A 72089-nucleotide genomic window follows, 5' to 3' on the forward strand; every position below is an offset into this window, starting at 1 on the left:
ACTCGTTGCCATGCCCATCCCTAGAACCACCAGTACCACTGCCCATCCCTAGAACTTTTCATCATCTCAAACTGAAACTCAATACCCATTAAACAATAACTCCTCATTTTCCTCTCTCCCCAGCCCCTGGTAACTACTGTTCTTTCTGTCTCTGTGAATTCGACTACTCCAGGTACCTCATATAAGTGGAAATCATACAGTATTTGTCCTTTTGTGTCTGGCTTATTTCACTAAGCATAAGGTCCTCAAGGTTCCTCCACATTGTTGCACGTGTCAGAATTTCACTCCTTTTTATGGCTGAATAATATTCCACTGTATGGATGTACCACATTTTGTTTATCCATTCATCCATTTACGGACATCTGAGCTGCTTCCACCTTTTGGCTATTGTGAATAATGCTTCTATGAACATTGGTGCATAAATATCAGTTGCTCTGCTTTCCAATCTTTTGTGTGTATACCCAGAAGTGGAACTGCCGGATCAAATGGTAATTCTACGTTTAATATATGTTGCTTGGGCTTCCCTGGTGGTGCAGTGGTTAAGAATCCGTCTGCCAATGCAGGGGACACAGGTTCTATCCCTGGTCTGGGAAGATCCCACATGCCGCAGAGCAACTAAGCCCGTGAGCCACAACTACTAAGCCTGCGTGCCACAACTACTGAAGCCCATGCGCCTAGAGCCCATGCTCCGCAACAAGAGAAGCCACTGCAATGAGAAGCCCATGCATCGCAATGAAGAGTAGTCCCCGCTCACTGCAACTAGAGAAAGCCTGCGTGCAGCAACGAAGATCCAATGCAGCCAAAAATAAAATAAATTTATTTAAAAATGTATATATATATATTGCTTTTCTCCATTCTTTAATACTCTCCCTGCGCCCTTCCTTCAACACAGCCTTTAGCGCCATGAAGACAGGAACCATGTCTGTCTTACTCCTGGGACCAGCACAAGCTGGTGTTTCAATCAATGTTTGTTAAATGAATGAATGAATGGCAATTTAGCTGACTTGGGTGAAGGGTGGAAACCTGAAGGAGATAGAAACGGAAGAAAAGTGGCAGCAGTTCCTGACAGGGATTTTTACTCCCAGAAGTCCCAAGGAGGGTGCCCACAAGTTTGTCTTGTTTTCCCCAGTTTTTTTTTTTTTTTTAAGGTTTCATGCCTTTCTACGGGGCTCATCCTGTCTACGGCCTTACACTTGAAACTCTTAGGTAGAAGTATATAAAACTACATCCAAGTATCTATGGTTCACTCTCATGAGGCAACAGGAGCACACTGTGAATTGCTGCTTTGAGTCAGAAGGAAAAGGGTTAGAAATCAAGCTCCACCACATCCTGGTAGTGATTCTGAGCCTCTCTCTCTCCTTATCTGTAAAACGGGATTATTATATAATTCATAGGGCAACTACAAAGATTATCTCAAATACGTAAAGAGCCTGGAACCAAGGGGATGTTGTCAATACATGTTCCCCTCCTTATCTCCTCTAATCCCCTCCCCCACCCCCTCCCACACACAGATTATGTGTGCTCAACTGATTGGCATGATCATCTGTTTTGGAAAGCCTTAATGGTTCTGATACACCACACATTCTCTTCACAGAGGCTCAATCCACAATTAGAGCTGAGAGAATCTTTATTACTCCCAGATCAGAAACGTTAGGCACATTGACAAACACTTGACCACATCTGAAATGATGATGATGGAAATGCCTCACAAGGAGAGACAAACTCTGTTGGACTTTGCATGACACTTTCACATATATTATCTTTTTTGAGCCAGGCAGGAAACAGAGGGAGAGCTGAAAGACTGGTCTAAGGTTACACAGCCTGCACACGGCAGTAGGGCATAATGCAAACCATTCAGGAGATTTGGGTTCAAATTCTGACTCTGCCATTCACTCATGCTGTGATTTTAGGCATGATAAAGTGAATGAGACTCAGGCAATCTGTTTAAATAAATAATAATGATTACTTGAGGCATATGACTTTTAGACACTTGTCCTCCAGAGTATGATATTTTGCCTTCTTAGAGAAAGGAAGGGAAAAATCAAATACACGGGGGAAAGGCCAGCATCACGTTCTACTCAAAGTGTGCTTGGAAGACCGGCAGCATCAGCGTCACCTGCTACACTGTTAGAAATGCGAATTCTCAACTCTACCGCAGATCTACTAAATCTGCATCCCTGGGAGGCCCAGGAAAACGTATTTTATTTAATAAACTCTCTAGGAGATTTGTAAGCCCGCTAAGGTTTGAGAAGCACTTGGCTACACACAAAGCATAAACTGACTCATCCTGATCCTGCTAACTCCCAAGTTTATATCAATTTCCCCCACTTATCCAACTGCTCTGTGACTTCTCCATTTAGATGACTAAAAGGCATTGCAGATGTAATGTGTTTAAAAGCAAACTCTTGATTTTCTCTCTCTGAACCTGCTCCATTTGCAGTCTTTGCCCACTGGGAACTAGCACAGCCACTGACCCAGCTCTTCAAGCCAAGAACCTAGGTGGCAATCTTGATGCCATTCTCTCTCAGGCCCCGTATCCAATGCAATCCATCAACAGATCCTGTCAAACCAATCTTCAAACATCCAGAATCGCACCCTGCTCACCATGTCTTCACCACTACCAACCTAGTCCAAGCCCTCTCACTGCAAGTGCCTCGACATCCACTCCTTGACCCTACAGCCTTCTCTCCTCGCAACTAATCTTTTAAAACATACATCACGATGTCAGTATGTCTTACTATTGGTGATGTTAATCTTGATTGCTTGGTTAAGGTGGTGTTACTGAGGTGTCACTTTTTCTAGACCTTCTCAGCAGAGAGAGCTAGAAAATATGTGTTTATACTAACTCATGTACCTACACACATTTATCTCTTTTGAGTTCCAAGCAATACCAACAACTTCAATCCAGCACCACAGGGTTCCTTCTAGCATTTCCCCTTTGCTTACTGGTAATTCTTCTGGTCACTTCTTTTTCAACACTGAGAAACCTGATTCTCATTATCTACAATATATTTACTTATTGTTCAATCCTAGAATAAGCATCAAGTAATTTCAGAATTGCTAACTCACATTCCTCCTCCTCTCTCTTCCCCTCCCCAGTGTGATGAACAAATTTACCAACTAGAATACAGTGTTTGTGTACAGTTCTTTTTGTCTTTAGCCTTACAGTTTCCAATCAAACACTACTTTCCAAAGTTACTTAGCTCAGATCCTTTCTTCTTCTACCTCTTTAGTGAAATATCAATATCATATACCCGCTAAGAGCAATGCACTGAGGGGGGCACATCATCTCTGTAGTATTCCTCCCCAAAATGCACCAACCTCAGTCTAATCATGAGAAAACAGCAGACAGACCCAAAGTGAGGGACATTCTACAAAGTAACTGACCGGTACTCTTCAAAAGTATCAGTGTCATGAAAGACAAGGAAAGACTGAGAACTGCCACGGACTAGATGAGACTAAGGGTAGATAACTTAATGCAATGTGGCATCTAGATGGGATCCTGGAATAGAAAAACTGGTGAAATCCAAATAAAGTCTGTAGTATTCTCTCAATACTAACCTCTTCATTCTTTGTTTTGGCTGCACCACATGGGATCTTAGTTCCACAACCAGGGATCAAACCCGTGACCCCTGCCTTGGAAGTGCTGAGTCTTAACCACTGGACTGCCAGGGAAGTCCTTTAAGTTCTTAGTTTTGGTATCATTGTGCTATGGTTATATAAGATGTTAATATCATTTTTTTAATTGAAAATTTTATTGAGATAATTGTAGATTCACCTGCAGTTGTAAAAAATAATGGAGATCCCTGTACACTTCAGCCAGTTTCTCCCCATGGTAATATTTTGCAAAATTATAGTATAATATCACAACCAGGATACTAATATTGATACAATCTACCTATCTTCTCCATTTCACTTGTACTCATTTGTGTGTATGTGACATCAACTTTTTAAGTCTTAAATCATTCCAAAACAAAAAGATTTTTTAAAAAGGTTGATGAATTGGCACAGTTGAGATTCCCCATCCCCACCTCCTCTGAGAAAGGGGAAGGGTCCACCACCATGCCAGCTTCAACCATCTCTGTTACCCCCAGCCCCTATAGGTATATAAATATGTGAAGCCTGGAGCATGTAATTTCTAGGGGTCATTCCAGCAATAAAATGCTATGAATCTCTGAAACAAAAAAAGGTTGATGAAATGTCACAGGCATGAGGGGAGGAACCTACATCAGACCACCTCAATTTCCTTTCCAACCCCCCTCAACACCTTCCCATCACATAATAAACCCAAACTCTTTATTACCATGGCCTTTTAGGCCTTAAGTGGTCTGCTCCGCACCTCTCCAGCCTCTTTTCTTTCCATTCTCCCACTCCCTTGCTGTGTTCCAGTCACACTGGCCTCCTTGTAGTTTCTCAAAGTGGCCAGGTCCTTTCTCATGTCAAGGTTCCCTCTGTCTAGAATTAGCGCCTTCCTAGATACTCACAACAAGGCTGCCTCCCTCACTTCAGGTCTGTTCAAATGTAGCCTGCCCAGAGGTCTCCCCTAACCACTCTTTTTATTTACATCCTCCATCATCTTCTACCCAGTTAACTTTCATACCACTTAATCAATGCTTGATGTTATATATATGTTTGTTTACTAAATGTAATCCCCATGAGAGTAAGTATACCCAGAGCTTAAACAGTACCTGAAATACACTAGCTTTTGATATTTATTAGATGAGAAACTAGATAGATGTTACCTATTCTATTCTATTCTTCTAAACAAAGGCTTTTTAGAAGTCTCCTGTAAGAATGTGGAAGCCAGTGCTTGTCATGGACCTACTACATGGTATGATCTCATCTATTTTTTTTTTTATTTTTGAAAAATGTTTAATTTTTATTTTTTTATTATTTATTTTGGTTGTGCCAGGTCTTAGTTGCGGCAGGTGGGCTCCTTAGTTGCAACACGTGTGCTCCTTAGTTGCAGCTCGCCAGCTCCTCAGTTGTGGCCAACGGGCTTCTTAGTTGCGGCATGTGTGCTCCTTAGTTGCGGCTTGAGGGCTCCTTAGTTGTGGTATGCGAACTCTTAGTTGCGGCATGCACGTGGGATCTAGTTGCCTGACCAGGGATTGAACCTGCATCCCCTGCATTGGAAGGCGGATTCTTAACCACTACACCACCAGGGAAGTCCCCAGTATGATCTCACTTAATTCTCAATAATCCTGTGTAATAGCATTATCTCTATTTTGCAAATAAGAAAACGGAAGCTCAGAGAGGTTTACGTACAAGCTCAAGTTCAACAGTACAAGGCCGGTCTGAATTTAAAGCCCTTTTGTCATCTCTAATAGCTGTTACGGCTCAATGGGAGTCAGTCTAGGCTGAACCCACCAGTCTGGACAATTATATGCTTCTAGCTTGGATGAAGGAGATGTATTTGTGCAAGAGATCTCAAACAGTCTAGACATCTTTTATACTTAACTCCTGGAGGCCCTCCTTGGACCTTACTTTGATATGTCAAAACCTCCAAACTGACCACAGCCCTCCAGATATGCTCTGGTCAGTGGCATATATTTTGAAAGACTGGACCAGGATACTGGATTAACATATCTCAAACTAAGCTCCGTGGCCTGTAATCGCTTTTCAGAACTTGCACTCACTGACTTCATTTGTTGTTGCCATCTTTGAAAACATGAGAAAAGTATAGCCTTGAAAATTATAGACCAAAGCCTATCACTTCTACAGAGAACACTTGATGTTCTGGAAGGATAGGAGACTTCCCCAAATTTATACTTCCATATAATTGCCCCCAAAATATGATATAAGTTATAACTGGGGGGAAGAAAAGACCCTTAGATACCCACTGATCACATAAATCCAGGACTATGGTGCTTTACAGAGCTATTAAATAATCTTGTCAACTTTTACCTGACCTTTTCCTTCTCCTTGGATGATTAATTTTTACTGTGGATGAAAATGATGGAAACAAATGGCATTTCCTCTTTGCTGCGGAGTACACAATATTCTGCCTACACAGGGGCCACCTACCTCACATCATGGATTCAAGGCTGCCGAATCTGACTTCCACTCTTTATCCCCCATGGGTTTGTGTCTCTGAAACCATTTTCTTTAGAGCACATCATTTTCTCTTCACCTCCATTACCCTCACTAGCAAATGATTTTTTCATAACAGATACCTCTTAGGATGTCCCAGCAAAATTACAAATTAAAATTTGCTACAGACTTCCAGGTTTGCTTGCAAACAGCTGTAATTCTGACTAAAACTCACAAACACCAGACGCCACTCAGCTATCTCTACTTGCCATCCCCTCTCCAACTGCCTCATTTCAGGTCACATCATCTTACATCAGGACTATGGCAAAATGTTCCTGGTGCTTCTGCCTCTGGCCAGTCTTGATGCCCCTGGTAACCCGCTGCTAGGAGAAGCTTTCTAAACACAAAGGAAACTGATAATCATTTGACCATTTGTGTCGTAATAACTTCACTTACATTATTTTCACTCTTCATAATAACCAAGTCACATAGGAATATCCATCCCTACTTATCAAAGAAACTGAATTCAGAGAAATTAAGAAACTCACCAAGATCGGAAGGTTATTAAGAGCCAGGACTGGGATTCCATCCCTGTCTCTGCGGCTCCAGAGCTCGTGCCCTCCCCATTACAGCCAGCGGCTTCCCAAAGCCTTCCTGTCCTGCCCCCAACACTGCTCTCGGCTCCAGACACAACTTAACATCCTTCTTCCTGCTTCCATACCTTAGTGATCACTATTGCCTTGTCTGAAATGACTTTCCTCAGCCCTTTTCTTTGCCTGGTTCACTCATGACACCGACATTTAAATCAAGTGAGTTTTTTGTCATCAACTGCCGCCGCCCCTGCACCCCCCCCCCCCGCCACACACACACACACCCACACACACCCCCACACACACACACACACACAGTAATCACAGAACAGCCTGAGCAAACCTCTGGCACACCATCCATCAGTTTTCTAACCTGCTGTATCCTAAAGTATGGGGTGGGTACATGGACACAATATTAAATAATATTGAATCACAAAGTGAGAAAGTTATCCCCTTTCCATTTCTCTTTTAATCTCTGACTACAAGGAGGAAGTTTCACTGCGGTGGTGGTGATCAGGTGGTGGGGAAGAGCACGGCCCCTGGAGCCACACGGCCTGGGTTCACTCCCTGCTGTGCTACATAATAGCCCTTGACTTCTCTGTGCCCCAACTTCTTCATCTGTACCTACACAGACAAGAGTATAAATGGGGTCGGTCCAAGGATCAAGAGAGTTAATAACATTAACTCATTACCTGCCCAGGGTCGGTGCTCAGGAGCAGACAATTACTATAGTTCTCTTTAGCTCCTCTCTGACTACTGCTACTTATTCTTTTTTTTTTTTTTTTTGCGGTACGCAGGCCTCTCACTGTTGTGGCCTCTCCCGTTGCGGAGCACAGGCTCCAGACGCGCAGGCTCAGCGGCCATGGCTCACGGGCCCAGCCGCTCCGCGGCATGTGGGATCTTCCTGGACGGGGGCACAAACCCGTGTCCCCTGCATCGGCAGGCGGACTCTCAACCACTGCGCCACCAGGGAAGCCCTGCTACTTATTCTTGAATAGAGCAAGCCTCAGGCCCAGAGCCTTTAGCAGGCAACAGAATCTAACCAGCTACTGATACTGATGTTCCATTTATAGTAGGATCTAAAGAGATATAAATTTAACAATTCAGTCCCTTTAAAATAAACATTAGGCAATAATACAGGTGGTACCTGGATATGGCAAAAAAATAATAATAAAAGCAGTACTGGAACGAATAAAGTTAGAGAAGTATACTCAAGTGTTCTCACACACACACATACACACACACACAGATAACTATGTGAGGTGATAGGTGTGTTCGTTAACTTGATTGTAGTAATAATTTCACATGTATACATATACCAAATCATCACATTGTATACTTTAAATATATATAATCTTATTTGTCAATTATACCTCAATAAAGCTGAGGGAAGAAAAGCTGTGGAAGCATATTGTTGATTTATTCACTTGTCTCCCCCACTAAACTGGGAGTTCCTCGGGGACACAGACTAACTTTCATTGCTGTATCCCCCAGATCCCAATACACTGCAGGCCCACAATATGAATTTGCTGAATGAATGAGTTACAGAGAAGTATACAGCCTAGTTCAGTAGTTCTCAAAGAATGGTTCCTGAATCGACCATCTAGCCTCAGTATCAACTGGGAACCTGTTAGAAATGCAGATTCTCAGACACCACCCCAGATCTACTGAATCAGAAACTCTGAGGGTGGGGTCCCAGCAGGCTGGTTTTTACAAGTCTTACAGGAGATCCTACTGCACTCTTAGGTTTGATCATCACTGATCTGTAAGACAAAGATACAGAGCAGGGCTGGAAGACAGCCCAGACAGAAGCCAGAAAGCAAGAGCAGAGGTGAGAGGAAGCCGCTCGCCTGACAGCAACTCTGTATCGGGACAGACCCGCAGGTTGAGACGCTGCCAGGAAGAGCAAAGATTCTATCATGGAAAAGATCAGTTCCTTGTGGATCTACCAAGTACCAGGCCAGGAAACCAGGCCAGCTGGGCTGGGCTTGGCTCCGCCTTTAACCAGCTGTGTGATCCTGAACATGGCCCATTAGCTCTCAGCCTGTTTCTTCACCCATCGATGCTCCACTGAGAGGGTCCTGCCCTTCAGGAGTGTTCCTCCATATTTGGTGCGGGACTCTCCCAGATGATTCTTTCACTCCTTCTCTAAGGCCTAACACCTCTCCCCCCATCCTTACTCTCCTGCTTCACTGAGAAAATGGAAGCTCAGTCAGAAGAGAATGTCCACGGATCTCCATCCCACATCCACCACCTACCAACATCTAGGCCCACATACTCAGCCTCTTGACTTACCAGCCACAGTTCTACCCAAACTGAACCCCTTCACTTGTGTGATAAAAGTAACCCCTCTCACTTATTCAAAGGTATTGCTACAGCACATCTCCCCTCTCCCACATCAATTTTTTATTTTCCTACTGGACTTTTCCAATCACCAGAAAAAGCTATTTCACCCATCTTTGCTCCCCTTGACAGCAAAACTCCTCCTAAGAGCTGTCTATACCAGCTGTCTCCAGTCACTCTGCTCAGGCTGTCACCTCTACCACCCTGCCAGCACCTCTCCAGTCAAGGTCCCTAGTGCCTCCACGTTGAGAAATCTAATGGTCAATTCTCAGTGCTCGCTTTACTTGACCCACCGGCAGCACTTCCCTGAGCTCATCACACCCTCCTCCCGCACGTGTTCTCACTTGGCTTCCAGGACACCAGACTCTTCTGTTTTTCCTTCTACTTTAGTTAGTCCCTCCTTCTGAGTCTCCTTTGTCAATTGCTCTTCTTTTCCCAGACCTCTTAATGCTGAAGTACCCCAAGGTTCAGTCCTGGGTCGTCTTTTCACCACACCCACTCCTTTATGATTTCATCCAGTCTCAAGACTTTAAATATGGATATCCTGATGCTGAAGACCCCCAAACACATGTGCAGCCCAAACTCCAGACTCTGGGCTGCCTATTCCACATCTCCCCTGGGATGATTAATAGACGTGGTAATCATGTTCAGAACGGAATTCCTAGTTTCCTGTCGAATCTGCTCCCAAACACAGCCTTCCCTATCGAAATTAATGGCAACTCTGTATTTTCTGTTGCTTAGGCCAGAAATTTTAATCATTCTTGATTTCTCTTTCTCTCACATCGCTCATCCATTCATTCGAAGAAATCCTGCTGGTTTACCTTCTAAACCTACTATCTGACCATTTCTCACCACCTCCAATACTGCCACCATGTCAGACCCAACATGATTGGATTATTGCAATACTTTCTAACAGGCCTTCCTGCTTCTACCCATCCCCCCATATTCCAGTCTCCAACAGCAGAGGTAGCTTTAAAATGGAAATCAGATCACGTGATACGTCTGCTCTAACTCTTCAGCGTGATCCGTTTTACTCACAGTGAAGGCCAGAGTCTTTATAATGGCTTATGAAGCCCTACACAAGCAGCTTCCTCACCCGCTTACCTCTCTGACCTCATCCCCTCCTACTCTGCCTGGCTCTACTGGTCTCTGTGCTACATACCCCTCTGGTGGAGGGCCTTTGCTCTAGCTGCTCCCTCTCTGGAAAGCTCTACCTCACAGATCCATTTGGCCAACTCTTACCTCCTTCAAGTCCTCTCAAACCTCACTTTTTCGATGAGGCCTACCCTGACCACCTTCCCCATCCCCCTTTCCCCACCCTACCTTTTCTTTTCTCCACAGCGCACATCATTTTATGACATACTTTATAATTTACTTGTGTCTTGTTTATTATGCATCTCCTTCCACTAGAATTTAAGCTCTACGAAGGCAGAAATCTTTTGTTCTTTTGGCCACGCCATGCGGCATGAGGGATCTTAGTTCCCCGACCAGGGATCGAACCCATGCCCCCTGCAGTGGAAACACGGAGTCCTAACCACTGGACCGCCAGGGAATTCCCAGAAATATTTGTTTGTGTTTGCTGATATAGCCTAAGAACTTTAAACAGTGCCAGGCATATAGTGGGCACTCAAAACCTTTACAGAATAAATGACTTAAGTAGGACACATTTTTTAGATAGTTACATATCTATTTAGTATATTTACTGGAGAACAATATACTAGAAGTAGGGGAATTCCCTGGTGGTCCAGTGGTTAGGACTCAGCGCTTTCACTGCCGTGGCCCTGGGTTCAATCCCTGGTCGGGGAACTAAGATCCTGCAAGCTACATGGCACGGCCAACTAAAAATATATCAAGTAATATAATAAACATGTCAAACCTGTAAATTCAGTGACAGGTCCTTTTATGACTTTTAAAGAAAATATCTGGTAAATAACAGTACTTCAGAAATAAACTAGAGGTGGATTACAAATTGAGAAACTCTGCCCGCTATATACAGACAGGCAAATTCAAATCCTCTGCCATTCTAGAGGGCCTTCACAGCGTAAGGGTTGCATCCTAGAACTTTCAAACCTGGCTGTGCACACAAATCATCTAGGAAGGTTGTTACAAAAAGGATTCCTACTTCTCCTCGAAGCTCTTTGGGGTTGGGGCTGGAATCTGTATTTTAAACATATGTCTCAGGTGATTCTCCTGCAACCAGTCCAGTGCTGGGCAAGGATTAGGACTTAGGGACTGCTGGACCAGATCACCTCTGAGGGCTCTTCTAGCTCAGAAGTTCTGACTTTGTGATTGAAACACAACTGACTACCCTGGAAAGCAGGATTTTTCAAACTGCAGATTTAATGGGTTAGAACCAGCATCAGGAAAAAAAAAAATTAACAGAACAGACTATAAAATGAGAATGCATTGCCTGTAGTAAGGGTATTGTTTCATGAAATATTTTTCAGAGGTGAGTATATATGTATTTAATAAAGTGGTGATATAAAATTTGTGTGTGTGTGGCAGGGTGCTGTTGTCAAAAAACTCTGAAAGCTATTGTTGTTGAGAGAACGAATCTCAACTTTCAGTGCTGCAAGCTGCTAAGCCCCACAAAGTTCAAGTCTCTGAGTGGAGTTCAGGAATCTGCATTTTTAACAGCTGACTGATGCAGGTGGCCCTAGACCACACTTAACTGAGCTCTGTGAACTCAAACCCGCCCCCAGGACCCAACTCATGCAGTGCTTTTCAACACTGGGGGAGGGGGAAGAAGGGGGTTGGAATGCCCTGGGAAGGAGCAAATCCCAGCCCTCCATTTTTTGGGTGGTGCTAAGGGATGATCTGGAAAAGCATAGTTAATATCACTGTACTGTAATATTGGGGAGGAGCCCTATTTTGTTCTTTATAACATTAAAAAGGACACTGGATTTTTTTTCTACCTGAGAAGTGCGGGAAGGAGGAACGTGTACTTTTTGTCCACTTTAGCAGCAAGGACTGTATCTGTCTGGTTCAATGCCATGCTTCAGGGAGGTAAGCACTCGAGTATTTGCTGAATGACTAAGGAGAGAAATGCTGAACTGAGAGAACAGGAAGCTGTGCCTGGTTCCTCTCCAAGTTACTGTCATTCTCAAGGCCCAGCTTTTTGAAAACAACCCCCTGAATCTGAGCTTACTCAGCGCCTTTACAGTGAATAACCCTCATCCTCATCTTTCCTTTCCCAGGAAAGAGAAGCACTCAAGTCTCAGAATAAAACCTCTTACGTTTAAGCCTACCACAGACCAAAGAATATATATTCAATAAATATGTAATATTTACATACTGATAACAGCTCCTACTATGTGATTTACAAATACTACCTTTAATTCTTGAAAATAACCCTGAAAGGTAGGTGTTGACCTATTTTACACAAGACCTTAGGCCCAGAGACGTTGGCTGACTTGCCTGAAGTCTCACCCAGGTAGTAAGGGGCAGTGTTGCTGGCGGTGCCCTATCTGAGCAACAAGCTGGTCTCGGAGGTCAGACACTGGGAGCGCACAGTGAGACGCAGCCTTGTGCCTGAGGTTACAGAACATGAGTCACAAAATGCACACACCTCCCATTCTCAAGAACTTTCTTCCTATAACTCAGTAGTTACTTGGGTGTTTGTCCCTGTAGACCCAGTCTTTGAAAAGTAAAGACCAACTCCATTGCTATGATTGTCAGCCCTCTTGGGGACTTGGAGAATGTAGGCTAGCATTTTGTGGGCCTGTCAACCTAATTTCAAGGAAAATTTAATGGAAGTATATTTCAAGGGGCAGATGTGTGGTTTAACCTTATTACAACAGAAGCTATAAAAAGGTTTAACCTTATTACAACAAGAGCTATATAAAACTGTACAAAAAGACAGCCGGTCTCTATGTCCTCATCATCCGAACACCTCACAGTTATGAAAACTAAATGAGATAATATGCATGTCAGGAAAGAATCCCAACCAACATCTGGGAAGGCACACCCCGCTCCCCCAGGTGACTGCCTGGACCACCACCCTCAGGGTAACAGCTGTTGCACAGCCATTTCCTAAAATGAGAGTTGGAAAAGGGGTGAAGTGGCAGCGAGTGGGACCTTTCGTAGAAAGCAAGTCTACACTATCTGCCAGGGACCTGCAAGGGATCCGAGATGCTTACGTTCCAGATTCTGGGCTCCTACCCACTGTGATATACCGTGTATTGATTAAGCAGAAGCAGAAGCAGTTTTTTTTCTTTTAATAGGTGCTTTTTAATTAACTGATTGTTTTCAGTTATTTTGGAGTACAGTAAGAAATTTGGAATTTTGAAAATAGAGAGATGTATAAACCATATTTCATTTCCTCATAGAATTACACCCCGTTTTTTACATATAGATCCGTAAGAAATTGCACACATAGAAAACAATACAGGAAGCAGAACCAATCTTTAAAAGCAAAAAACAGAAATACACTACAGGAAAACATTTCCAGAGGCAGTCACCACAATATTAAAAGGGTTAGAAGTCATGTTATCAAAGCAATGTGTTTAGCAGGGTAACCGGGAGAGTCTAGAACATCACTTCTGCTTAGGTCGTCGAATGCCTTTGCCTTTTAAGCTACTTTCAGATTCCAGGTAACTGTTGATGTATTTATTACATAACAAGTTCAACCAATAGTGATAAATATAATCCTAAATCATGTTATACAAGGTCCTTAATTGGTACAATCACACATTATTTTTGTTCAGATATGTAAAAACACAAACCATCTGCATTTGTTTCCTAAGCTTTCCTGCACCTGCACCTTGAACAGTCAAGTTCAGTCTTCCTGGTGCCTCCAGGTACCTCAGGCTGGATTCCCCTCTGACAACCAGAACCTTGGTTTCCATAACAAGCTGCTCTTAAAGTGGTACTGTACCCCCAGGCACCAGCGAGGTCCCCAGCGGCAGGCAGTTTACACTACTTGTGGGTGGTTTCTGGGCCCTGACCTCACCACTCACCTAGGCGGCCTGGGCCTTAAGCCTTTCAGACGCAGGCCCCTCTGGCAGCCTACTCATTGTAGTCTTTACTCACCAGTCGGCTAGAGCGCCTCTGTGTACACATGGAGTTTAACAGGTTGGGACTAGCGGGTGGTTAAGCTGGAGGAAAAGGCAAAAGCACAAAACCCAATAGGCTTTGCTATAGAGGGCAAGAGAGGCTGAAATGTGCTGTTACTTGCCTATGGTCACGACGCTGGCAGAAGCAGAGCAGAACTTATATAACGCCATCCAACAGCTTTAAGATACAAGAACCTTACACACACTCACTGGACAGAGGGCCAAGAAAACAGAACGACAGTGCTTCTACCAGGGCAGTTCTGTGGAACTGACATTCCTGACACTTGGTGCCGGCTGCACGGATTAAGGTAGTCTGGCCTATAGAGCTAAAGGATGGCACGTTATGAAGCCACTGTAATGACATGAGAACACCTTATGTTAAGAGGAGAAAAAAAGCGCACAGATTATAGCTATAGTTTCCTCTCAATTTGTTTTTTTTTTAAAAAAAAAGGCCGGAAGGTAACATGAGCCATGTTTGTGAATTAGCATTTCCAATGGAGAAACTGTCTTTAGTCTTGTGATTCTCATGCAATCATTTCTGACTGAAGTTATCTGGCACGTTTTCTACCTAACAGCTCAGAACAGTAACATGTGCACATGTATGACTTCCTGTGACTACACTTCCCTGGCTGGCTTTTGATCTCTCCCGTCCGCTTGGCTATCCGATGTGGATGACGTGCCAGCACCCTGGAACAACAGCCCACGTGGTCCCTCCCTTTCTGCCCTAGTTCCCCTTCCTAAAGTCTGTCTCGCCAAAACAGCTGGAGCCTCCAAGGGCAGGCTCTGCGATCTGGCTCCGCACAGGCCTGACCTGACTATTCCCTCGCTCCCTCTGGCTGTGGTCTCCCTGCTGCTCCTCAACCAGACTGGGCCCTGCTAGCGTTTGCACAGCTGGCTAGCTAGCCCATCATGTAGCTAAAGTCATCAGTAACCACCCTGTAACTACCCCCATAGCACATCACACATTTGTGATCGTCCCGAATGGCGGACTATTTGATACCCTTGACCTCCAGTAGCCCATAGCAGCCCTGGTTACTGTGATAACCAAAAGCCCACCCCCACAAATATCCAAATACCCCAGGATGGGGAGGGGCAACACTGCCCCAGTTTGAGAACTCTACCCCAAAGGGTAGTTGCAGGACTACAACATTCATTCATCCAAGCAGCATCTAGTGTTCCCGAGCCTGAAACTGGGATAGACAGATGCCCGCCAGGGACACTACCTTATTCTGGACAACCACATGTAGCGTGGGTCCAGAGTCACCTAACATCTACCTAAATTTTCATGGGCAGTAGCTGAGGAAATGAGAAAAACCACACAGCAGGAACTTCATAAAACTAAACTTATGAAAGAAGTCTCCCCGTTATGCCTTCCCTCTCTGTTTTGACCTAGGATGCGGTCAGCGCTTCTACTCTTTAGTATGCATACATATCACCTACAGATCTTGTTAAAGGAATTCGGGTCTGAGGTGGGGCCTACAGGAGTTCTAACAACCCCCAAGTGATCCAAGCAAGCTCGACCCAAACATCAATGCTTCAGACCCTGTGTGACATTTGTCTGGAAGCCAAGCTTCTAATCAGAGAGCGGGTAAGCTTTCCTGGCACTGCTGCTCTAAACTGGTTAAGGAAGCGTCCTCACCTGTTCCAGTTCCCAACATGTTTCATCACTCACCTAAAATACCACTGCTAGAACTATGAGTAAAATCCAGCTATTCTCCAAACTCCCTAGGGCCTTTTTCCCTCTGGGCCAGAAGCCCAGGCGGCTTAATTTTTAAATGGGAAGTGAACTCAACTGAGTACACAATACAGCAGGAACAAGTGGAGGGTGGGCAGGTGTACACTGTTAAACTAAATAGTACCACAAGCTTAAAAGCACAGCTACACGGCAAATGGCTAACAGTAAAGAGCACAAGGACGGCAATACTATCAGGACTTCCACTTTCTACGTTTCATTTTCCTGCAGTGCTTTATTTAGATGAAGCTAGCATACACTCCCACCTCTGGAAAACATACTGACTTCCCACAGCAGCGAGCACCCAGTCCTAGTTAACTAATATATTCACCAAGAGTTACTTTGTTCTCTAAGATGTTTATTCCAGTTGTAGTTGTTAGTGTAATTACAGATGTTTAACAATGAGGTGCACCCACCTGTAAAAGTGAAGCTGAATCACAAGAATTGGGCTCGTTCACAAGTCTTTACTCCATTTACAAAGTGGTGGTCCACAGTAAAAGACTGAGAAGTGAATGCACATTGATGTTTTAAGTGAAACAAAAAGTTTATGCTAACACATTTCATGATTCTTTCCTTTAAGCATCTGGATCTGATGCCTAAGACTTTATCAGGAAGACCAAGTAGTATCTTCATAAAAAGTTGGGCATACCAAATAACTTCAAGGTTTAAAAATACCTACGAAGGCAGCTATTAAATTAGAGAACCATTTAACAGCAACGAAAAGGTGGCCCAGGGACAACTGAACTCATTAGTCACAAGTGAGTAAATTATTGAGTTAACTTGTGCTCAAAATTTAAACTATGAACCACTGGCCAAGTATTGTGTCCAATAGAGAAATGGTGGCTTTTGAATGTCACTGCTTCAGTGACCTGGTAAAGTACAGGCAAGACACGTTCCACTTTCACACCAAAGGGGGAGCAAACTGGTTAAGAGTAACATTTCTCACAGATGATAACACAAAATTAATCCCTTTTGAGCACTTTGTGCCTGGTACAAGTTTAAGCATCCTACAAGTATCAAACCGTTTAATCCTGAGGGATATAACCATTATTGCCTTCACGATACACACGGGGAAGCTGAGGCAGATTTAAACACAGCTAATAAAATGCAGGGCGAGGAATCACATCCATGCAATGTGTCTCAAAGACCACTCCCTTTCTCTACTTACAGTCTCATCAACTCTAGATTCTCATTTTAAAGGAAAACTGAGTCCAATATTTAATCCCAAGCACCACACCAAAGCCTCTGATCCTTTCATACATCGTTGCTGGTAAAACCTCTAATGAAGAGCAGAAGTGCTGAACAGAGGGGAGCCCTGCACCCCACTTTAATCAAGGCTCTAAATTCAAACCCAGCCCCAACCATTCCCTCCCCTCTACAGTCAGTTTCCACGGGGTCACTGCACCACAGCCTGTCAACAAGGGTGTGGTGAGCACAGACAGTGCTGCGGAAGTTCTCAGGTTTGGATCTGCCAGGAAACACTGGCATCCAATCAGGGGTGACAGGGTTGTTACCAGCTACTCCCATCGAAGCTTTAAGTGGCTTGAGGTCCAAGGACTTGAATATGGCCAGGCTCCTTTCACAGAACACACAACAGTAATCGTACATTTCACTGAAAACTTTTTATTAGCCTTTTGGATAGGAACGGGAATTTACTTGCCAGGAAGGATGATCCCATCATACTGAAAGAGAACAGATTTTATTTTTTCAGAACAGGCGGTTAACAGTAAAGACTGCAGCAATGGCTAACGTTCAAGAATTCAAATCAGGTACATGAACTTCGGCTTTGAATCCCATACCCCCAAACAGGAAGCTGGCCATCTTTAACAATTGCTACACTATGCTCAACTGCACTATACCCTGAGAAAAGGGGCTCCTATTAAAGCCATATTCCTCCCCTTCCAGCTATCTGCATTCACGGGGCTGGGGAGAAAGCCTGGTTCTGGGTGTTCTTTTAAACCACCAACCCTGGAAGCCCATTTTCCAAGTTGCCCAAATGTTCCACCTTTAAAAGAGCTACCCACCAAAGGGCGCTAGACTTTGCATCCCCGAATCCCAACTCCATTCACCAACACCACATTCCACCACTTCACCTGAGACACATCAAGCTTTACCTTCTGCTGGAACCAGCGCATGGCCTCCTCTTTGCTGATTCTGTGTTTGGCCCCAATGCAGCCTGTCCTGCGCTTCTTGTCTGCGATGCTGAAACCTGGCCTACCCAGCACCTGTCCCAGGAATAACCAACAGTCACCTAGCCAGCTCAGAGTCAAGAGCAGATGGACAAGACTCACACATTGGAGTGACTGATCTTCAAGAGTTACCTGGTGGCCCAAGAGACCCATGATCTCAGTGTCTGATGGAACCTGCATCCTAGATGACACATCGCCTTCCTATACACTATAGGTCTGCTCTGGAGGCTGGACTTGCAGCTCCTCCCCGCTCCCCTACCTAACTTCCAATGGCAGCTAAGGATTCACCACTGCCCCCATGCCCCAAAGCACTTTTATTTAAAAAAAAAAAAAAAAAAGCAAATAAATTTTACTCCAACATGTGCATTGTAGAAATCTTAAACTTTCAAGAAGCACAAAGAAATAACTATTTCTCTCCTCTGCTTCAGCTCAAAAGTGCTTCTTAAAGGTTTGTCATCCCCCGTGAGCACCCAACTCTCACCACCATTTCTCTGGATATTCAAATCTAGTATGAAGACTGCTGCCATCCTTCAGGTTCATACTAGTCAGGACTTCAGGGTTTTGCCATTTATTTACTTTGATGGTTGGACCAAAACATTACAGTGACACAAATGGTCACGTCTCCATTAAAATCCCCATCCTGAGCAAACAGCCCCATCGTCAAACCTGCTTCCACGTCCTCTGGATGGAAACCACCCCATTCCCAGAGTCTAAGGGAAGAAGCAGGGAAAGGGCAGCCTCAGTGCAGCCAACCCAGACGCCAAATGCAACCCCAATACCGTCTCTCAAATTTCCAGTTCAGTGGCTGCATGGAACTGTTTCCTTCGCCCACCTTTGAGCAACATCAGTGCTTGCTAGATCCTAGACCGTAAACGTCACGGATCTTGTCCATCTAGTTCACAGTGCTATATCCCCACACCTGCCACAAACGAGGTGTATCTTCCCAAGGGAGAGAAGACAGACAACACTCAGAGCCCCAACCCAACATGTCACCATCAAGACAGCACATATGAAATAAAGGAGGAACAGACTGCACTCTCACAGACCAGGAGTAGAAAAGATTAAGTATTCATACCACATAGAAGTCCAGGCCGTAGATACCAATGCTTGGGTCATATTTGATCCCCAGATCGATGTGTTCTTGGATTCCAAAGCCAAAGTTGCCAGTGTCTGAGAAGTTATTTTTTCTTAACTCATACTCTCGCACCTGAGGGAAAAACACGCAGCAATCACTCCCTGTCAACTCTACCCCGCAATAACTAGCTCAGCTTGCAACACTCAGGACCCCCAAAACACAATTCAATGTAATTTGGCCAGCAACAAAATCTGATATTCCCACTACACCAAATCACAGCTACGGACTTCATATAACTACTAACTTTCAAAGGGAAGGGAAAAACCCTTTAGAAGTTCAAAAAAGTCCTCGCAATTTGTATGGAAACACAAAAGACCCCGAATAGCCAAAGCAATCTTGAGAACAAAAAAAGGAACTGGAGGAATCAGGCTCCCTGACTTCAGACTATACTACAAAGCTACAGTTATCAAGACAGTATGGTACTGGCACAAAAACAGAAAGATAGATCAATGGAACAGGATAGAAAGCCCAGAGATAAACCCATGCATATATGGACACCTTATCTTTGATAAAGGTGGCAGGAATGTACAGTGGAAAAAGGACAGCCTCTTCAATAAATGGTGCTGGGAAAACTGGACAGGTACATGTAAAAGAATGAAATTAGAACACTCCCTAACACCATACACAAAAATAAGCTCAAAATGGATTAAAGACCTAAATATAAGGCCAGAAACTATCAAACTATTAGAGGAAAACATAGGCAGAACACTCTATGACATAAATCACAGCAAGATTCTTTCTGACCCACCCCCTAGAGTAATGGAAATAAAAACAAAAATAAACAAATGGGACCTAATGAAACTTCAAAGCTTTTGCACAGCAAAGGAAACCATAAACAAGACCAAAAGACAACCCTCAGAATGGGAGAAAATATTTGCAAATGAAGCAACTGACAAAGGATTAATCTCCAAAATTTACAAGCAGCTCATGCAGCTCAACAACAAAAAAACAAACAACCCAATCCAAAAATGGGCAGAAGACCTAAATAGACATTTCTCCAAAGAAGATATACAGACTGCCAACAAACACATGAAAGAATGCTCAACATCATTAATCATTAGAGAAATGCAAATCAAAACTACAATGAGATATCATCTCACACCAGTCAGAATGGCCATCCTCAATAAATCTAGAAACAATAAATGCTGGAGAGGGTGTGGAGAAAAGGGAACCCTCTTGCACTGCTGGTGGGAATGTGAATTGGTTCAGCCACTATGGAGAACAGTATGGAGGTTCCTTAAAAAACTACAAATAGAACTACCATATGACCCAGCAATCCCACTACTGGGCATATACCCTGAGAAAACCGAAATTCAAAAAGAGTCATGTACCAAAATGTTCATCGCAGCTCTATTTACAATAGCCCGGACATGGAAGCAACCTAAGTGCCCATCATCGGATGAATGGATAAAGAAGATGTGGCACATATATACAATGGAATATTACTCAGCCATAAAAAGAAACGAAATTGAGCTATTTGTAATGAGGTGGATAGACCTAGAGTCTGTCATACACAGTGAAGTAAGTCAGAAAGAAAAAGACAAATACAGTATGCTAACACATATATATGGAATTTAAGAAAAAAAAAAAAAAGTCATGAAGAACCTAGGGGTAAGGCAGGAATAAAGACGCAGACCTCCTAGAGAACGGACTTGAGGTTATGGGGAGGGGGAAGGGTGAGCTGTGACGGGGCGAGAGAGAGTCATGGACATATACACACTAACAAACGTAGTAAGGTAGATAGCTAGTGGGAAGCAGCCGCATGGCACAGGGATATTGGCTCGGTGCTCTGTGACAGCCTGGAGGGGTGGGATAGGGAGGGTGGGAGGGAGGGAGACGCAAGAGGGAAGAGATATGGGAACATATGTATATGTATAACTGATTCACTTTGTTATAAAGCAGAAACTAACACACCATTGTAAAGTAATTATACCCCAATAAAGATGTTAAAAAAAAAAAAAAAAAAAAAAAAAAAATAAGTTAAAAAAAATTCAGAAGGCAGAACATTAAGTGTAACTACTACCACTGTAACTACGTGCTAACTGGTGCTTTCAGTATTATCCCACGGAGGGATCAGCCTCACCTTCAGACCTTTCTCCAGGATTTCTTCTGCCTTGGCCCCACGGACTGTGCAATGGACGGCAATTTTTTCATTTCTTCTGATGCCAAAGGATCTGACGGTATATCTAGCTGCGGGCAGGGGTAACAAGGAGTCAGCTGTTATCATACTCCCACTGCACTCCCCTCTCCCCCAGAAAATCATCTCCATGACTCCAAAGTGACATTAAGTATCCATCCGCATTCTAAAGTGATGTTCTAATCAGTGTCAACTTGTATCCGTTAATCAGATTCATTTGTAACACAGAAACAGATTTTCCAACTTCCAAGTCACTCAGCCATACTTGACCGATTAAGACCTCAGAGCCATAATGTCAAAGTCTCAGGGAGGGCAAGTTCATAAGCAGTATAAGCTAAAGGAAAATGACCATGCATTCTACTAATAATGTTTATTAATAATAGCTAATATTTGCTAAAACCTTATTGTATCCCCATTTCACAGAAGCCGTGAAAGGTTAACTTGCACAAGATCAGTTGGTAGTAAGAGGCAGGCTGTGATTCCAAGGACTTGCCATATTCCATTACCCCAAAGCAATGAAACTCTAAAAACAAAAAATGTAACAACAGTAATGCCTACACTGTGCTTGGTATGCAGCAGGCATTTCATATAACCTATCCTGTCCCCTGCGATCTTGTAATGCAAGTACTACCATCCCCTGTATGCAAATAAGGAAGCTGAGGCCCAGAGAAGCCAAAGTCACAGACTAGCAAGTGATGGAGCCGGGATGCGAACCAGGTTAGCCTAGGGACACAGCCCTGTTCTAGCTGTAGCCTATGTAACCCTAACTGCTAATCAAGCCAAATACCATTTTCTGCATTCCCAACATTTCCACGCTACCTCATACTCTCGTTACTTGCAAAAACCTCTACTTGGGCTAGTCTTAGCTTAATCTCGGCTCATACAAAATCTGGTATTCCAATACCACTCCTATGTTGGAAGGGAGATACCTCTTGGGAAGCTCAGGAAGGCAATACTTTAAAGAGATATCACCTTCAAAACGGGTACAAAACAGGCTTGACAGCAGGCGAGGTAAGAAACATCCCGACATCCCCAGCCACTAGCCCTTCCCTGCCGGCCACGACTCACCTTTGGAGAACACAGGGGTCTGGCCTGTGAGCTGCTCCAGCACCTTGGCTGCCCGGGTCAGCCTGTCTCCACTCTCCCCCACGCAGATGTTGAGGCAGAGCTTGCGGATGCGAAGTTCCCGCATGGGGTTCTCCTTCTCCCCTTGATCCTGCTGCAACAAGGAAGCGCAGCCGTCAACACACACAACCCCGCCGGAACTGCCAGCCTAATATTTATACTTAGCGCATTTCCGCTCATCCCAAATAGTCCCGAAAGCCCTAAAGGTTCAAGAATTAGCACCACGTTTGTGTGGGAAGCACCGAGGAAGACATCTCGGGGTCTTGTTTTCTCCTTCCCCCACGCACGGAACGGGTGAACAGAAACAGGACAGGTACCGAGTGGAAAAGTTACAGACAATGCGGATGAACCCCAAGGGGCTCAAAGTGTAAGGTGACGGAGGGCGCCCCGTTACACGGCCGGTGAGGAGTGAGAAAACAGCACGTGGCTGGGCAGCGTCCCCCGAAGCCTGGCCTCTGCCCCGAGGAGGAACCGGCTGAGGCTCCCCAGCACCAGGCAAGTTTCAAGTCCCGGGGCCCAGCAACAGGTCCGAACCCCGCGTCCCAAACACCCCTCCGATCGCTCCACTGGCCCTCGCTGCAGCCTGCGGGCCGTGCTTCTGGGTCTCCCGCGGCTGCCCCGAGCCTCCTCCTGGGAGGATGGGAGGAAGGCGACAGGGTCCAGCTCCGCGGCCTCGGCTCGTATGGCTCTGCCAGTTTCGGCACGGCCGGCATCGCGGTCTCCGTTCTCCTCGGGCGGCGGGAGAGGTAACCCCCGCAGGCTCCGCCGGCCGTGGATGGAAGCGGATGAAGGGAAGCAAACCCACACCTCAGCTACTCACCGCCATGACGGGAAACAGGAAGAGAAAGTGAGACTTCTGAGCCAGGGCCTTATGGGCCAGAAGGCGGACCCTTTTCCCAGGCTAACCAGCGAGATGAGGGAGAGGAAGAGAGGCGCGTCTGGAGCCGCGTAGAGTCGGCTTCCCCCTCGTGGACACAGATGTCAACTGCAAGTGACGCTGGCTGACCACTGGGGCGTGGGCTTATCCAAAAACCGGTTTTTAAAGCTCCCTGAACTGGCATTTCCTTGAATTTCCGGTCCCCAGGGATGCTGTTCCCGCCCACAGCCTCAGGTACGGGTGGTTCTTGGCTTGTTGAGACTGCCAGAATACACTGTCAATTATGCAAATTATGAAGTAACAGTTTTACTCTGTAACAGTGTAAACAAATGGCATTTAAATATTTAAACAGTAGTTAGAACAGAGTGTTGGCTTAAGAGTCCTGAGCTGTGAAGACAGGCAGATGTGGTCCTGTCTTCGCTAGCTCAGTAGCTATGAGATCTTGGGCAGGTTACTAATTATATCTCCTTCAGCCTCAGTTTCCCTCAGCTTTAAAATTGGTACTTATTGGTCTTCCCTGGTGGCGCAGTGGTTGAGAGTCCGCCTGCCGGTGCAGGGGACACGGGTTCGTACCCCGGTTCGGGAGGATCCCACATGCCGCGGAGCGGCTGGGCCCGTGAGCCATGGCCACTGAGCCTTCGCGTCCGGAGCCTGTGCTTCGCAACGGGAGAGGCCACAACAGTGAGAGGCCCGTGTACCGCAAAAAAAAAAAAAAAAAAACCAAAAATAAAATTGGTACTTATATCACTTGAGGTTGTTGTGAAAATTAAATGAGGTAATAATAACAATAATAATATAGTGGGTTATTCTTATTAATGTAAACCCACTATATTCAAGCAACCCCCTCCCCCCAAAAAGTGTTAGACATGGTACATGATGAAGAGAGGGTCATCCTGCAGGCACAAAGATGGCTTACAGATTAGTCTGACAGACAAGTACTCCAACCTCAGACAGTAACAGGCCTCCCTGGTTTGCACTAAATCCTCATCAGCAGGACCCAAGGGGGTGCTGTGCCAAGGTCCACACCCCAGACAGAAGCTGGCTGTGAGTCAGGGGGTTTCTTTGACAGAAGCAAATGGAGAAAGGAGAGCATACAGGGCTTCGGTGGAAAAGGAGTGAAGGGGCTTTCTTCTACAGCCATAATTCCTTCTCTCATCCCCGTGGGGGAGGTAGAAGCCCCCAGGTTCTCCTTGTATCATCCTTAGGGACCAAAGGACACTTCTGGGAAGCTGGGCTGATGGAGGAAAGCAAAGAGAAAAGGCCCATCCTCTGAGCCTTCTCTACCAAGCACCCAGCACTAGTGCAGAGCAGGGGCCTCAGGCAGACCCCTAGGGTGGGCAGAGCCAAGGGAGGGACTTCTCCAAAACTCCAGAGATGTGACAGCTAGATGTAGCACATGATCCTGCATTTTCTGTTCCTATAAAGCACATTATTGGACCCACTGGCAAAATCTGTAGACTTCAGAAATGTATGCATGGTAATTTAATGTTGACCTGATTATATGAACTTGGTTACATAAGAGAATGTCCTTAGGTTTAAGAAACATACATTCAGGGACTTCCCTGGTGGCGCAATGGATAAGACTCCATGCTCCCGATGCAGGGGGCCCAGGTTGGATCCCTGGTCAGGGAACTAGATCCCACAAGCATGCCGCACCTAAGAGTTCGCATGCCACAACTAAGGAGCCTGCCTGCCTCAACTAAGGAGCTGGCGAGGCACGACTAAGACCTGGTGCAACCAAATAAATAATAATAATTTTAAAAAACCTCAGTAAACTTTCAAACTACTTGCTATTAAAAAAAGAAAAAAGAAACACACATTCGGTATTTGGAGGAAAGGGGCAGCATATCTGCAGTTTATTATCAAATGGTTCAGAAAAAAATGTATATTTAGAGGGAAAAGGATAAAGCAAATGTGGTAAATTTAAGATTTGGAGAATCTGGATGAAGGATATGTGGGACTTCTTGAAACTTCTCTGTAACTCTGAAATCATCAAAGTAGAGAAAGTAATTTCAGGGAAACATGTACCTAGGAAGATACATAAAAGCTTATCCTCAAGAACTCCCATCTCATTCCCTCCCACTACAATTTTTCTCCAGCCGAGTCCCTTGACAGCAGTACCCACAGGTGGTAATGAGGAATAGCTAATTGATACTGATATGCCGTGCCCAGTAGGCACCAACTCACTCAAACTTCAACATCCCTGTGGAGGCAAATACTATTGTTTTCCCATTTTATAGATGGGCACACAGAGGTTCAGTAACGTTTATAGACACTATTTAAGTCAGGGGGTCTAACACCAGAGTCCAGTCCTGTTCTAGGAACTGATGATCTAAGCCAGGGCCAGAAGCTGTCCCCGGCTTCCCCCTTTACACCTTTTCCTCCCTGTGACCCCAGCTCTCTGGTTCTTGCACCAGTCAGGCCCCCAGGAGGAAGCCAGAGGGGCAGAATGAGACCCAGCACCCCTCTGCTTCCTCCTTGCTTGACACATCCAGGTCAGTAGAAGCAGAGGCAAAATGACTTGTGCTTTATCCCCATGCCTGAAACTCATCAGCAAGAAGAAAACCCAGGGCTTCCCTGGTGGCGCAGTGGTTGAGAGTCTGTCTGCCGATGCAGGGGACGCGGGTTCGTGCCCCGGTTTGGGAGGATCCCACATGGCGCGGAGCGGCTGGGCCCGTGGGCCATGGCCACTGAGCCTGCGTGTCCGGAGCCTGTGCTCCGCAACGGGAGAGGCCACAACGGTGAGAGGCCCGCGTACCGCAAAAAAAAAAAAAAAAAAAGAAAACCCAGTTAGCAGGGGCAGGTTTAGGACAGCCCAGGCAAGAGAAGAGCACGTCCAAGTCTTCACTCTTTCGCAGGGTGTGGCTCTGCCTGGGCTGCCCCTGGCCTGGAGCGGCCTGAGTAGCCATCACCACTCACTTTTTGGCGGCTTTTATGGTCGCCTTGGTGACCGTGCCTCACGTAGCCGCTTTTTTCTCCACGGCTTTGGTGACCCTGACAGCCTAACGTTTAGCACAGAGCCTAGCACAGAGTAGGAAGTGCCATTCCCTGTGTACTGAGTTCAGAAAGTTCTTGTGCTTCAAGCGCAGTCATGCCTAAGATAACTGGGGAGTCTAAGAGGTTGCGGAATCTGAGCCTTTGGGTTTAATAGGCTCCATCAGTAGTTCTGGTAATCCACTAGGTTTGAAAACCACTGCACCAGAGAGTAGTGGAAGGAAAAAAAGTCCCTACTCATCTCTTTACTGTTCACCTTCTCTAGGTCAGTGCTTCTCAGACTTTGATGTGCACCTCAGTTACCTGGAGATCTTGTTAAAATGAAGATTTGAATTCAGCAGGTCTGGATGGAGCCTGAGATTCTGCATGTCTAACCAACTCCCAGGGGATTCCCATGCTGCTGGTGCACGGACCACACTTTGAGTTAGCAAGGCTCTAAAGTGGCCCCTGCCTTCCCGTTGACACTAGGCAAGCTGCTTTCCCTTTCTGGGCCCTTCTAACCTGGTACTCAGATCCTCTGACCAGGTTCTGCTTCCTAGCTCAGGTGTGCAACTGGCTCCCTGGAGCTGGGAGGAGGAGGTAGCAGCCCCGGTAGCCAGTTGCTGTTGGGCCTTACCAAGGGGTGGGTACTCAGGGAAGCTTTCCATGCACATGGGACTGCTCAGCATAATCTGGGTGATGCCTGCCTCCCCGGACTTCAGGGCTTTAGGGCTGTCTTCCAGCTTCTTGCCTGAGTGCCGGTCAAGCTTCTCTCTCAGCTCTGCAAACTTGCAGGTGATGGGCGCTGTGGCAGTCCAGAGCTGGTGAGTAGCCAGCTGCAATGCTGCCGGGATGGTTGAGGATGATCACCTGGAACTGGGGGGAAGTGGGGGGGATGGGGTATGGGGAGGGTATTAGCCAAGCATCCTTCAAAGGAAGTGGCTCTAACCAGCTAAGGGGTCAGCTGCCTTGGACACATTTTAAATTATAGTGAATATTTGAATGTTTATAGGGTATGCCAAGTTCCATGCAAAGCAAATGTCATTCATTTCACTTTAATTTTCACAGCAGGGAGCCTGTGTAACCCAAAATTTCACAGCGAGGAAGTGGCAGAGCTGGGTATAAATGATGTCTATGAGTGATAGATATGATTATGTGTACCACTTCCCCCCACCTTTTAGAAAAATGGATTATAATAATAGCTACTTAACTTGTTAGGTGGCCCCAGGTCAGCTGTTTTATACATCACCACATTTAATAATCCCAAGATCACTGCAAGGTAGTCCTAGCCTCCACATGCACAAAGAAGAATGTGCCAGGGACTTCCCTGGGGGCGCAATGGTTAAGAATCCGCCTGCCGATGCAGGGGACACGGGTTCGAGCCCTGGTCTGGGAAGATCCCACATGCCTCAGAGCAGCTAAGCCCACATGCCACAACTACTGAACCCAAGCGCCTAGAGCCCGTGCTCTGCAACGAGAGGAGCCACCGCAATGAGAAGCCCGTGCACGGCAATGAAGAGTAACCGCTCGCCGCAACTAGAGAAAGCCTGTGGGCAGGAACAAAGACCCGACGCAGCCAAAACTAAATTAATTAATTAATTTTTTTAAAAAAGAAGAAGAATGTGCTAGACATTGCATTAAGAAAGGGTTTCATGGGGCTTCCCTGGCGGTCCAGCGGTTAAGACTCGCGCTTCCACTGCAGGGGGTGCGGGTTTGTAAAGGGAGCTAAGATCCCACATGGCACATAGCGTGGCCAAATTGAAAAAAAAAAAGAAAAAAGAAAGGGCTTCATATTCTGACTCTGGGTCAAGGAAACACCTGAGAGGTCCAAGCATACAGCTTCCCAGGTTCCACACAAACCTACTGAATCAGAACCACTAGGGAGAGTTCTAGGAGTCTGAATTTTTTTTTTTTTTTGCAGTACGCGGGCCTCTCACTGTGGTGGCCTCTCCCGTTGGGGAGCACAGGCTCCGGACGCGCAGGCTCAGCGGCCATGGCTCACGGGCCCAGCCCCTCCGTGGCATGTGGGATCTTCCCGGACCGGGGCACGAACCTGTGTTCCCTACATCGGCAGGCAGACTCTCAACCACTGCGCCACCAGGGAAGCCCTAGGAATCTGAAGTTTTGAACCACTTCCCCAGTGATTTCTAATGCATTTGGTTTGAGAACTCCTGCTTTAAGGCATCAAGAGCGTACTTTGGAAATTAACCAGGTCACCAAAATGCATCATCTCGTTCAAGGGCAAACAGCAAATACACTGCAGAGTCAGGGTACTAACCCAGACTGACTGTACCTACACTGCTGACAAGAGCCCAGCATGGAGCCTGTGCTCAGTGACCACTTCCTGAATGACCCAGTGACCCATCCTGCTCTCAGGACAGTATGGCCACTTCAGGAGGACACCCGTAAGTGGGCTTTCTCACCTGGGAGAGGAAGCTCCCATCTCTAAGGGTGGGTCATTCTTGCTGTCCCCTGCCACGTTGCCCTGCCTGATGTCCTTTAAGGACACGTTCTTCACATTGAAGCCCATGTTGTCACCAGGCAGGGGCTCAGCCAGGGCCTTGCGGTGCATCTCCACGGACTTGACCTTGGTGGTGATGTTGCAGGGGACGAAGATGCCAGTTTCTACTTGGCCCACGGGCATGGTGCCAATACCTGAAGGGACAGAGAAACCAGACCCTAGTGGGCCCTCAACCTCAAGTACCCCCACCCAGCATGTGCTCACCCCCAGTCATCCTGCAGGGACAGCCGCAGGGGCTTGTCTGCAGGGCAGGCAGGCGGCATGATGGAGTCCAGCGCTTCTAGTAGCTTCGTGCCTACCACGTTCCCCTCCTTCCTGATAATTTTCTAGCTTCGGAACCAGGGCATCTGGAAAAGCAACCACATGTCCACCTTACTCAGCCCTGGGAAAGCCTGTCCCAGGTACCAGCCCGCACTTAACATGGGACCTCAAGGAATTTCTTTAAGCATTCTGAGCCTGGACTTCCTCATCTGTGAAACGGCAATATCACTGCCTACTGGCAGAACAGTGTAAAGACACAAAAGACCACACTCAGTCCACCAAGCACAATACCTGATACGTACTATGTGCCCCCTAAACGGTGGCAATTACTCCACATCTCGCAGGCATTGCCCCTGAGTTGAGCCCATACGTTTTAGGAAGCAGAGATTCCTAGAATCTGAATAGCCCTTACATCCCATTCCATCTGCTCTTTATACAGATGGGGAAACTGAGGTCCAGAGAAGAGGAAGGACTTGTTAATGTTCAGCAAAGTTAAGTAAACATTAGTAATAAGAAGGAAAACAAGACTCAGATACTCTAACGCTCATACCTTCTAAAGACTAAGATGCTCCCCAAGGAAGCAGACTTATAAGCAAGGGCACATTATTGCGTAAAAGACCTTCTGGGAAGAGGACTTTCAGTATGACAGTGCATTGTATGCAGGCCTTTTAAGCAGACATTGTCTTTACTCCTCTAAAAACCCTACCCAAAGCTCATCAGAGACATCATCTTTGCCTTCAAAGATATATCAGTTAACTGGAAATCCAGGACAGAGGACATACAGAAAGAATCAAGGTGGTTGATATTAAGGGCCAGGTGGGCTGACCAAGAGCTGGTCAGCACTTGGACCTTATAGGTCAGGCAGACAATCGGGATCCTGATGAAGTGCCTCCTTTCAGCCGTAGGTCCTTGAGCAAACGTCTAGGCTTCGAAACTTCAGTATCCCACCTGTATCAAAGGGAACACCGGCCCCTACCACAGCACTGTGGAGAGGGTAGGTGCCCTGGCCCTGAGGGCACTCACAGCAAGCTCTGTGAACTCTCAGTTCTTAGTGAGACTCTCAGAAGGGGAAGAGGCAACAAGTGCCATGGGTGAAAGGGTGGGGAAGGGGCATCAGGGAAGGTTTCGGTGGATGGGGAAGGAGGCTCCAGTCAAGGAAGCCTTCTTCCATGGAAGAGAAGCAAAGCTATGCAGTACAGAAGCCACACAGAACACATCTCGCCTCATGGACTCAAAAATTAGTGGCCCAAGGAAGAAGGCTACCATTTCTATTAACACTCAGCTCTTATAGAGGATGGGGGAGAGGGGAGAGGTAGGAGGCTTTGAGAAAATTTAATAAGCAATTTTGTATAAATAATTCAAACTTGTAAAAAAAATAAAAGTATCCCTTCTTTTTCCAGAGGGGGTAATTGAGGGTCAGAAGTAGGTTGCCAAAGGACCAATGACTGGCAGATGGCTAAACCGGGAGTTGATAATGAGGCCGCCTCCTTATCAAACAGCAGCCTCCTCAATGAGGATGAGCTCTTCAATTAATTTGATGAACTTGGCAACTCACTTAGCTCTGTGCCAACTCACAGACCTGCACAGCCTTTGAGGTTGGCATCAGCTCCATCTTAAAGCTGGGGAAACCGAGGAGTTCAATGTCACAGGTATTTGAGAGCTGAGTCTAAACTCCAAGTCTACCATCTAGTCCACTGGCTGCAGGCTTTGTTCTTTTAGCATCTAGAACATGGTAGGTGCCTAATAAATGCTCAAAAGGACATGAGCATGAAACTCCCTTATCTTACTGGCTGAAATGTGTAACAAAACTCAGCGTGTGGGTGAGACTTCTTTGGTGGCACAGTGGTTAAGAAACCGCCTGCCAATACAGCGGACACGGGTTTATCCCTGGTCCGGGAAGATCCCATGTGCTGCGGAGCAACTAAGCCCGTGCGACACAACTGCTGAGCCTGCGCTCTGGAGCCTGCAAGCCACAACTACTGAGCCCACGTGCCACAACTACTGAAGCTCGCATGCCTAGAGCCCGCGTGCTGCAACTACTGAGCCCGCGTGCTGCAACTACTGAAGTCCGTGCGCCTAGAGCCCGTGCTCTGCAACAAGAGAAGCCACCGCAGTGAGAAGCTCGTGCACCACAATGAAGAGTAGCCCCCACTCTCCACAACTAGAGAAAAGCCCGCGTGCAGCAACTAAGACCCAACGCAGCCAAAAACAAAAATCAAAAAAACAAACAAAAAAGTAGGTGTGGGGAAACAGACATCAAAAACTTCAGATTTGTCATTTTAGGTGAGTCCCCCTTTACCACTAACGCACTCTTACCTTGTCCCTTTACCTTTTAGACTTTTCTCAGCACTTGTCATCATACACGATATTATTCCCCACTCCCAACACACACACACACACACACACACACACACACACACACACACACACACACACGACTGTGAGTGCTGTGAGCAGAGCTGCTGCTTATTCACTGTGGTACCCTTAGCACCAAGCACAGTGCCCTGTGTGCAGAAGTTCAAATACGGTCCAAAGGAACACATTGCCAATGGCAGTTCTAATCTTTCTCAAGGGCAATTGGGCAAGATATGTCAGAAGACTCCAAAATAATGCCTACCCTTTGTTTCGTTAGAGATTATACTAATTAAGTTATTGAGGACACATGCAAAGATTTATTTACCAAAATGCTTATGGCAATTTTAAATAAAATTAGAAACAGTATTCTTAGAAGCTTGTGCCTTTGGGCTATTCCTTAACTGTGTTCCAGTTTTCTTGTTTCACATGGGAATAAAATGCCTTCTTCATGGGGTTCTGTATGTGTAAAGTTCTTAGTCTGGTATCTGTCACATAGTAATTTCTTCTATCATTAATCACCATTTTCATTTAATAATGGATATGGCTAAACAAAATACTGTATTTTGAGATTCAATACAAAACACACCCATTAACTATTGAACATGTTTAAAATATTTATTTATTTAGTTGTGCCGGGTCTTAGTTGCAACACGCGGGATCTTCACTGTGACATGCGGCATCTTTAGTTATGGCATGCAGGTTCTTTTTTAGTTGCGGCATGTGGGACCTTTAGCTGTCATACAGAATCTTTTAGTTGAGAAAGGGGGCTTTTAGCTGCAGCATGTGGGATCTAGTTCCCTGACCAGGGATCAAACCTGGGCCCCCTCATTGGGAGCATGGAGTCTTAATCACTGGACCACCAGGGAAGCCCCTGAACATGTTTTTTTGTTTTTGTTTTTGTTTTCTCGTGGTACGCGGGCCTCTCACTGTCGGGGCCTCTCCTGTTGCGGAGCACAGGCTCCGGACGCTCAGGCTCAGCGGCCATGGCTCACGGGTCCAGCCGCTCCGCGGCATGTGGGATCTTCCCGGACTGGGGCACGAACCCATGTCCCCTGCATCGGCAGGCGAACTCTCAACCACTGCGCCGCCAGGGAAGCCCCCTGAACATGTTTAAATGGCAAGGAAATTTTAAAAATTGGAAGTGTTATAGAATATTATGTTTAGTTTGAGTCCAGCTGTGAACGTCGAGAAAGAACTACATGAAAACTAAGTTATCTGTTAAGCCATGGGATTGCAGTTTATGCTTCATATCTGCATGAAATGCTCCTTGTAAAATGTTAGACATTACTTTTATAGTCAGAAAAAGATAGCTATGTACGTGGGGAGCAAAAGCTTAAGAATCCTCAAGTCAGTTATAGAAAAGGTAGGCTTTAGGCAAATGCAGTAAGTAGTAGCAGTTAGCGCTTGAGCGCCAACTGTTTGTGTGAACAGTTGCCCATGTGGAGTCTCCCAGGTAATTCCCACAACCCCATGAAGTGAGTCCTAAGTTCCAGAGCATTAATACCTCCCTCGTCCCTTTACTGCGGGCAAGGGATGGAAATGGAGCTTGAACCCAGGTCTGATGCTAGAGCTAGACTTCCTTAGTAGGGTGACACTCATCTAGGAATGTTAAACCCTACCAGATTCTGGGATCCACGGGCACAGTGACTATATCTTAGACATTTATATTGCCCCCATAACTGCTTAACCCATCCTGAGAGGTAGGATAGCTTAGACGCAGCGAGCATGGGCTAGAATTCTAGACTCTGCTAACACTACCCAATAGAACTTTCTGCAGTGACAAATATTTCATAACTTCACTGTCCAATATGGTAACCACATATGGTTGTTGGGCACTTGAAGTGTAGCTAATGCAACTAAGGAAGTGCGTTTATTTGATTTAATCATTTAAATAGCCACATATAATCAGTGGCTACCATATTGGACAGTGAAGCTCTATGCTTACTAGTCACGTAGTCTTGAGTTACCTCTGTTTGTTCCTCTGTAAAATGGGAATCAAATCATGTATCCCATGGCGATGGAGATCACTCACAGTGACTGGCCTAGAAGCACACTCTAAATCCTAGGTATTATATTCGAGGAAAAGCCCAAAGATTTGAGTTGGAAAGTCTCATGTAATTGGCCCTGTCCCCATCCGCCCTCACCTTTGTGCTGGGTTCTGTCATGTTGTCCCCAAGCCCGCCTCAGATGGGCACAAAGACAACAGCCTTAGTGTTGCAACCGATCTTCTTGAGAGAGGCCTTCACCTCCTTGCTGATTTCCTCAAAGTGCGTCCTAGAGTAAGGAGGCTCTGTGATGTCCATCTTGTTGACCGCCACCATGAGCTGCTTCACGCCCAGTGTATAGGCCAGCTGTGCATAATCATGGGTCTGCCTGTTCTTGACAACGCCAGACTCAGACTCGCCTACACCACTTGCCACGTTCAGCACAGTGCAGTCTGCCTGGCCTGAGGGACAGAGAGGAAGGTCCAACTCAGACAGTCCTAGAACAACCACTGCCCATCCCCATAGCAGGGCACCCATGGCAGAGCAGACAGCCCCCCCTGGTGGTACCTGTGAGGTGCCCATTATCATGTTCTTGATGAAGTCCCTGTGACCCGGGACATTGATGTTGGTGATGTAGTGCGTCTTGGTCTCGAACTTCCACAGGGAGATGTCAGTGGTGTGCCATGCCCCAGCTCCACCTTCAGCCTGTCCAGCACCCAGGTGTACTTGAAGGAGCCTTTGCCCATCTGGGCCAGGAGTGGGAGGGAAAACCCCAGGGTCACTCTGCCTTCCAAATCTGCCTACCGACCAAGAAGAAAGTTCCCAAGTAAGCTGAGAGTCAGAGGAGACAGTAACAGGGCAGTGTATGGAGATGCCTTTGAATTTTTAAAATAATAGAATGTATTACTTGTACAATTAAGTTTTTCTTTCAGAGCAAGTTTTAGAGTCAGAATGACCCAGGGCCACAGTGAGCCTTGAACAGCAGTAAACAGCAGTAAACAGGTATGTAATGCTGACCATGTACCTGGTGCTGCTTTTAGTACTTAACATGGATTATCTCATTGAATTCTCACAGCGATTCAGTGAAGTTTTATTACCTCCATTCTACAGATGACATAATAGAGAAATGAACTGACTAGCTCAGGGTCACACAGGTAATAAGCAGCAGAGGCAGGATTTGAACCCAAGGCATCTGACGCTAAAGTTCATGCTCTTAACCATTACCCTGTGTTAAATGGTAGCTGTGACTGAGAATTACCCCTGGGATCCTGGGTAAGTTGAATTTCTTTCAGCACTGGTGAAAATGAGGCTACTAAAAATTCTGTAGCATATACAGGTTACCATGTTAGTCTAGGGTGTGCTCTGCCTCTTGCCAGCTGGGAGACCCTGAACATTTGTTCATTTCAGTTCTAAGTGCTGTGCTAGGCCCTGAAGGCAGAGTGGAGATCAGGAGAATCCAGAGACCAGGTGGATTCTTCAAGAAAATGAATTAGTTTATTAGGAGATAGGACTAGAACCCAGGTGTCCTGACTTAGGAACTTGTATAAAGTCTCCCACAGTTTAGAATATATATTAGATAAGCAGTTCTCAAAGAGTGGTTCCAGGTCCTCTAGCTGTGTTTTTTAGAGGCTACATGACATGAAATTGCAACAGATTTAATGCAGAAGCTGATAAGAGAATCCAGCTGCCTGCCATTAAGCCAGACATTAATGATACCTGCAAAAAATGTAAAACAATGCCACCGCTCTAGGATTTTTTTTGTTTTGAAAAATAGTTACTTTTCAAACACAAAACTATGATATTTATTTAATATGTAAGGGGTTTATCACTGTTATTTTTTTTAATAGATTTATTTATTTATTATTTTTGGCTGCGTTGGGTCTTCGTTGCTGCGCGCGGGCTTTCTCTAGTTGCAGCGAGCGGGGGCTACTCTTTGTTGCGGTGTGTGGGCTTCTCATTGCGGTGGCTTCTGTTGCGGAGCACGGGCTCTAGGCACGCGGGCTTCAGTAGTTGTGGTGCAGGCTCAGTAGTTGTGGCTCGCAGGCTCAGTAGTTGTGGCACACGGGCTTCGTTGCTCCGCGGCATGTGGGATCTTCCCGGACCAGGGCTCGAACCCATGTCCCCTGCACTGGCAGGTGGATTCCTAACCATCGCACCACGAGGGGAGTCCCCATACTGTTATTTTTAAATGAATTAAATATTTTAAAAACTCAGTTTTTTGTTTTTGCGGTACACGGGCCTCTCACTGTTGCGGCCTCTCCCGTTGCAGAGCACAGGCTCTGGACGCGCAGGCTCAGCGGCCATGGCTCACGGGCCCAGCTGGTCCGCGGCATGTGCGATCTTCCCGGACCGGGGCACGAACCCGTGTCCCCTGCATCAGCAGGCGGACTTTCAACCACTGCGCCACCAGGGAAGCCCTTTTACCCTTTTAAATGGGGATGCAGCTTTACCTCCTGAGATACAGTGTGGCACACTTGAATTTAAACCTTGGCGCCACCTTCAGGCGAGCTGTTTAACCCTCCCGAGCCTCATTTCCTCACCTGGAAAATGGCAGCCACAGCACCTGCCTGGAATGATTAAGAAAAGCACCTACCAGCCCAGCAGGTGCTCAGCGGGAGCGGGCTGTGCCCTCCCCCAGCATAAGGGCTCCCTCCCAGGGAAACCAAGGCTGGAAAGGGGGTGGGGGGCACTCAGGCACAGCAGCCTCAGCTCGGAGGCCTCCTTCTCAAACCTTTCGATGGTCCTCTTGTTGACACCCCCGCATTTGTATAAGACGCTCATTTGTGGTGGACTTGCCGGAGTCCACGCGGCCGATGACCACGATGTTGATCTCTTGCCCATGCTGGGAGCTGCTGGGAGAGAGAAGGACAGGTGTGCTCAGGGCCCCTGCCCCTAGCTCACCTTCCCTGGGACTGGGCCAGCAGAGGTTGAGACAGGAGAGGAAAACAGTTGGCCGGGAAGGAAGGGGAAGGGGGCCTCCCCAACACCTCGTGCCTGGGGAGGCTGCTCTGGTCTCTCCCCCAGCTCCAAGGGGGTCATGTCTACCTCCTGAGTCAGGAGGAGCCCCTGGTGCTTCTTGGCATCTAGAGCTGACCCACCGGGTGCCCAGCCCCACTCCCTTTTACAGCCCACATCCCAGGCCTGCCTCTTGCATCCCCACATCCCCACTGGCTCCCACTGGTCCTCTGGACCACATGGGAAAAACTCAGGGCCCAGCTCTCAGGGGGTGGGCTGTCATGTTTCAGGAGGGGAGGGGATGAGCCTGCTGCCACCAAAAGGAGGCACCTGTGGGCTTTGAGATGCTGAACGACACCCTCTCCCCAACCACTCCCAATGCCAGGTTGGGCACTAAAAGATGGCCCAAGGGTCAAAGGCAGGCCTGAGGATGGGAGGTGAAGGAAGGAACCTGAGGTCCGGAGGCGGTCCTGTACTTGCTGGGCGTTCAGGCCTGTGTATGGGAAAGGGTGGGAGCTCTAGCTTTTTACATATCTGCCTCCTGGGTCGTCCTGGGCCTCAGGAAGCAAATGGATTCATTCCTGTCTCCAGCCAGCACAGAGCCCGACCCATTGCAAACCCTGAGTTTGTTGAGTAAATGCAGAATCGCCGACTACCGCCTTCCGGGCCCTGCCCCCAGAGCCCTGTGTGCACCACCCCCTTTATGCTGCTACTAACTCTCTCTGAAGAGCGAGGATGCTGAGGCTCAGGGGCAGGACCACCGGTGAGAAAGTAGCAGAACGAGGGTTGGAACACAGGTTGTCTGACCCCAGCATCTTAGCCAGAGCATGGCTCTACCTCTCAGCGAATTAACGTCTGAAGGAATGAAGGGAGGAAGGGACGTGACTGCAGCCACAGCCTTGTTCATCTCTGGGGTCCCAGCCTCCGGGAGTGGGTCACTAAGTGAATATCGAGGGTGGGACCTGGAGGGGAAGATGAGCTGGAGGGGTCTCTCTCCCCTGAGGGAAGGGCTGCCCCCAGGCTTAAGGGTCAGAGCTACTGGACTGGAGTGTGAGGCCAGCACAATGCCAGCGTTTGGAACCATCCACACATCAGTTCCTGAGGACCTGACTCTGTGCCCGGAGACCAGTGTGATGCAGGGAAAGGTGGCAGAAAGAACACGCTGGCCTAACTGGATTAGAACCCTGGCTTTACCACTCTCCTCCTGTGGTCCTCCAGCCCCTCTGAGCCCAGGTTTCCAACTACCTCTCAGTGTTGTGGTGATTCTAGGAGATACGGCACCCCTCCCCCCACTATAAATCCACAGGATGCTGGCAATACAGTAGGCCCTTTAAAACAGCGGTCCCCAACCTTTTTGGCACCAGGGACCAGCTTCGTGGAAGACAATTTTTCCACTGACTCTGGGGGTGGGGGTGTTCAGGCGGTAATGTGAGCGATGGAGAGTGGCAGATGCCCGCCGCTCACCTCCTGCTATGCAGCCCTGTTCCTAACAGGCCATGGACTGGTACTGGTCCGTGGCCGGGGGCGGGGGGTGGGTTGGGGACCCCTGCTTTAAAAGACTTAAGGCGAAGGAGAAACACTTGGGGGCGCTCTAACCACAAACCGCAGAGAAAAATATTCTTACAACCAGGGCGACTGGGAGCTGGGGACAGCTGAGGGGCTGTTACTAAACCCTTTGCTGATGACATGACCAATTCTGGTCCTTCCTCTTGGATACAGGTGGTGGTAGAGAAAGGATTTGTGAGTGGGTGGTTGGATGCTGTAGTTAATTTCAACTTCATCTAAGCTTTGCTGTTTACTAATTATTTTGCATCTTCTTATGTGAACAGAAATGTTTGGCTGTTAACTCCCACAAGTTCATAAAAGGTAAAGTGAGGCCCTAGTGTTACCCGAAAACTGAGTTCACCTCTCGGTGGCTGTTGAGCCAAAAGACACAACAAAGCCAAGGAGCGGGAGACGGATTTATCACCCGCAGCGAGTAAGGAGAACACCGGAGATCTTTCCCAAGGCGGTGTCTCCTGGAGCAGCAAAACTGGGGAATTTTTAAGATGAGGGTGCATACATATTCATGAGGGGACTTGAGCAGAGGAGAACTCAGCATAGAATTGGGGGAAAGGTTGACAGAGTCCAAGCTTTAGTTGGCTGAAGTCCTGAGGGTCAGCAAAGGTCAGCATCATCATTCCTTAGGTTCCAGTTGATCTCATGGTTGAGGGGGTTTAAATTCTGCAAACAGCTCAAGACAGTGCTTCAGGCTAATCTTTACCATTGAAACAGAACTGGGAGTCTTTACAACTGATTTATTATCTTTGCTCTTGTTACTTCTCTTGTCTGTTCCCTTAAGATCAGTATTACTGAGACCTGTTCAAGGACAAGCATTGTGGCCAAGCTTAGATCACAAAATGGGTTAGGCCTGGGACTTTCCTGGTGGTCCAGTGGTTAAGACTCCATGCTCCCAATGTGGGGGGGCCTGGGTTCGATCCCTGGTCAGGGAACTAGATCCTGTGTGCCTCAACTAAGACTCAGCCAAATAATAAATAAATATTAAAAGAGAAAAAGGGTTAGGCCTAAAGTGGCTTCTCTATATCTGGTTCTTTTCTTCCGGAGACCTCCTACCCTATCTACTAGGGACAGTTATATTTCTCACCCATCTCTGGCCTTTCAGCTCAGGTTTCTGAGACTCTCTGTGGAGTGCTGGGAAGGAAACTGGCTTTAGGATCCAAAGACCAGGCCCCAAGTCGCAGCTCTACCACCTCATGGCTGTGTGAACTTGGGCAGGTCACTTGACCTCTCTGAACCCCATTATCTCATCGGTAAGGGAAGGATGGTGATAGCCGTCCTCACAGGATTATTGTGAACATCATGTGAGCTGTAAAATGATTTTGCTGCAGGAATGCCTGTTTGTTGTATGGCATTAGCCTGTAGAAATATGTCAATAAGTGCCTAGTCAATGGTTTTAACATGCTGATTATTTGCTGACCACCTCCCCAAATGGGTCAGAAATTTCATTTTACCTCTTAAGGGGTTTTCCAGTATCTGGGTTTTTAAAAGCACTGGACTGGGCTTTTTGCCAAAGGGAGGTTGGTAGTGACTTAACTGTCCCTGAGGGTCCTTCTCTGCACCAGCCTATCATCACCCCAGAAACTCCACCATCGACAGTGTTTTAGTTCAGGCTGCTATAACAAAACACTACAGACTGCATGGCTTAAAAACAATAGAAATTTATTTCTCACAGTTCTGGAGGCTGGAAGTCTGAGGTTAGGATGCCAGCATGGTTGGGGGAGGGCCCTCTTCTGGGGGGCTGACTTCTTGTTGTGTCCTCACATGGTGGAGGGGGCAAGGGAGCTCTCTCAGGCCCCTTTTATAAGGGCGCAGTCCCCAAAGGCCAGATCTCCTAATACCATCACATCACGCATTCAGATTTCAACAACGGAAGCATTCAGACCAGAGCAAGCAATTTGCTGCTTTGGGTTCCTCTTTTTTAAAAAAAAACATAAATTTATTTATTTATTTACATTTTATTTTTGGCTGCATTGGATCTTCATTGCAGTGAGCAGGGGCTACTCTTCGCTGCGGTGCGCGGGTTTCTCATTGCGGTGGCTTCTCTTGTTGCAGAGCACAGGCTCTAGGCGCGCAGGCTTCAGTAGTTGTGGCGCACGGGCTCAGTAGTTGTGGCTCACGGGCTGTAGAGCGCAGGCTTAGTAGTTGGGGCACACGGGCTTAGTTGCTCCGCGGCATGTGGGATCTTCCCGGACCAGGACTCCAATCCATGTCCCCTGCATTGGCATGTGGATTCTTAACCACTGTGCCACCAGGGAGGTCTGGGGTTCCTCTTTTAAAACATCACCAACTACCCCCCCTTTTTTCTCCCTTTCCTTCTCCCAAAGGGCTTTTCTCACTGACTTGCTGATTCTTTTAACGCCACCTTTGGACAATTTGGTTTGGTCTAAGGCTTCAGCCTCCAGATAAAACTGCTTCTAGCTCTAAGAAAAGCCAATACTGGAGACTCAATTATGAGGTCTTCCAGGGCAAGGACCATGGCTCAGTCATCTCTGTATCCCCCAGGACCTAGCAAAGGGCCTGGCACACCATAGGTCTGCAGTGAATGCTCGTGGAATTGGCAAGTTTTATCCAGAATCAAACTAAAGTGTCTTTCCATCATCCCTACATCTAGGACGGAAGGTACAGGAAAGGATTTAAAACAGGGAGGCCAAGCTCAGTCTTTCACACATTTTCACAGTCTGTCTTTTTTTCCCTCAACACTAAAGTTTGGGTTTGAAAAAATTAATTACTAAATTAATTAATTATTAACTATTAAAGCAGTACACAAGTGAGAGAAACTAAAATAGTATATGATATCACTTATGTGTGGAATTTAAAAAATAATACAGATGAATCTGTATACAAAACAGAAACAGACTCATAGACATGGAAATCAAACTTGTGGTTACCAAAGAGAAAACAGAAGGGAGGGAGGAAGGGATAATTAAGAGTATGGGATCAACAGATATAAGCTACTATACATGAAATAGATAAGCAATAAGGATTTGCTGTATAACAGGGAAACAATATTCAATATCTTCTAATAACCTGTAATGGAAAATAATTTGAAAAAATATATATAGCTGAATCACTTTTCTGTATACCTGAAACTAACACAATATTGTAAACCAACTATACTTCAATAAAAAAGCAATATATAGGGCTTCCCTGGTGGTGCGGTGGTTGAGAATCTGCCTGCCAATGCAGGGGACACGGGTTTGAGCCCTGGTCTGGGAAGATCCCACATGCTGTGGAGCAACTGGGCCCGTGAGCCACAACCACTGAGCCTGCGCGTCTGGAGCCTGTGCCCCGCAACAAGAGGCCGCGATAGTGAGAGGCCCGCACACCGCGATGAAGAGTGGCCCCCGCTCGCCACAACTAGAGAAAGCCCTCGCACAGAAACGAAGACCCAACACAGACAAAAATAAATTAATTAATTGATTTTTTAAAAAGGAAGTAGTGGCTTCAAAAAAAAAAGCAATATATAGTCAATATAGCGGTTATAGAAATACAGAAAGAAAACCAAATTATTCATAATCCTACAACCACCCAGATACTATCATCGTTAAATTGTCATATTTCCTTCAGGTTCTTCCTTTCTTTAAAAAAATCCTGTGGCAGATTGGGAGTGGTCTGGAACTCTGACAGGTGTGCTGGGAACATCACAGCCTGCATCCCAGCCCTCACCAGGCACCTGCTCTGGCCCCTCTTGCTCCAGCACTGCTCCCCTCTGGGGAGAAGGTGCTGGTGCTGGAGAAGGAACAGAACCAGCTAGAACCTGACCTTCAGGGCTTCTGCTCCAGCAATTTGGGATTTGACCACACCCCGATATGGTGGTGGTATCTACTGAGCAGATAGCAGCCCCTGTTCACACCTGGCTCTGGCTCTCGCCTCTCCACCTCCAGCCCCACCTCCTACCAAGGTGATAGCTGCCAAGGTACTCTGGGGGGAGATGTGACTCATGCTCACATCAGATCCAGCTCTTCTACCAAAGCCACTGGACTGTAGAGGGACATTCCCACACAAGGACAACCCTTCAGGATCAGGATAGGTAATTGTTTCACCTAACTTCATAGAGACAGAAGAATTTGTTGCAAATGAAAGAACAAGAAAAAACCCTGCAAAAACAACTAATGAAACAGACATAAATAATTTGCCAGATTAAGGGCTCAAAGCTACTCTGAACTAGGGAAAAGAATAGATGAACACAGTGAGAATTTTAACAACAAACTAGAAAATATAAAAAAGAACCAGTCAGGGACTTCCCTGGTGGTCCAGTGGCTAAGGCTCCATGCTCCCAATGCAGGGAGCCCAGGTCCGATCCCTGGTCAGGGAACTAGATCCCACATGCCATAGCTAAGAGTTTGCATGCCGCAACTAAAAGATCCAGCATGCTGCAATGAAGATCCCATGTGCTGCAACTTAGACCCAGAGCAGCCAAATAAATAAATAAATATTTTAAAAAAAGAACCAGTAAGAACTGAAGAATACATAAACTGAAGTGAAAAACACACTAGAAGGAATTAACAACCAACTAACAGGTCATATAACAGGTCATACAGAAGAAGGCATAAGTGATCTGGAAGATAGAATAATGGAAATCACCCAATCAGAACAGCAAAAAGAAAAACAAATTTAAAAAAATGAGAACAGTTTAAGGGACATCTGGGACAACATCAAGTGTACTAACCTTCACATTACAGGGGTCCCAGAAGGAGAAGAGAGAAAGGTGTCGAAAATGTATTTAATGCAATCATTGCTGAAGACTCTGAAGCATTCATGACATGGAACATGACTCAGCGACACCAGGGAATGAACTACTGAAACGTGCAACAACTTGGATGGACCTCAAGGGCACTATGCTTAGTGAAAAAAAGTCAATTCCAAAAGATTACGTACCGTGTGATTCCATTTGTAGAACATTCTTTTTTTTTTTTTTTCCGCGGTATGCAGGCCTCTCACTGTTGTGGCCTCTGCCGTTGTAGAGCACAGGCTCCGGACGCACAGGCTCAGCGGCCATGGCTTACGGGCCTAGCGGCTCTGCGGCATGTGGGATCTTCCCGGACCAGGGCACGAACCCGTGTGCCCTGCATCGGCAGGTGGACTCTCAACCACTGCACCACCAGGGAAGCCCTGTAGAACATTCTTAACATGACACAACTATGGAGATGAAGACCAGATCAGTGGTTGCCAGGGGGACAGGGACAGGGGTGAGGAGGTGGGATAGGGTGGGAGTGTTTAGGAATACAAGACATAGGACAAAGCAACTGTGATGATGGGACTGTTCTGCATCTTGATTGTAATGGTGATTACTGGAACCTATACAGGGCATAAAGTAGAACTACACACACATACACACGAATGAGTGCAATTTTTAGAAGATGGTGAAAACTGAATAAGATCTGTAGACCAGTTAGTGGTAATGCAGCAGGAGTAATGTGAATTTCCCAGTTTAGGTACTCTACTACAGGGAATTCCCTGGCGGTCCAGTGGTTAGGACTCCATGCTTCCACTGCAGGGGTCATGGGTTCAATCTCTGGTCAGGGAACTAAGATACTGTACTACAACTATGTAAGACGTCACCACAGGGGAATTCTGGGTGAGGATACACAAGTCTCCATGCACTGTTTTTACACTTTCCTTTGAGTTTATAATTATTTCAAAATAAAAGTTTAAGTTTTCTTTTGAGGGGGTGTGGGGGTCAGTGGCTATGAGAGGCCGCTCCATCTCCCAACGTATTTAATATTTAGTGCAAAGATTCTTACCCTTCCCAGGGTGGGATGCCAAGGTTCCATTATCCTGTTCCCTGTGGCTCTGGGGAGGAGGTTGATGTAGGTGTAACCGCACAGGTGCCTACCAAGGAGGGTGGAGGGAGAGTAATGATGCCACCATTTGTAGACAGATGGGTCAGGTATGAGAGCAAGGACCAGTTTGAATTCCCCTGAAAGCCAGCCTGCATGCTGTCTTGAACAGGAGGGACTCTGGCCTCTGACTCCTAGTACAAAAAAGTGACCTCTATACCAAAGGGGAAAGGGGTAGGGGAGGGATGAATTAGGAGTTCGGGATTAACAGATACACACTACTATATATAGAATAGATAACCAATAAGAACCTACTGTATAGCACAGGGAAGTATATTCAATATCTTGTAATAACCTGTAATGGAAAAGAATCTGAAAAAGTATATATATATATTCTATAGTCACATATATATATGACTGAATCACTTTGTCGTATACCTGAAACTAACACAACATTGTAAAACAACTATACTTCAATTAAAAAGCAAACAAACAAACAAAACAGACCTCTACTTTTCATGAATTGTGTAGTTCTCCAAGCCTTTCTGTGGTTATCCTTAGAGACTATTTTAAAGGCTGCTTTGTCCAAGGACCCTTCTCCTTAGTAGATACTAAAAATAAACTCTAAACTAGTCCATTAAAAATCTATTAACACTTCTGCTGTGGACCAAGATGGAGTAACAGGTACCAGATAAACTCCCTCACCTGAAACAACTAAAAAAACTGGACAAAAAAATATGTGAGGGCTTCCCTGGTGGCGCAGTGGTTGAGAGTCCGCCTGCCGATGCAAGGGACGCGGGTTCGTGCCCTGGTCCGGGAAGATCCCACATGCCGCGGAGCGGCTGGGCCCGTGAGCCATGGCCGCTAAGCCTGCGCGTCCGGAGCCTGTGCCCCGCAACGGGGGAGGCCACAACAGTGAGAGGCCCGCGCACCGCAAAAAAAAAAAAAAAATATATATATATATATATATATATATGAAACAATGGTTTTCTAACATGGACCACGAGCAATGGAGGACAATGATTCCTGAGGAGGGGAAACCAATAAGGTGAGTTTACGATGGCTCCAGCTTACAGCCTGGAGAGTTTCTGAGCTGCAACAGAGGGAGGGGAGCCCGGGGAGGGCCTGGCAGACTCCTGGGGTAGAGATGGAACCAAGGAAGGAAGTTAGCAGGGCCAAGCACCAGAGAGGAGAGAGCTGCAGACAGAGATCTGCAGAGGGTTCCCTCTTCAGCTGAGGAACTGAATTAGCTCATGTGTAAAGAAACTTAACTACCTGAGGCTGGGGAAAGAACCATCACCAGAATTCACTAGTGTCGGGAATACTTTGTATTCCCACCAGCCAGAGCGGAAAACCTCACAGTTCAAGAGGGATTGGGTACAGTACTCCGAAGTGTACTGTCTCAGTAGTGGCACAAAATGAGCCCCAGAATAAAGGCTGCTTTAATCCCACCTTACAAAGCCTCAAAACAGCCGTTGAAGGAATAAATCTATTTCCAAGTAACTTGTGGCCCAGAACAAATTTCAAGAAAATGTATAGGAATACAAAAATATCCAGCACCAAAAAAGGTAAAATTTATGATGTCTGGCATCCAATAAAAAATTGTCAGACATGCAAATAAGCAAGTAAATAAGACTCAAAATGAGCAGAAAAAACCCCAGTCAATAGAAACAGACTCCAAAATGACATAGCTGATAGAATTAGTAGAAAAGGGAATTAAGGGTTACTGTAACTACATTCTAGGTGTTCAGGCAGGTAGAAGAAAGGTTAAACATGATAAGTAGAGACATGGAAGATTTTTAATGTCTTTTAAAAATTTTGGTTAAAAATACATAAAATTTAACATCTTAACCATTTTTAAGCATACAATTGAGTGGTCTTAAATACATTTACATTGTTGTGCAACCATCACCACCATCCATTCCTGTAAGTCTTTTCATCTAACAAAACGGAAACTCTGTATCCATTAAACAATAACTTTTCATTTACCCCTCCCCCCAGCCCCTGGCAACCACACAATTTCTGTCTTTATGATTTTAGCTGCTCTAAGTATCTCATGTAAGTGGAATCAAACAGTGTACGTCTTTTTGTGACTGGCTTATCTTACTTATCATAATGTCCTTAAGGTTCATCTGTGTTGTAGCATACGTCAGAATTTCCTTCCTTTTTAAGGCTGAATAATATTCCATTGTATGTATACACCACATTTTACTTATCCGTTCATCCACTGATGGACATTTGAGCTGCTTCTATGTTTTAGCAATTGTGACTAATGCTGTTTTGAACATGGATGTACAAATATCTCTTCCAGATCCTGCTTTCAATTCTTTTGGGTATTTTATTTTTAATAGTTTTTATTTACTTATTTATTTATTTGTTTGTACCGGGTCTTAGTTGTGGCAGGAAGGCTCCTTAGTTGTGGCTGGCAGGCTCCCCAGCTGCAACAGACAGGCTCCTCAGTTGCAGCTCGCAGCCTCTTTAGTTGCGACACGTGGGCTCCTTAGTTGTGGCATGCAAACTCCCAGCCGTGGCACGCATGCAGGATTCAGCTCGCTGAGCAGGGATTGAACCCGGGCCCCCCGCATTGGGAGTGCGGAGTCCCAACCACTCTGCCATCAGGGAAGTCCCTTTTTGGGTATTTAAAAGACCCAAATCAAACTTGTAGAGATTAATACCACAACATCTAAAGTGAAAAATACCCTGGATAGGACTAACAACAGACTAGATACAGCCAATAAAAAGGTTAGTGAACTTAAAGACATAGCAATAGAGAGTATCCAAAATGAGACAGATTTAAGAGAAAAAGACTTAAAAATAATTACAAAGCATCAGTGAGCTTGGCACAACTTCAAGCTACCTTAGGAATAAGGTATAAATGGAATCCCCAAAGGACGCAGGAGACAGCACAGGTGTGGAGTCATGCATTCTATTTAGGACCACAGTAAGCCGTCTGGGCTTAGGATCAGGTGTGGGGTGAGGATGGGGGTTTGAGCTGAAAGAACTCCAGGTGGGATTGAGGAATCCACAAACTGCTCCTGAATTTTTACCCAGCTACTCCTGGGCTCGCAGTAATCTCCATGGCCACCACTCCACCCTGCCTCCCCCTCTAAAATGCTGGCCAAATCCCCAGCCTCATTCTTCTTAGTACAAGTTGGCTAAGGGCATAGAGTTACACAGACCTGAGTTTAAATCCCAGCTTTGTCATTCACTAGCTGTGTGGTCTTTGACAAGTGTCTTAACCTCTTTGAGCCTCTGTTTCCTCCTCTGTAAAATGGAGATACTAATATATATCTCATGAGGATAAACCCAGATCACATGTGTGAACATGCCTGGCATGTACTGGACGTTCAATAAATGATAGTCCTCTCCCTCTGAACTTCTGTTTCCTCATTTGTAAAAAAGAGGGAGGTGGATAAAATTTTAGGGCTTCTCAACTCTTCTATTTAGGAACACCCATGGGCATCTCTCTAGCTTGGTTTAAAAATTTGGTTCATCTGTACAGTAGAGTACTATTACAGCTGTGAAAGAAAGAAAGAAAGAAAGAAAGAAAGAAACAAAGAAAGAAAGAGAAAAAGAAGAAAAGAAAGAAAGGAAGGAAGGAAGAAAGAAAGAAGAAAAGAAAGGAAGGAAGGAAGGAAGAAAGAAAAAAAGAACAAAAGAAAGGAAGGAAGGAAGGAAGAAAAAGAAAAAATAGAAGGAAAGAAGAAGAAAGAAAGAAAGGAAGGAAGGAAATGCTTTTCAAGATTAATTAAGTAAAAAAGTAAGGTCAGGAACTGTGTATCTTACACATTAGAATCCATGTAAAAATGGGGGGAAGACCCATACATATATGCACCATTTCAGTTTTTTTCCCTTGCACTCAGCCCACTTCACAGTTTACAAGAATTTGTGGGGATTTCCCTGGTGGTCCAGTGGTTGAGAGTCCTCCTTCCAATACAGGGGACACGGGTTCGATCCGTGGTCAGGGAACTAAGGTCAGGGAACTTAGCTGCTGCAGGGCAAGTAAGCCTGTGCGCCACAACTACTGAGCCCTCGCGCCACGACGAAAGATCACACATGCTGCAACTAAAACCGATGCAGCAATAAATAAACAAATATTTAAGGAAAAATAAAGAGTTTGTGACCCCTGCTCTGAAGAAGCCCCATGTCCACACATGAACCAGGGCCATGTTCCCCAGGGTAGGGATTTGAGGCTCTCAGGACTAGAAACGCTTTCAATGCCTTTGGTCTGATATTCTGGGATTCTCTCAGTCCAACAGCAGCAGAAATGCCAGAAGCTGGCATAATCTGTGGGGGAACAGGAAGTTCTGCCTGGGAGTGGGGAGGGGGGAATGCACGTCCATCTCAGGCCAGGTTTGCAAAAGGGAGAAAGAGAGAATACTACTAGCTCTCTGTCTGACAAGTTGATTTTGGTGGTCCCAGGGAATGGGGACAGAGTCCCTGGTGCAGTGGGAAAAACTGATATCCCTGGCCACCTGAACTAGGTCCTTCCCCTGGGGGGTTAAGAACCCCACAGCCATGGGAGACAAGATCCCCCATATGGTTGCTATGGTGTTTGTGATGCCAAATAAACCTCTGTACCTGGAGGAAGAGGCAAGGCAGGAAATACCTTTTAATGACTTGTGCCGGGAGTCAGCTTCCCACGGCTGCCCTCTCGCCCTTGGGCCTGGTCACCATGAGCTGGGGGGCAGAGGTGGGACTTACTTGTGGTTGACTCTCTAACTCCTAGCTGGAGTTTGGCACAGAAAGTACACTCACTACTTGTTCAGTGAGTGACTTACTGAGGACCTGAAGTCATTCTCAATTTCTTCCTCTCCATCGTCATTCAATCCCTTATTCCTGTCAATTCTTCCCTGAATGCCCCGGACTGACCTTGCTATTTATTTCATGGGAAGCAGTCTGGGTAGTGGTTAAGAGCACAGGCTCTGAAGTTGAGTTTTGTGGGCTTGAATCTTGGCTCCTCCACCTAACTAAGCTGCAAGGAGACTCAGGAAAGTCTTCTTCTCTCCAAGCCTCCAGGCTTTTGCTAATGTTTCCCTTTGCCAAGAATGCCCTCTTCTACCACTCCCTGCGTGGTGCATGGAAACCATTCTCATCCTCCGAGGCCCAGCCCACTGGTCAGTCTTTCTGAAGGCTGCCCTGAGTCCCTGGGTAGAAAACATCTCTCTCCTGCTCTAAAAGCTGTTGTTCAGACTCTCTAAACTAGCAGTTGTGATATGGTAATAACCTATGTCGCATTCATCAGTGTATTCACTCATTTTTTAAAGCAAGTATTATTAAACACCTACTATGTGCTAGGCACTGTTCTACGCACTGGGGAACGAGAGCAACAAAACCTCTGCCCCCAGGGGCCGGCATTCTGCTTCCCCCATGGTCTGAGAGGCAGCCGTGTTGCAGTACTGCTGGGCTGCCCCCCACGGGATGCAAGCCCTGTGCTTGCCCAGCCTCACGGGAGAAGAAAGAGCCTGGAGTCAGTGACAGAGTTATCAATGGTTTAATGGATGGAGATGGGGGTCTTACATGTCTGAAGCAAGGTTCTGGAGCGCCACCCCGCCATGTGAGGCAGACGTGGCAGCAATCTTTGCTATGGGATGGGGGGGGAGGTTACCAGTTATAAAGGGAGTTGAGATCAGGTTGGCTCATCAGTTACCAGGGAAACCAGCAGAGGGGCACACCCCTTTAACAAACCATCATAGTGGAGATAGTTCTGATCTAAATATTAGAACAATCACTAGCCGGGATGGGGGGCAAGTACATAGGAAATTACTGATGAGGCTCTATGATTAAGAGAGCAGGTCAGGCATGTGAACAGGGTGTAGGTGAAGCAGAGACTGGTAGAGCAAGGGATGTACAGAGAGCAAGAGAACAGCCATCTTGGGTGGCCTGATCATACAAGTACAAAACAGCTGGTCTTGGAGTCAGGCGGGCTGGGTTCTATTGGTCCTGGTCTCCCGTAGCTGTGAGATCCTGGGCACATTTGCTACCCTCTCGGAGCCTCAGCATTTTTACCTCTAAAATGGGCTTCATGATGCTGATTTCAGCTGGATGTTGTAAGGATTAGTTGTATGAATATGAAGTGCCTCGATGGTGCTGGCACACAGTAGGTCCTCAGTGAAGGACGGGCTAAAAGCTTGCTGAGCACCAACCCTGTGCCAGGCCCAGGCCGGTGGTGCCATGGCTACCCAGATGCTGGTCCAGCCCCCAGGAAGCTTCTGGGTCGAAACCTATACCAAGGACCCTCTAAGAGGTTTGGGAGGCACTACTGATATTCTCTAGGGATTGGAAGTAGGCAGGGATGCTGAACGTCTTCAATGCATGGATTTTCCCACCCAATTGAGAGAGTGTTGCCCAATAAAATGCCCCATCTTTGAGAAACACTTGCTAGAACCATTCAACGCAGAGGTTGCAAACTCAGTGCCTCCTGGGACCAGGCAGGTGAAATGCATCATTTGTCTTCCTGCAGACAGTTGGTTTAAAATTAAACATATAGAAATGAGCTCTCGTTCACAAAGATGCTTCCATTTTTCTTGAAACATCCATCTCTCATTGGCTTTTGTTTTCTTACGTTTGATAGAAATTGGGGCATAGAGAAATATTTACTTTCCTGTGAAGACAACCTGGAGAACAGGGTGAAAGGATAACAAGTCACAAGACCACGTACAGGATCTATTCCAGGTGTGACACCTGGTTCTTTAAGGTGTTTCATATTGCTCAATATTGCAATCTGGGCCAAACCCAGACCTTCTGAGTGTTGAATTTAGCCCATGGGTCCCAGTTTTTGTCTTCTATTTGGTTTTTCTACTTCTGACCTTTTATTTCCCATCAGAGCCCAGCCTTCACCCAGGTGGGAAAAATGGACATGGCAGGGAAGGGAAGGGAGGGAAAGGAAAGGCCTCATCTGGGGGTAATATCCATCAGGTTCACCAAGAAGATGGAAAGTGCAAGGTCAAGGTCATGGAGAGAAAGAACAAGATGCAGTACTGAGGTGACGGACTCACAGCCATGACCAGCACAGAGGGGCCTAGAATTCCTGGGGGACAAACCCGTTCAGGGTGATCCTGGCCAGGGTGAGGCGCTCTCCTCTCCCCTGCCTTTCAGTTCCCCTCCCCCATCCTTCTCCCTGCCCTCCCCACTTTTCCATCTTCCTTTCCGGTTCTCCCTCTCACCCCCTCTTCCGCAGGGGTTCATGGGAAGAACTGGACCCAGGCTCAGATGGTACCACAGCTGGGGGACCTTGGGCACGCCACCTGACCGCTCTGTGCCTCAGCTTGCTCCCTGAGAGAGTGGGGAGTGTCACAGCCCCTCCCTCACTGAGACCTTGACCCTGAGCCACGGTGCCAGGAGACCTGAGTTCTGGTTCCAGCTCTGTCTCTGACTGGCTGGGGGGCCTTGGACAAACCACATACCTCTGGGCTTCATTCCTTCTTTATTAAAAAAAAATTTTTTTAATGGGGGCAGAAGTTAGACTAGGTAATATAGAAATCTCTTTCAAGCTCTGACCTTCTGAGGTCAATTTTGTGAGCTCTGAATTCAATTTCTAGTCACTTCCACCCCGTCTCTGGGAGAACTCAAGCTCCTAGCTGGCCTGGTCTTTCCCTGCCTATAAAAAGCAGTTCTGATGAACTCATCTGCCCTCCAGCAGTGAATGACTGTGTTATTTCTCAAGAGACAACATCTGACTGGGATCTGGGATTTGAGTCAGACCCTGGTTTGGGGATTTAGGGTCAGTTAGTGAATCTCTGTATGCAGTTGAGACTTTAACTGGGAGAAGCAGTTGTTGGTGGCCATGGTGGCAGAGAAAGACAGTCTTGAGGGAGAGAGAGACAGAAACAGAAAGAGGAACGCAGCAGACCTACAGGGGGGAGCAGAGAGAAGAATCCCCATTTCAAGCTCTTGAAATCTGAGACACCCCTGAGTCTTTGTAATGGATTCTCCCCACTTTTTTCTTTTCTTATTAAACTCCGGTTAATTTCTGTTCCTTGTCACCAAAGGTTTCTAACCTACATAGGTTAAAGCACAGAGGTTTGGTTTATTATATTTCTGAAAAGCTGAGTTTGTTTTTAGTAGGAAAAAAGAGAAAGCTAAACAAGGATGGACACCCCCCACACACACAACAAGGACAAACTGAAAGGAAAACAACTGTCAGTTATTAATTTGACAGATGTTTCTTGAGCACCTACACTGTGCCAAGCATTGTGTCCAGTGCCGCATACACACACATTACTTTAATGTGTGGGTAATGCTTTTCTCATTTCAGAAGGCATTGAGGCACAGAGAGGTTAAGGGACTCCTGCAATGACACACAGCTGGTGAGCAGCAGAGACACTGAGTCAGGGCTTGGTGAGATGACAAGAAGCTGGGTCTTACCTGTGTCAGCACAGCTCAAAAGTGAAGAGATCTCCTGGGTGGGGACCCATTTGGCCCAGAGAGTGTAGCAAGCCTGAAAGATCACACCCTGTCATGACTCAGTTATTCTGGCTACAAAAGAACACAGCAATCTTTCCAGTTTGAAGCAGGGAGGGATAGATTGGAGAGGAAAATCTTCCAAAATACGAAACACTTGGAATCCCTCATTGTCTCTCATTTTCCATCTTCTCAAGATTTCTCCTGTAAAAAGCCTTACTGGGTTCAGTAAAAATGATTCCTCTCCTAGATCCATGGAGGAGGTTAGAGGGGGTAGGAAAGGAAGATGCTGTACCCAAATCAGGTCGGAAACAAGAGTTTACTTTGCAGTTGCATCACCTTTTTTTGGCTGCACTGCATAATTGCAGGATCTTAGTTCCCCGACCAGGAATGGAACCCGGGCCTGTGACTAAAATTGCCGAGTTCTAACCACTGGACCACCAGGGAATTCCCTGCATCATCTTGATATAAAAATTTCTTTGAAATCAATAAAAAGAGGCCCTGTCAATAGGCAATAAACCAAGAAAGAATAGTCAACATTTCTAAGAATCAAAGGAATGCAAATTAAAGCAACATACTATTTTTTACCTTCTGGGTTTTCAAGCATTAGAAAAAGTATAAAGACCATCGCTGGGGAAAGACATAGGGAGATGGGTACTCTCACACTTGCTTGGTGGGAATTTCAATTGATGGAAACATTCTGCAGGGCATTTGGGGAATATGACTCTAAAGCCTTAAAATGTGTATCCTTTTGCCTCAGTAATTCAATTCTAGGTATTTAAAATGAAATATAACGACAGGGATATTCTTTCTAGAATTATTTACAATAGTGGGAGGGTCTCTGGGGTGGGCTGAGGCTGCCAGGGTGCTCAGGACACCCATGGGGTTTGGGGTAGCTGCTATTCATCCACCAGAGGAGAAATATCTCCACAGTTCTCCAACTGGTTCTGTCATATTGCCCATCTGTAATGTCAGTTTTAAAAACTAATTTTTTTTTTAAGGTTTGCCTCTGCTTCTCGTAAAGTTGGACCTGGGTGCCGGGGCTTTGGTTCTTGCTTTTCTGCTTGAGCACAGGTCCTGGGGCATGACTGTGCCATTGCTCTGATGGGTAAAGGAGTGTGTGTTTGTGTATTCCTGTGTTTTAAGCATTTCTCAATTTTAATTTTCAATATGGCAAATACTGAAAAGAAATAACCCACATAAACAAAATGTCTGGAGGGTCCTTAATAATGCTCCTGAGACCAAGGAGTTCGAGAATCCCTAATCCAAACAGGTGGATGTCAGGGCCACTTTCAAGATATAAAAGGTGGGGTGCACGGATTGCCCAGTGTCACCAGCTAATGAGGAACAAAGCCTGCATTCGCATCTAGGCTCGTCTGACCTCTGAATCCTCTCTTTCCCACTATTCACTCGGCAGATCAATGTAATGACTCGTGTCTGGGTGTTTCCTGGTGGGGACCCAGGTGCCTTCCCTGCAGCATCCTAGCTCCTGGCCCAGGGCCCAGCCCTAAGTGGGAGAGAAATGAATGTTTGTTGACTGAATAAATGAACGACCCATTCCAAGCATATCTAATTGAAATTCTCCCCGGGAGTGAAAGGTTAACCAAACTCTCTCCCTACTCCCTCAGCCCTGCTTCTCCAGCCCCATTCTTTGGCCTCAAACTTTCTGTAGTAGCCACCAGGGTTAAAAGGCCCTGGGCCCAGCAGATGCTTCAGACAGAAGGTTGAACAGAATAAGTCCCAGTACTCAGGGAGATCCTGAACTAGCAAGTAAGAGGGGCCCCAAATATGTAGTGACATGAGTGACAAATCTTACTGACAAGCGAGGCAGCATGGAAAGTCTGTAGGGGCAGGGAGGAAGGGTCCCAACCTGGCGGTTCACGGGTTGGGGGAGGTCAGGGATGCTTCATTTCTAAGCTGGACTGAAAGCAGAGCAGCGTTTGGCCAGATGGGAGGTGGAGAAGACTGTTTCAAGTGGAGGAAGAGCATGTTGGAAGACCCAGAGGAGAGAGAGCTTGTGGACCCCCAGAGACAGGAAAGAAGATGGTCTGGAGAGGTGGGTCCTGATCACACAGGGCCACAAAGACCATGACCAGAGCTTAGGCAGAGGGGAGCTGTGTTAGCTCGGACTGCCATAACAAAATACCGCAGACTCAGTAACTTAAACAATAGAAATGTATTTTCTTACAGCTCTGGAGGCCAGAGGTCCAAGATCAAGGTGGCAGCAGATCCGATTTCTGGTGAGACTCTCTTCTTGGCTTGCAGACGGCCACCTTCTCCCTGGGGCCTCACATGGCCTTTTCTCTTGTGCTGGGGACAGGGTGGAGGTAAGCTCTCTGGTGTCTCTTCTTATAAGGACACCAATCCTATCGGATCGGGGAACCCATCCTTATGATCTCATTTAACCTTAGTTACCTCCTAAAGGTCCTATTTCCAAATAAGTCACATTGGGGGTTAGAGCTTTAACATATGAATTTGCGGCTGGGGAGACACAATTCAGTTCATAGCAGATGCCATTGAAGGTTTTAGGCAGGGAGGTGCTAGGGTGAGACTAGCCTTAGAAGAGCTTTCTGTGGCTTTCCTTCGGGGAGGATGGGCCAGAGCAGGCGAGACTGGAAGTTTTTGAACGGATGCTCTTGTCCAGGGATGAGAAGTGCTGCCTGGATCAGAGGAATGGCATTTAGGATAGAGAAGGGGCAGCTGTTTGGTGAACTTGAATCTACAGGACTTGAAGTCGGGGTGAGGGAGGGGAAGAAGCCAAGGATGAGAGTCAGGCTTCCAGCCTGGGTGATAGGTGGCTGCAGGGCCAGCTTTACAGGCATGTGACCTGCACAGCCCCATACTCAGAAGGGCCCAGTGCTGGTTTAATGCCCTGCTGCCACAGTCCTGAAGTTATTAATACTTTTTAAACAAGGGGCCTTGCATTTTTATTTTGCACTGGGCCCTGCCAATTAGGTAGCCAGTCTGTGTGGGTGGGGATTTGTGGACCAAGATGGGGAGTTTGGAGAAGGAGGAGTTTGGGGAAGAAGATGCAGAGTTCAGAGTGAGTCCTTTCTCCTACCGATGTTCAGAAGCTTTCCAGTCTTTTCTGCAGGAATCTTTTCCCTGGGCAGCAGGAAAAGGGGGACAGTGTCCTCTGGGGGGCTTTCTCCTGTAGAGACTTTTCTCCTGAGGGGTTGCCTGGCCAGGGGGAAGCCCCTCTTTTCAACCTCCTTCTTTGAGGTCTTGTCCATGTCCTCCAAGGGCATCCTCTGGGCTCTCCCTTCCTTCTCACGAGGCACCTCTTCTCCCCACGGATCACTGGATGGGAGCAGTGAGGGAGCTGACCTTGTAGTCCCAGGAGGACGCCCGTCCACGCTGTGACCTCTCTCTTGAGTCGATTGGATGACACCAGCTTATCTCTGCCAAGCAACCTCTCCTAATCCACACCCCACATGGGTTCGAGCCCTGGTCCAGAAAGATCCTACACACCGTGGAGCAACTAAGCCTGCGCGCCATAACTACTGAGCCTGCGCACTAGAGCCCGTGAGCCACAACTACTGAGCCCGCGTGCCACAACTACTGAAGCCTGTGCACCTAGAGCCTGTGTTCTGCAACAAGAGAAGCCACCATAATGAGAAGCCTGTGCACCCCAACGAAGAGTAGCCCCCGCTTGCGGCAACTAGAGAAAGACTGCGCACAGCAATGAAGACCCAATGCAGCCAAAAATAAATAAATAAAATAAATTTATATTAGAAAAATAATAATTCAACTTCATTTATTCAACATGTGCTATCTGATCTGTTAAATTCCTCCCTCACTTCTGGGAGTCCATCTGGAAAAAGGAGATTTGCTTGTTGCTTTTTTTTTTTTAAGTAAGTGTTTTACATGTATTCATAATAATTGTAACAATAACAACAGTTCACATTTACTGAGCACTTTGTTTTAGACACCTAACAGATATTATTTCATTTCACTCTCACTGCAGTCCTATGAGGAAGTTTTTATTGTATCCCAATTTGCAGAAAAGAAAGTAGAGGCTCAGAGAAGTAAAGGAACTTGCCCAAGTCCACACAGCTGGCTTTTGCAGCATTGCCCTATAATGCTGCCATTAGCTGTAGAGTGAAAAACCCTGATTCCTGGAAACATCTGCACACCATCCCCCTCCTCTTTATGCTCCAGTTCTACTAAATGATTGCTGCTCTGAACCTACCATGGTGTTTCATGCCGCCCTTGCACATGTTCTTCTCTCTATCTGAACTGTTCTTTTCACTTCTTTGCCTGGCAAACTCTTATTCATCCTTCAAGACCCTGCTCAGGTTACAAACATTCATTCTCTTTGAGCCAATCATTCTGCTTTCAGTAAATCTGTCCTAAGGTATATCCTTCCCTCCTCTGTGCCTTGTAGAAGCACTACCATTGAACCCACCACTTGCTAGTGTGAGTATTTGTGTAAGTGTCTGTCTCCAACCCAACTGCGAGCTCTCTGTGGCCTCCTTTTCTATCCCAGCATGGGGCCTGGCACCGATAAGTGATCAGAAAATGCTGAGCTGAACCAACTGCAGCGAGGCTAAGATGATTATCACCCCAAATGACACAGCAATGTGAAAAATGCTCCTGACCAGGCAATACAAGTATGTGGCAAAGTGGTTGGGGACACCAGCTCTGGAGCCAGACTGTCTGGGTTCAAATCCCAGCTCCATTCCTTACTAGCTGTGTGCCCTGCTGTGCCTAAGACCCCTTGTCTTTATTACAAAATAGGCACAACCTTGTATGAGGGTTAAATGATTAATGCAGGTAAAGCGCTAAGAATGTACCTGGCACATAGGACGTGCTCGATAAAGATAAGGTATTAATGTTAGTGAGGGGCCGACTCTGAGAGGATGACTCCTCACTGTTTAATATTGGTAGTGGTGTCACCTACTGAACTATGCTCTAGAAACTCTGTAATCCTCACAGCAAACTCTGAAATAGTGGCTATTATTATCCCCCTTTCCAGATGAGGGGGGCTGAGGCTCACGTGCCTCTTACAGATGAACAGTGGCATCTTTCTGACTCTGCCGCTTTCTCCCCACTTTCACTATCTCTAAGTCCTACTTCCAGATCAGGTGTGGGAATGGGGGCTGGGAGGCAGTTTCCTATTTCTGTTACCACTGTTCTCAGGGAGGCTGCAGGTAACAGCGTCAAGGGCAGTACCTGGCCAGATGCGGGTGCGGCGGCCTGGCCCACTGCCCTGGGATGGGCTGCTTAACCTCCTCGGTTTCCCCAGGAGGGGTTGGGCAAAGAGGGGACCAGCCATCTGGGTTGGGGGTTGGGGAGGAAGGGGGACACATCGCTTGCCTTCTCCAGGCTTTCTTTCCCAGTTGCCTTTCGGGGAAGCCAGCCCAGCACAGAGGTGCTGTCTCAGGGCCCGCGGATGCAGCCCCCACTGTGCAGCTCCAGGAGAGGTCATCGCAGAGGGGACTACAAGTGGCCTGGTGGCCCCCTGCCACCACCCTGTGCGAGTCCTTCCTCGGTCCCTTCCCCTCACACCCTCACAACAAACCTGGCCTCCCCAGCCGGTGCCCAGACTCATGGGCCTCATTCATTCGTTCACTCATTTGTTCAACATGTGTTTGCCTAATGCCAGGACCACATGTGAGGTTTTGTGTTATGTGCTGAGGATACAGCAGGAATCAAGACAGTTATCTGGACCTTCACAGGCTGGCAAATAGGGTGGAAAGATGGATATTAAGCTGACCCAGTGGAAGCTGGTTTGATATGACTCCAGTTAACCCATGGGAAGATTAGCCATCGCTCTCCATTCTCTCAGTAAAACTCAGAGCCTGGAGCTCAGGAGACACTGAGTATTCAAGGCCAGTGGGTCTCTCTGCAATCTGCCCCACATGTTTATTTTTTATCTAGAGTCTTTTGGTACCTGCCCACTACCAATCCCCATTGGGTCAGAGGCAAATTTGCATTTACTGAGTAAAATACAAAGAGTTAACCACTAACACGTAGGATGAGTGCTTGTCAGGAGAAGCATTGCATGTGTGTAACATGGGGATCTGACCCTGTTTTAGCAATGTGGGAGGGCTTCCCAGAGGAGGTGACTTTTAAGCTGAGCTGGGAAGGGTGACTAGGAGACGGCCCAGGGATATGGGGGACAAGAAGCCTTTCAGGCTCCTCACCAATCCCAGCTTGCTCAGCCACAGTCAGACAACTCACGCCCCAGGGCTGTCACCAAGGTGGGCAAACAGACTCTCAGACACTCTGCCTCTCTGCCACATATACATTCATATGCACAACAGCAAGACGCCCAGCAGCTGCGCTCCCCGCTCCTAGCCTGACGTCTGGGTAGCCCATCTGCTTTCCATCAATCCCTTTCTCCTGGAGTCACATTTCCTGTTTTCAGATTCCAGCTAAAATACTCACTTGCGTGTAACCTTGGGCACGTTACTCCAATCCCGATACTGCTCCTCAGCTGTAAATGAAGGTAATAATCCTTCCTGCCTCTCAGGGTCATTGAGAGGGTTAAGGGTGATAGCCCCGAAAAGCACCTACCTCGTGCAGGTCCCTTAATAGTGGTAGCTCAGCCTAGGGTCCTTGCCGTCATCACCTCTCACCTTGGCCTTGCTCTGGCCCCCTGCCTCTGCCTCTCCTCCTAGCTCACTGCTCTCCGACCACCACTTCTACTGAGCGTCCCTTCTTTTTCTCCCTTTCCTACTTCCTGAAGCTGAGACCCAGGATACCTGAGGGGCTGGGGAAGGAGAAAGGGCAGCCATTTCCCAAAGAGAAATGCCGCCTGGTTTAGATTCCCAAGCAGGGAGGGGGAGGGACTTCTGCCCAGACAGAGAACCTAGAAAACCCCACGCAGATCCTGAGGTAGCCTCTGCGAGGCATAATCCCGCAGAGACAAAGCTGGGTTGGTCAGGTCACTACCTGACCTGTTTTCCATCTGTGAACCAGAAAGAGAGGGGATTGACCTAGATGCCCCTAGATGCCCTCAGGGGACACGTTGGGCGCTGAATCCACACTGGGGGCAGGTGGAATGTGGAGTGCATCTCACTGACATGCATTTGAATCTTGGGTCTTCCTTTACTTCTCTGAGTCATCTTGGAGAAGTCACTTCTCCTCTCTGAGCCCTGGTCTCCTTATTGGTAAATTGAAGCCAGACAACAATCCCTGCCCACTAGCCCCCCAGGGCTGTTGGGAGGAAACCACGTTCAGAAGAGGGGCAGAAAAAGAGAATTGTGTTAGGAATGAGCGCCTTCCCCTTGCGGCCTAGCTCCACATCTTAGCCAGCAGATGGAGCCATCGTAGCACCAGTATCTAGGCCCTTCGCCTCCCTACAGTGGGCTCCCAGGTCCCATCTGCACTGCTTGCCTCTGCTTGGATGGGGATGTTTGCTGTACGTGACAAAACTTGGTCTAGAATGTTCGTTAGGAGCCAAACTTTGGAGCTGACGGAGCCGGACTGGACTGATTCTACTCCTTTAATAAAGGCAATGTGACTTTGTGTAACTGGCTTAACTTCTCTGAACCTCAGTTTCCCCATCTGTAAGATGAGGGTGGCATCTTTCCTTCTGGGGCTGTCTGGAGGATTGATTCCATCTAGGATGAAAGGCTCGTGTTGCAGCACCCGCAGGGGGTCAGTGCTCAGTGATGTGACTAGTACAGATGGCTTCAGCGAGAGGCACCAACTCCTGTTCCCTCCCAAGCTGCCCGAGTTCAGCCACACCGTGTTACCCGTGTCCAGTCACGTCACCAGGCTTTCACTCCTGCCCTCTGTGGGGAATGTTCTCCCCATCTGTGTTTCGTGACTTCCTAGAAAATTCAAGACTCAGTTTTTTCCTAATTGCATGTTTAAACCTTATTGAGCTATAATTTATACGTTATAAATTTACTCATTTTAAGTGTACAGTTCAATAATTTTCAGGAAGTTTTTTTTTTCCCAAAAAACTTTCATTTTGTTATTAAACCTTGTAGTACAAACCTGAAAAGTAAACAAAAAACTGGCAATAAGCAACATGAAGTCTTCCCTTCGGGGTGGGTGCGCAGGGCAGCGCTCAAGATTTGATTTTCAAAATAGTGTATCTCAAATTCGACCTCTCTCCCGAGTCCCGGACCCTCTCTCCAGAGTCCCCTGGACATTGCCACATGGCTACCCCCAGTCCCTCTAATGCAGAGCACCCCCAACCAAACTCATCATTGCCTCCCCTTCCCTTCCTCTCTTCCAGTGTTTCCTACTTCCTTTCTTGGCTTCTCCAGACCAGCAATCCCATCTTTTTTCTCTGTGCTCTCTGTGCGTTGCTCAGGACCTGGCACTTAGTAGGTGCTCAATAAAAGTCTGCTCTCTGCATGAATAAAATAATCAGCACCATCCAGTTACTCAAGTTTGATTGCTCTCCCCTCACATCCCACCTGCCAGCCACCTTGTTGAATGGAACCTGGAACTGTCTGGCTGGGGTCCACCCCTGTCCTAGCCCTGCAACTGCAACCTTGCTCTCCCACCCTCCCCTCCACTGTTGCAGTGGTCTCTCCCCTGCCTTCCTCCCAACCCACTCCGGCTTTTCTCTGCCTGTCTGGTCCTACAGTGACTTCTCAAAACAGCACATCTGATCTCATCATCCTCACCCTAAGAACGTGCTACCTATTCTGCTACAATAAAGTCCAGATCCCCCAGCCACACACATGCAGCCCTTCAGGGTTTGGTCCCAGCCCATCTCTCCAGCCTTGGCCTCATCCCTCTCGCTTCTCCAACTCTTCCAGCTCTAGCCACCCCAAACTACATGAGCAATTTGACCCCATGGCCCAAAGGCAGGTCTGGAGTCAGCCTGGTTGGAGTTCATGCCCCAGTGGCAGAGCCTCTTTCAGCCTCAGTGTCCTCATCCGTAAAATGGGAATGATAATAGCACCTCCCTGTGACTCTCCACTCCACGCCTCCCAAGCCTGGCTTCTAGGGTTGTTGTGGGGATTAAATGAGGTGGTGAAGGCAAAGCATTTGGAATAGGGCCTGGCCAAATGGCCAGTACTCAATCAATGTTAGTTTCATTTCACCCCCAGGTCCCCAAGCACACACAAGTTTTGCTCCATGGGTTCATCTGCTGAGACTGCCTTTCCGCTGTCTCTCCACCAGGGGTGCTGCAACCCATTCCACAGCCCAGGGAGACCTGCTCCACCTGGGAGGCCTGCCCCAGGCCCCTCAAGTCCACTTTAATCAGAACTTTCTTGCTCACAGAGCTTCTCACACTAGGATCCCTCTTGCCACCTCCCCCAGGGCGAATCCAACACCAAGTTATTTACCCCCCATACAGCTCTCACATCTCTCCCCTGGTCCACATCCCCAATGCCACCTCCCTTACACCAGCCACCCTTGTGCCCACCCTGCCCCTTCAGTGGTCTTCCCCGAATGGACAGCTACCCTCACTGCCCTTCCCTCAAACCCTTCAGTGGCTCCCAAGCATGGTCCACCAGACCCTGTGGGCTCTGCTCTGTCCCCAGCCACATAATATAGCCCATGTCTTCTGCCCACTGGGTTCCAACCACACTGGCCTCAGGAACACTCTTCCCCCTCCCACCTCGGGCCTTTTGCACATACTGTTTCTTCCACCTGGACCCTCTTTCTGCACCCCTTCACCTCCTATTAAACTCCTTCAGATCCTCAGAAGCATCTCTGACCCTCCCACCACCACTAAATCAAGATCCCCCACCATATGCCTTCAGAGCACTCTGCTTCCTCCTCTTAACCCTTATCACAGTTTGTAATTATATATTTGGGTGGCTATTTGATGAATATCTGCCTCCCTCACTTCCTTTGAGAGCTTCCTGAGAGCGGAGGCTGCCTTGTTCCGTTGCGTCCTCAGTAGCCTGGCATATACCAGTGGAACGGCCGAATGGAGTTCGTCTGTCTCCTCGTGTCCCCTCTGCCCTCTTGTCAGGTTTCCAAGGGAAGGGCCATAATCCAGGTCCGTATTTCCTTGGCTTGGAACACGATAGGGGATCAGTAAATGTCCCATGGATGAATGGTGACATCTTTTTCTGGCCTTCCTAAGGTTGATATTTTAACTATGCTTAAAGAAACTATGGTGTGTTGTGATCAAATATTAACAATAATAATATCTACAGTGGGCATTGAATTGGCTGTCACTGCTCACTTAGTCCCCAGGAGAGAATGTTCTTTGACCATGAACATCTCTGCAGGCCTTTGCAATTCACTTTCCCAGCCCTGATCAACCCTGTGGGATCAGCAGGACAGTGTCACTATTTTCACACTTTTACACAAGAAAACAATGGAGGTTTAGGGAGATGAAATGGCCTGCCCAGACGAGGCTGAGCTGGGGTCCGAATTCAGGCCCTCTGTGTCCATGCCCTGTGACTCTCCACTCCACGCCTCCCAAGCCTGGCTTTAATCTCCATGTGGGCAGATTCCACATGCCACGGCCCCTCTATACCTGGGTCCTAGTGCAGGGCCTGGGCAGCAGGGGGAAGGCGTGCAATGGCTGTTGAATGAATGCATGAGCGAATGAATTCCTCCTTAGGTGCACAGGCCGGATCTCAGGACACCCTTCCCCACTTCCAGGAGCCACTCAGAGATGCTTTCTGTCATCGGGGCTCCATATCAGAGCCCAGAGGTGGGGAAGAAAAAGGGCCCAGGTAAGAGGAAGAAGAGTCATGTACAGAAGCAGCTCCTGAGCACAGCACTTTACAGTCTGCAGAGCCCTCACACTCACTGCCTCTTGCTGAGATCTCAAGGGAGCTCTGCAAGCAGCATAGCAGAGCCAATGAACAAACAAAACAAACAAGAAAGAAAAGCTCTCTTTCCTCTTTGCAAAGCCCACGCGTGTTCTTTGTAAACATTTCAGAACTGTGCTGCCCGATGCAACAGACACCTACTACACGTGGTCACTTAGATTTAAATTAATTACAATCAAATACAATTTAAAATTCTATTCTTCAGTCTCACTAGCCACATTTCAAGTGGTCAGTAGCTACATGTGGCTAGTGGCTACCATACTGGACAGTGCACATATAAAACATTTCCATCACCGCAGAAAGTTCTATTGGACAAAACTGACGTATGACATACAAATAAGCAAAAGGAAGGGGGAAAAAACAACCTGTAATTCCATTTCCCAAAGAAAACTACTGCTAACATTTTGGAGTGGGTATTTCCAGTTTTCTCTATGGGTGGGCATTATATATATATTGTTTTTTTTGAAAACGAGTTAATACTGTACAGACTATTTTATGTTCTGTTTTTTTGCTTATCAAAGTACTATAAATATCTTTTCTATTACACCTTTTTAAACAGTAGCACAGTATTTATATGACTCCCACGATTTATTTACCCAATTCTCTATTTGCAAGTAGTGGTATTGTCTTCCGTTTTCTTTTTACACTATCAGGGCAGCTATTATTATTTTTTTAATAAAAAAATTTTTTTGTATGACAAGAGCTATTATTGATTGATTGATCGGCCGCACCGAGCGGCTTGCAGGATCTTAGCTCCCCGACCTGGGATTGAACTCAGGCCACGTCAGTGAAAGTGCTGAGTCCTAACCACTGGACCACCAGGGAACTCCCAAACTATCTTTTATTTTGAAATCACTTTATTATTTTTGTAAAAGTAGTAGATGCTCATTATAGAAAATTCAATGAAATACATAAACTACAAAGAAGAAAAAAAAATCTCCCCAAATCATTCTACTCCAAAATAACCACATTTTCTTTCAAGTTTTTCTTGTAAGATTTTTTCAAACATGCAGAAAGTTTGAAAAAGTAACACAATAAACACCCACACACCCACCACCTCAATTCGATAACTGAAACCGCCCCATTTAAACATGTGGGAGCTGTCTTTCTAAACATCCTCCTGGGACTAAAGACATACAAACATGTGTATATAAGAATAACATACATGTTGTTTTGCAATTTGTTTTTAAAAATTTTTTACTTTTAATAATATATTGCAAATATGGTCTCAAGTTTCACGAAATATTCCTCCACAACCTCATGTTTATGGCCGCTTAGTATCCATTGTATGGGTCTATCATAATTTTCATAACCAACCCCTATGGTTTGGACATTGGTGTTTCCAACTTTTCACTATAATGGAAAAAAAAAGTTCAGTGAACTTGCCTGTATCTTTCTGTCTTTGGGTGATAATCTTCTGAGGGTAAATTCCTAGACTGGAGATTCAGGAGCAAAAGGACCTGCCTTCCTCAAGGTCCTGCCGATTTACATTTCCACCTGTGATGTTACCCACAGCCTCACCAATATTTTTACTCTTAGGGCAATTGTGTGTTTACATTATGTCATTTTCGTCTCTGCCTCTCTCTCTAGAGATGATCTTATTTTGAGCTCTCCTTTTTGTCTTGTTTGTTTGTTTTCTGTGGGTTGTTTTTTTTTCCCCACTCCGCACCTTGCAGGATATTTTACTTCCCCGACCAGGGATGGAACCTGGACCCACAGCAATGAAAGCACCAAGTCTTAACCACTGGACCACCAGGGAATTCCTGGACTGCTCCGTTTTGAATTTCAGACCCTGGCACGATAGTCAGCACGTGACAGATGTTCAACAAATTCATGTTGAATATATGGTTTCTGTATCTCACCAAAGGAACCCAGGGAGGGCCATGACACAGAGAACACGGTGGAAATTCATCTTACTGGAAGTCGGGTTTTTTAAGTTGGCACATAAATAAAATACCCCACCAAATGTTTGTTGAATGAGCAAATGCTTGAAAATCCTTTAGGAAGATGCCCAGTGGATACTAAAAAGTAGCTTCTGAGTTATTCACACACTTTCATTCATTTAACATATATTTATTCAGCAGCCACTAGGAGCCAGGCACTGTTCTGGATAATACAGCAGAGGATGAAACAAAGTCTTTGCTTTTGTGGAGCTGACATTCTAGGGGTCAGACATACAATAAACAAATAAACAAGAAAATGCTTAGTATGTCCGTTCAATAATGACGAGTGATATGAAGAAACGTCAAGCAGGAGAGGGGGCTTGAAAGTGGCAGAGGTGAGGGGGGAGGACAGGGGGCTATTTTATGTAAGGTGGCCAGGGAAGGCCTCTTTATTGATGAGCAGAAGTGAGTCCTGTGGATGGCTAAATGGGCCAGAGGGAAGGGAACAGCAAGTGCAAAGGCCCTGAGGTGCAGTTGTGCTTGGCTGCTCAAAGAACAGCAGGGATGCCAGGGTAGCTGAAGTGAGGGAGCAGAAAGCCAGAGGAAGCAAGGTGAAGAGGTGTGCACAGCTCAGCTAGGACCTTCTAGGTCTTGGTAAGGTGTTAAGATTTTCTTCAAGTGAGAAGGGTGCCACTGGAGTGAAATGATTTGATTCATGTTTTAAAAGATGATGCTGGCTATGATATGGAAAATGGAACATGGGGTGAGGGGCAAGGAAGGAAGCAGAGCCCCACTGGGAGGCTTTTACATAAAACCAGTCAGGAAAAAAACAGTGCCTTGGACGCAGGTAGTAGCTGTGGAGAGGGTCAGATTCTGGACATCTTTTCTTTCTTTTTTCCTTTGGCCACGCCACGTGGCTTTCAGCATCTTAGTTCCCCGACCAAGGATTAAACCTAGGCCCTGGCAGTGAAAGCACCAAATCCTAATCACTGGACCACCAGGGAACTCCCTCTGGACATCTTTTGAAGGTAGGGCCGGGGTATTTGTGCTGAGTCAGATGTAGGTATGAGAGAGAAGAGTCAAGGATGACACTCACTGTGGCCTGAGCAACGGGAAGGATGGAGTTGCTACTTGCTGAGATGAGAAGACCAACAGAGGATCAGGTTTGAGGGTAAAAATGAAGAGTTCCGTCGTGGACATATGAAGTTTGGGTTTCTTGCTGAGTATCTGAGTGGAGATGTATGATTCTGGAGTTGAGTGGGAAGGTCTGGGCTGGAGAAACAAATCTATAGTCATCAGTAGTTAAGAATGTATTTAAAGTCTCAGGAAGGATGAGGGCACCTGGAGAGTGAGCCAGAGGAGAGGAGAGGTCCAAGGGCTGAGTTCCAGGGAACTCCAGCATGTGGATGTCGGGAAGATGAGGGAGGAGACTGGAAAGGAATCCTCTGAGTTGGGAGGGGAACCAAGAGAGTGGCATCCAGGAAGATCCAGGAAGGATGTGTACAAGCAGGAGGGTTCGATCACCTGGTCAGATGCTGCTGAGGAGGACACTGAAAACTGACCGTTGCATTGGGCAGCAGGAGGTCATTGATAACCTTGACAAGATCGGTTTTCATGGAGTGGTGGGGGTGAAAGCCCAACCAGAGTGAGTTCAAGAGAGAAAAGGAAAAGAGCAATACAGGGTGTCAATCTGGAAAACTCTTGGAGAAGTTTTACCGTAAAGGGAAGCAAAGAAAGGTGTGTGTGTTTGCATGTGCGTATGTGTGCTTAAGACCGGGAGAATTGCAGCATAGTTGTGTGTTGATGGGAATAACCAGTAGAAGGGGAGGAAACCCGACGCTGCGGGAGAAACGGGAGGAATTGCTGGACGTGTCCCGGAGTCAGCAAGAGGGACAGTGCAGAGCCCAGGTGGAGGGTGTAGTCTTAGAAGTACACTCGAGGCATCCGTGCAACGGGGCAGAGGCAGAGAAAGGACACAGAGGACAGCAGGTGAGCAGAGGGTGAGGTGGGAGTCTGGGGAAGCCTCCTTCTGATTGCTTCTGTTTTTCCAGTGAAACAGGAAACAGGGTCATCCATCAGCTGACGGCGAATATGGCGGGTTCATTCTTCTGTGTTGTTACAGATAGCTGTGGCTTCCGCTGACCACCAGATGAAAAGGTTGGCTTATATTTAGGGCCACACAGTATAAAAACCCTTTGAATGCCAGGATCACCCTGGGCATGGTGAGAGCTCACACTCTGCTGGATGTGGGGCAACTAGGACCAACTGGGGGACCAGGGCAGGTCACACCAGGTCATGTCCCCACGAAGGTGTGAGTGCTCATGGGATGGGATGGGAGTGTGACTCCGCAGCCGCGATTCCTGCACGTTGCACTCTCTCTTCTCTCCTCCTACGTGCGTGTTTAAATGTAAGTTAAAGGCACTGTGGTGAGGACTCTGGCATAATGGCACGGCTGGAATCTCAGGCCTCCTGACTCCAGGCCAGTTTTCTCTCTGCCAAGCTGCCCCATCTCTCATCACATCAGTAGGGAACAGCAAAATTGCAGGGAGGAGAGTAACCAGGCTGAGAGGAGGAAGAAAGGGTCTAAATCAGGGAAGCCTGGGACATCGGGGCAGGGTGGGTCCCCGCAGACCATCTGGTCCAGCACCCTTATTTTACAGCACCTTGATTTTATCTTATTTCTCAGCTCAGGCTGGAGAGATTCAGTGACTCGCCCCAGATCATGCAGCAGGATCCCCCCCGCCCCCATCACTCCTCTCATCACCATCATCGCCATCAGCACCGTTATCATCTTCACGGCAGCCAGCCTGCATCGATCAATCCCTGTGGCCAAGCTGCATCTCATTTCATCCTCACAGCCTCTCTGAGGTGACCACTCTCACCATTTCCATTTCACAGGTGGGGAAACATCACAGAGCAGGTAAGGAGCAAGCTGGGAGACCTTCCTCTCAACCACTCTAAAAATCTTGACCAGAGATCCCACATGGGGCCCAATAACCCTCAGATACAAGGCAGAAGGGGGCTCCCCTTGAAACCTGAAAGCGGTAAATTTAAGACCAATAAAGGGAAGTTTTGCTTTGCACAGAGGGGGTAGGGGCTAAAAATACTAGTGGCTACAAGAAGTATTTAGATGAATTCATAGATAGTTGATCTTCACGCAGCAGTCAGAGTCATCTTTTCAAAACGTAAACAACACTTTACTGTCCAAAACCTCCCACTGCACTTGTAGTAAAATTCAGACTCTTCTTGCTGGTGGCTTCCCCACCCTCCTCTCCTGCCCACCTCCTTGCTCTCTTGGCTCCAGCCATGCTGCTCTCCTGTCTTTAGGACATGCGCTGCTCTTCCTGTCTTGGAGACTTTGCATGTACCCTTCCCTCTGCTGGGCTGCTCTCCTCTCTGCTCTTTGCCTGGGTGGCTCTTTCTCACCCTCCACACCTCAGCCTAAATATCATCTCTTTCAGGGGGCTCTCCCTGCATGAACACGCAGCTGAGTCAGTGCCTGGTCACTGTCTTGTCACCCGTGCTTTGGTTCCTTGCCCTTATTATAAGCCATAATAATTAATTGATTAGCTTGTTTTGTGTCTGTCTCCTTCTGCTGGACAGTGAGCTCCATGAGGTCAGAGTGTCCCTGAATGTCTTTTCATCCCCATGTCCCCAGAACAATTACCCTGCCAGCTTAGTGCCTAGCATGTGCTAATTATTTATTCAGCACTGACTGTGCTGGATATAGTCCTAAACCCTTTTGTATGAATTTACCCATTCAGTCCCCACACATCAACCCTGTAAAAGAGGTACTGTTAGTATCATCCTTATTTTGTAGTTAAGGAAACTAAGGTACAGATTGGTTAGAAATTTACCCAAGGTTATAGCTAGTGAGTGGTAGAGAAGAGATTACAATTCAGGCAGGTGGGCTCCAGAGTCTGTACTCTTAACCACGACTCTCTCCTCCTTCTCCAATATTTATTGAGAAGGTCATCAGTAGACAGTTGAAGAGTGAATGAATGAATGAATGAATGAGAGGCAAAGGGATTGGTACAAAGGGTCCTGGAATCAGATGGGTGGAATTGGGACCCAGCTCTGTCTTCTCTGAACTTGGGTCTCAGATTCTAACTCTATTAAGGAAAAAAACCAGGGGCTACCCTGGTGGCGCAGTGGTTAAGAATCTGCCTGCCAATTCAGGGGACACGGGTTTGAGCCCTGTTCTGGGAAGATCCCACATGCCGCGGAGCAACTAAACCCATGCACCACAACTACTGAGCCCACGTGCCACAACTACTGAAGCCCGTGCGCCTAGAGCCTGTGCTCCACAACAAGAGAAGCCACCACAATGAGAAGTCTGCGCACCACAACAAAGAGTAGCCCCTGCTCACCGCAACTAGATAAAGCCCGTGTGCAACAACGAAGATCCAATGCAGCCAAAAATAAATAAATAAATTTTAAAAAAGGAAAAAAAAAAAGGAACAAAACCAAGAGACCTCCCTGAGAATGCCTCAAAGCAATAAGAAAATAAACCTAAACAACCTAATAGAAAAGTGGGCAAAAGGCTTGAACATGCAGTTCACTGAAAAAGAAACCAGGATGGAAAATAAACAAATGGAAAGACGCTACACCTTATTAGGGAAATGCAAATGGTGACTGACATATTGGGCACCGTGAAGATGTCTGGTGTTGGTTGGCGTTGGCGAGGACCTGTTAGTAAGTGTTGGTGAAGATGTGGAGCAACTGGAACTCTCATCCGCTGTGGCAGCGGGAGGGGAGAGTGTTCATGGGTATGAGCACTTTGGAAAACAACTTGGCACCACTTGTAAAGTTAAACATGGACGTACCTGGATGACCCACAATTTCAATCTCAGATATGTAGCTCAGAGAAACTCCCACATGTGTGCACCAAGAGACAGGTATAAGAATGATGACGGCAGCCCTAGTAGTTATAGCAAAATACTAGGAACAACCTACATGGTCATTGACTGGAGAATGGATAAAGAAGCTGAGGTCTAATTTAGACGATGGAGTACAAGACTGCTGAGAAAATGAATGAATGTCAGCTAAAAGGCAAAATCATGTATGTATTTTAGAAACCTAGTGATGTGTGAAAAAAATCAAGCCAAAGAGGAATATCTCTGCATCATATTATTTATATAAAAGTCAAAAAGCAAACAAACCAATATGTTGTGTAGGATCCGTTCCCATAGGGTGACAGTATTTTATTTTCCAAAGCAAGTGAATGGTGATCACAAAATTCAGGATTGTGCTGAACTCTGGAGAAAGGCAAGGAAGAGAATTGGGGAAGCACGTAGCTGGCTTCAACGGTGCTGGTAAAGTTCTAGTGCCCAAGTTGGGGCAGTAGGTTCATAGTTGTTTCTCTTCATAAACCAGATGTTCATCACACATTTTTTTGTATTCACCAAATATTACATAATAAAGGCTTTTTAACTTCTGCAGTTTTCAGGGCTGTTGGAAGAATCAAATCGGAATGTGGATAGAGTGGTTTCATTCATTCAACAAGCATCCACCATATACCAGTCATCCTCTTAGAAGACACAAAAAATGAGAACATGACTCAGTTGGGAGGAAGTAGCTTGAGATGAGAGAAGTGAAGAGCACCAGCTTTGGTGCTATAGGGAGACTTGGGTGCAAATCCCAGCTTTGCTATTTACTAGCTGTATGACCTTGGGTAACATACCCAGCCTCCCTCCTCCTCAGTTTTCTCATCAACATCAGGAATAACAGTCATGCGATGCTATAAGTCTTAGATAAATCTTTAAAGATAACTGGCTCGCCAGGATAAAAGCATTTAGTAAGAGCTCAGTCAATGTTGTTGTTTGTGCAACATGCTGAGGAGGTGGGGTGGAGAGGAGGGTGTCAGTCTGCCCACGTGAGCGCTGAATGGTAGGAGAAGGAGTTTGAACCCTTAAGGCTCAGAGGGATCATTGAAGTTTTGAGGCAAGGCAGGGACAAGATTTGTGTCTCAAAAAGATCCCCCTGGCTAAAGCGAGGGGTAAGACCTGAGCCAGGAAGCCCGCTTAAGAGGCTGTTAAGGGCTTCCCTGGTGGCGCAGTGGTTGAGAGTCCGCCTGCTGATGCAGGGGACACGGGTTCGTGCCCCGGTCTGGGAGGATCCCACATGCCGCGGAGCGGCTGGGCCTGTGAGCCATGGCCGCTGAGCCTGCGCATCCGGAGCCTGTGCTCCGCAACGGGAGAGGCCGCAACAGTGAGAGGCCCGCGTACCGCAAGAAAAAAAAAAAGAGGCTGTTAAAATAATCCAGGTGAGAGATTATAGAGTCCTGAGCTAGGGGATGTGGAGTGCACAGGGACAGGAGGGCTGGAAAGAAAGGGATGGATTCTAGAGCTACTGGGGAGATAAAATTGATGGGACTGAAGACTGTATCTGGGGGCAAAGGAGCAGAAATCACATGGAACAATGTCTAGGTGTGATGCCCTGAGACAGGGAACCGAGAAGGAGAAGCAGGTTGGGAGGGAGAACAGGAGGATGAGTTCAGAGGTGGTTTAGTTGAGTTGGGGTGCTTGGGGGTCACTAAGGGGAGATGTCTAGGAGGTGCTGTATTTACACCTTGGGAGCTCAGGGCAGAGGTCAGCTTGGAGAAGGTAACTAGGAGTGAGTGACGGCGTCTATCTAGAAAGGTAATGGAGGGTGTGCAGCGGGCTGCGTTGCCCACATTCCCAGTGGCAGGAGGAGGAGGAAAATAGGACTGTGAGGTCTCCTTGAAGCTGAGGGAGGTTCTCACCTTGAAGGAGGAGGAGTGGCCTGCCCCAGAGTCACAGATAGACTGAGAAGAGGCCACCAGATCTGGCCATAATGAGTTGTCAATGCTCTGGGCAGGATCATTTTGTCGCATTGTAGGGACTGAACTTGGAGAAGCTTTTCTCAATGTTCCCAGAGTGAATTATGACCCCTTTAATGCTCCCCCTACAGCTCCTGTCCACCCTGCTCACCCCTTAGGTCTTACTCATCATATTTGTTCAGTGTCTATTCCTGGTTGGTTGTAAACTCAGGAGCAACCCAGGAATTGTGCTAAACATGATATTTCATTTGAGCCTCGTTTCAGTTTCAAGAAATCTGTATTATTTTCATCCCCACTTAGCAAACTGAGGCTCATCTGAAGGCCCTGAAAGTGGGGTGGACTTATTTGGCTAAGATCGAGGCCAGGTTCCATCCCTAACTTATGGGTGACAGACAGGAAAATAAACTCATAGCATCTGAACCTCCAATACCTGAACTCGGTGGTTCTCAAACTTTAACCTGCATGCAAAACACCAGACTGGTGTGAATTCGCAGATTCTTAGGCCCCAGACTGCAGAGATTCTGATTCAGCAGATGCGAAGCAGTGTCTGGGGACCTAGTTTATTAACCAGCACCCCAGGTGATTCCCATGCAGGTGATTGAGGGCCACCCTTGAGGAAACATTAACCCAATGGTGTGCTGCGCACACGGTCCAATTTCAGGCAGCAGAGTGGTCCTGGACCCC

The 72089-nt window shown here is 46.8% G+C and overlaps 1 protein-coding gene and 1 pseudogene across 1 annotated transcript; both read right to left on the reverse strand.

Moving 5' to 3' along the window:
- Positions 1-17355: 17355 nt before the first annotated feature.
- RPL11 (ribosomal protein L11) lies at positions 17356-23275 on the reverse strand. The gene is made up of 6 exons (XM_033841422.2): positions 23159-23275; positions 22282-22432; positions 21160-21266; positions 19017-19148; positions 17867-17977; positions 17356-17434 (listed from the first exon to the last, which is right to left on the reverse strand). Exons 1-6 carry the CDS (start codon positions 23162-23164, stop codon positions 17405-17407), a joined length of 537 nt encoding a protein of 178 aa, XP_033697313.1. The 5' UTR covers positions 23165-23275; the 3' UTR covers positions 17356-17404.
- A 3398-nt stretch (positions 23276-26673) lies between these two features.
- Positions 26674-34131, reverse strand: LOC101339756 (elongation factor 1-alpha 1-like; annotated as a pseudogene).
- Between the last annotated feature and the right edge of the window lie 37958 nt (positions 34132-72089).

This window comes from Tursiops truncatus, chromosome 1 (genome assembly GCF_011762595.2).
Source record: "Tursiops truncatus isolate mTurTru1 chromosome 1, mTurTru1.mat.Y, whole genome shotgun sequence".
In the NCBI taxonomy this organism is placed as follows: Eukaryota; Metazoa; Chordata; class Mammalia; order Artiodactyla; family Delphinidae; genus Tursiops; species Tursiops truncatus.

Excerpts from the sequence above, each read along its gene's own strand:
- RPL11 (XM_033841422.2), bottom strand. Across the intron at positions 21,267-22,281 it reads GACCCCTGTGTTCTCCAAAG|CTAGATATACCGTCAGATCC; the intron begins GTGAGTCGTGGC and ends CCCTGCCCGCAG. Across the intron at positions 17,978-19,016 it reads ACGGCCTGGACTTCTATGTG|GTGCTGGGTAGGCCAGGTTT; the intron begins GTATGAATACTT and ends TTCCTGGGACAG.